Here is a 66,065-nt window from a genome sequence, read left to right as displayed (position 1 = left end):
TCTGCTAGGTGGGAACTTGTGCTGAGTTTTCCTTTCTGTGTTCTAACTGCTACAGTTTATCTAACCTGAGAGCCAGCTTTTCGCTCTCCATCATTTGTAGAAACCACATTTCTCAGCAGCTTTGCCAGCTGCCTCCTGAGAGGCTGAGGCCAAGGGAGGCGCTGGAGTCACGCTGGAGAAGCCAGGTGCTTCTCATTCACTGTGACCCCATTGGGTGGCACCCCAGCAGTGGCTGCGTCTCCTCTGGAGCCCTTCCAGCCTTGGTTTTTTTCCAGCCCTGGCACTGTCCTAGGTTGTTCTCTATGCAGTGAGAACCACTGCAGCTGAAAACACCTTGAGAAGGCAAGGGTTTCCTGGCTTATAGGTAACAGTGCACCACTGAGGGAAGCCAAGGCGGGAATTCACACAGGGCAGAAGCTGGAGACCAGCACTGACACAGAAGCCATGGAGGAGTGCTGCTTACTGGTACTCCTGATGGAGAAAATCACTGATGGGGTTGTTACTATTATCCTGCTTGAAGTTCCCTCCTCTCAAGTGACACTACTTTCTGTCACATTGATGAAAACAAACCAAAATAGCAACAAACCAAAACAGGAAAACAAAAACAACAAAAAACCAAACAAAAAGAAACAAAAGCAAACAACAGCAAACCAAACCAAACCAAAATAAAATCAAACCCAAACAAAAACAAAAACAAAAAAACAAACCCCAAACAAAAACAAAAACAAATAAGGAAAAAAAAAAAAAACCAAACCAACAAAACAAAACCCAAAACTGAGCAGCCCAGGTACCATGGCCCCTTTGTCCTTCCCTGTAGGTGGAAGGGCGGGCGGGCGGGCGGGATAACACTTCTGTGGGGATGCTGGCTGCTTCCTGCTTATGACTGGACCCACAGTCTCTTACCACTTGAGAACCAGCTCCTCTGTAGTAAAGTTCCTTGGGAATGGACCCTGGTGGAGAAAGGGGCTTTCATGGCTTTAGGGACATGCTGGAGTAGAAAGATTACATGCAGAGAAGAAAAGCCATGGTGAGAGGGGACAGTCGTGGACCAAGGTGACTGGCCAAGAGGACAAGCTGCAGCTGCGCCAGATGTGTGGAACAGGAAGGCTTTCCTTGGGGTTTCTGTGGTGCAGGAGAGGAAGGAATCTGATGAGGTCCTCTAGCTCTGTCTGGGTCTGTGCAGGAAAGAGGGGAGGTGTCCTGTTGGCTGTGTGCTCCACATGGCCTAGAATCATCTGAGACTCAGTGGAAGAATTGCCCAGATCAGATTGGCCTGCAGCCATGTCTGAAAAATTGGCTTGGATGATGATTGGTATGGAAGAGCCCAGCCCACTGTGGGCGGCGCCATCCCTGCGCAGGTGGGCCTGGGCTGTATAAGAAAGCTGGCGGAGCATGAGCCAGTGAGGAGGCCAGCACTCAGAACTCAAATCAGGACATCAGGGCTGGGCTGTGACCTGAAATGCCAGCTGAAGCAAATGCCTCCCTCCCCAGGTTGCTTTTGGTTACGGTTTTCATCACAGCAACAACAGAAGGTGAACTAGAATGGGAATGGAATGTCAAGGAATTTGGGCGCTGGCAAAATGGCTCTGAGGGTAAAGGCACTTGCTGTCCAGCTGAACAACCTGAGTTGGATCCCTGGGATTCACATTGTGGAAGCAACTCACAGAGAAAGAAGCGACTCCTACTGAACGCCACACTCACTCGTGTACCACAGCACACATGGGTCTCACAGGTAAACAAACAAATGAACAATGTGATAAGTTGGGAACATTCGTGTGACAGAGAAAGATACAGAAAAATTAGAGACACAGAGAGACAGAGACAGAAGACAGGCAGGCAGGCAGACACATACACATATGTACTCACGTGTGCACACACACACACACACACACACACACGAGAGAGAGAGAGAGAGAGAGAGAGAGAGAGAACGCCACAAGAGCAAGAGGGCACTCCATGCCGCAAAATGGCAAAATCAGGCTTTGGTTAAATGAATAATGGTTTCCATCCAAAGTAAGATGCAATGGTTACTCTTGATCGTCAACCTTGTTGGATTTAGACCCACTGTCATGGTTGAAGGGGATGGCCCCATAGGCAGAGATATTTGAACACTTAATCACCATGGAGTGAAACTCTTTGATAGGATTAGAAGGATTAGGAGGTGTGGTTTATTGAAGGAAGTATGTCACTGAGGGTGTGCTTTGAGTTTTCAAAAACCCATGCAAAGCCCAGGCACACACACTCTCTCTCTGTCTCTCTGTCTCTCTGTGTCTGTCTATCTGTCTCTGCTCGTAGATCAGGATATAGCTCTTAGATTTGCACCATGTTTACATCCATGCTTCCTACCAGGATAATGAACTAACCCTCTGAAACTGTAAGCCAGCCTCAAGTAAATGATTTCTTTTATAAAAGCTGCCATGGTCATGGTGTCTCTTCACAGCCATGGTCATAGTGTCTCTTCACAGCCACAGAACAGTAACTAAGACACCATGGAGACAAGCCATTGCTCACGCCAGTGAGGGAGCTTCTGGATTAGTCTGATGGACTGAGTTGGGAAGACCCATTCTAAGTGTGGGCAGCACCTTTTTGTGGGTGGGGTCTCAGGCTGAATAAGAAATAGAAAGTGAGCTGAACTCAGCGTTCGTTGTCCTCTGCTTCCAGACACTGTGACTGTCACCCACATTCACTCCACCACGCCTTCTCCACAGTGACAAATGGCACCCCCACATCAGGAGCCACCGTAAGCCCTTCCTCCCATTTGCTGGGTATTTTGTCTGAGCAATGGTTAAAGTAACCAATATACAAAAGGAACATAGACATTGCAAGAACAGTGGTGCGAAACATCTGCATCCTGGTAAAGATTCATTGACCACTGAAATGAGAAAGCAGCACGGACAGCACCCAGCCCCAGCACTCAGCCCCAGAACCTAGACAGCATCCAGCACCAGCACCCACCCTCAGCACCCAGCACCCACAGACAGCACCCAGACCCAGTACCCAACCCCATGCCCGGCACCCCGCCCTAGGCCCCTCAGACAGCACCAGCCTGGCAAAGCACAGCCTTCCACCAACAGAACGGAAGCCTTGAAAGGCATGCAAACATGAATGGAACCACGTCTGGCTGGTAGTGGATTTAGAAGTCACTCTATTTCCTTTCCGTGGCACGGCTGCATTTTCAGAAATTTTTATTGGAGTGTTTTAGTTACTTTTCTGCTGTTGTGATAAGACACTGTGACCAAAAGCAACTTATGGAAGAAAGAGCTTATTTTGGTTCACCGTTCCAGAGGGGTAGAACCATCACGTTTCAGAGCCCATCACGTGGAGAGGAATGTCAGAAGCTTTAGGTAGGCACAGCGGCAGGAACAGGAGGCTGAGGGATGATCATATCTTCACCACAAACATGAAGCAGAGAGCAAACAGGAAATAGGACCACTCTATGAACTCTTAAAGCCCGCCCCCAGTGATGCACTTCCTCCAGCAAGGCCACACCTCCTAAACCTCCCCAAACTGTGCCATCAGCTGGGGAGCCAGTGAACCTGTTCAAATGAGCTTGCGGGGGACATTTCTCACTCCCACCACTAGGAGGAGACAGATTAACTACTGTAAGGGGAATGCAGGGTTACTGGACGGGCAAACAGGTAGCCAAGAAGGGCCTTTGCCAGTGCTGAGCCTTTCCTGGAACGCTATTTCCTCTCCCTTAGCCAAATTCTCACTTTTCCAAAGCCACCTGGGATTGTTTCTCCTCCCTAAATGTGCACATGATTGACAATTTCAGCCACAAATAATCTTATTTTTAAAATCCTTCCAGAGGCTTTAGAGAGATAGTTCAGTGGTTAGAGGTATTTGTTGCCTTTGTAAAGGACCTGGGTTTGGATCCCAGTAACCACCTGTTGGCTCACAACCATCTGTAACTTCAGTTCTGGGAGATCTGATGCCCTCTTCTGGCCTATGCTGGCATTGCATGCATGTCGGGCAAGGCATACGTGCAGGTTAAACACTCATACATATATCATTAAAGTAAATCTTTAAAAAATCCTCCCAGAATTGTTGTCTACCCTGCATGTAGTACTGCCTGGTATAACTCACCAACGTGACACACTCACGATTGGAGAAAGACGCCTGGGTTGGAGCGGAGGGGAAATACTGGGGTCATTTGTAAACAGAGGCTGCTGAATGCGGGAGAACCCTTTTGGCATAATCAGTTTTAGAGAGGCTGTCAAGGGAAGACATGATTTCCCACTGTAAGGAGCTAGCTCTCCCTACCGGCTTAGGTTGTGCTGACAAATGTGATGAACATCTCTCTCGCTGTAGGGTATAAAGTGAAGTTTGGCTTTGTATGAGGTCCCCGGATGTTTTCACTCCGGGGTCTCCAGAAGCAGGTGGTTCTTTAGTCCCTGGGCAGGAAGTGTCCCAAGAGCAGCAAACAGCCTTTGGCTGAACTCTGGGAACACAGGTGCTGGCATTAGCAGGCAGACTCCCCTTGCTGATTCCAGCTCAGGCCGTGAGGGAAAGCCCTTTGATGTCTCCATCACGCCTCTCATTACCTCTGAGCACTTACACGAGCTGTTCCCACGGCCCAGAATATCCTTTCCAATCCTGTTCCCTGTCTAACTCTTGTGCATAATTCAAATCTTACCCCAGCCTGACCGTGTGAGCCGCCATGTGCTATGAACGCTGTTTCTGGAGCCTAGAGAGCATTCCGCTGTTTTCTGCTCTCTTAGTGCTGACTTGGGGAGGAGGCCTGAAACATGCTGTCCTGCACACATTTGTGTGTGTGGGGGGCTGCTGCAGAGCAGATACTCTGTAGTGTTTGTCGATTGACTGAGTGTGCCACTGGAGCTGGTCCTTTTCGAAACCTTACCTCTCAGCTATAGAAAAAGCTTATCTTAGCTGGATGGCATGTGCCCACTATCCCAGTGCTTGGGAGGCTGAGGCAATGGCATCTTAGGTTTGAGAGCAGTCTGGACTATCATTCCAGGGCAGAAGGGGCTGTATTATAAGACCCTGTCTCAAAAACAAAACACATAAAAATGTCTTAAAATTACAAACACTCAGAAATATGACGCGTTTCCTCGTCTTTCCTTGGCTCCCAGAGACCTCAGAACCTCCTCTTCTGAAACAAGACATCAGAAAGAGCAGCGCCTTTGTGGGTATAAAGAAGGTATCATCGAGCCTGAGGTACTCCTAGAGATGAGGTGCAGGCCGAGGTTTTGGTACCCTCTGTACTTCTACCTGGGGTATTTGATACCATCGATCTGAATACAAGTCTGGGCTGCATCAACCAAGAGCATCTAAATAGATACTGGTGATGGTTTGTAAATGCTTGGCCCAGGGAGTGGCACTTTTAGGAGGTATGGCCTTGTTGGGGTAGGTATGTCACTGTGGACGTGGGCTTAAGACCCTCCACCTAGCTGCCTGGAAGGCAGTCTTCCACTAGCAGCCTTCAGAAACCAAACCCACCTACTTGACCTCCCAGATGAACTGCATCACTATGCCCTTCACCAGAGCTTTTACAAAAGTCCCTCCTAGTCCTTGGTTCCTCATCTGTAACAAGGGTGTCCTAGTTGGGTTACTAGTGCTGTGATGAAATACTTTGTGGTAGTTTGACTATGCTTAGCCCAGATGAAGATGTAGAACTCTCAGCTCTGCCTGTATCATGCTTGCCTGGATGCTGCCCTGCTCCCACCTTGATGGACTAACACTCTGAACCAGTGAGCCAGCCCCAATTAAATGTCATCCTTTCTAAGACTTGCCTTGGTCACGGCGTCTGTTCACAGCAGTAAAACCCTAAGGCGACACTCTAGCTCCAAAGCCTGGGGTTAGTTTCTGCACCAGCCTCTAGGTGACCATATGCCAGCAGCAGTGGCTACATTTGTGAGGAAGGCTTGGTCTAGATGGCCTCAAAGGGCCCCTTGAGGCTTGAACAGCATTGTCTCAGTGTTGCTGGTCATGGGTCATGTGCTGTGTTGCGGGTGGCCATGCAGACAGACCGGCTGGGTTCAAGCCCTGGCTCTCTCTCTTCTTGAGTGTAGGCTGCTTACTCTCTCTCCCTCAGCTTTCTCATCTACACCATGGAAACAAAGCTCTCTACTCCTCCATGGAGTTGAAATGTTGAGGATGATGTTGCCTCTGGGCAGTTTTGGAGGGGATAGCTTGTGGAGTACATGACTCTTCCCCCTGCCTAGTTTTCTGTTACTTGACACAAGGTAGGGTCACCCGAAAGGAGGGAACCTCAGCTGAGGAAACGCCTCTGCACGATCCAGCTCTAGGGCATTTTCTTAATTAGTGATTGATGGGGGAGGGCCCAGCCCATTGTGGGTGGAGTCATCCCTGGGCTGGTGGTCCTGGGTCTAAAGAAATCAGGCTGAGCAAGCCATTAGGGGTAAGTCAGTCAGCAGCACCCCTCATGGCTTCTGCATCGGCTCCTGCCTTCACGTGCCTGCTCTGTTGGGCTTCCTGTTCTGACTTTCCTTAAGTGCAATAAACCCTTTCCTCCCCAAGTTGCTTTGGTCACAGTGTGTCTTAGTTTGGGTTTTCTTGCTGTGAAGAGACACCATGACCAAATCAGTTCTTATAAAGGCAAACATTTAATTGGAGCTGGCTTACAGTTTCAGTGGTTCAGTCCATTATCATCATGGCGGGAAGCATGGCAGCGTGCAGGCAGACATGGTGCTGCAGAGGGAGATGGGAGTTTTACATCTTGATCCACAGGCAGACAGAAGAATGGTCTCTTCTGCAACGGACAGAGGCTGAGCATAGGACCCCAAAGCTCACCCACACAGTGATACACTTCCTCCAACAAGGCCACACCTCCTAATAGTGCTACTTCCTGTGGGCCAAGCATAGTCTTATACCACATAGTATTTCATCACAGCAATGGTAATCCAACTAGGACACCCTTGTTACAGATGAGGAACCAAGGACTAGGAGGGACTTTTGTAAAAGCTCTGGTGAAGGGCATAGTGATGCAGTTCATCTGGGAGGTCAAGTAGGTGGGTTTGGTTTCTGAGGTTAAGTCTAGGGGTGGGACACTCTTACTAAGTCCTGTTAATCAGGCCTCTAGTGGAATCTGCTTAGAGCAGGCCTTCTTAAAAATTTCCGACCAATCTATGATCCCTTTCCTCCTGAGAAATTTTTACATAACCCTGAGTATGCATGTGTGTTTGTATGTGTGTGTGTGTATGTGTGTGTATATATGTGTGTGTGTATATATATATATATATATGTATACATATATATATATATATAACATGTGTACACATTAAAAGTTTACTGATAGAAAAACCATAGAAGGGCTGGAGAGATGGCTCAGCGGTTAAGAGCACCAATTGCTCTTCCGAAGGTCCTGAGTTCAAATCCCAGCTACCACATGGTGGCTCACAACCATCTGACACCCCCTTCTGGAGTTTCTGAAGGCAGCTACAGTATACTCACAGATAATAAATAAAGCTTTAAAAACAAAAACAATGTGTCACAGTATACCCTTTTGCCCAAACAGCTCTTTTTTTTTTTCTTCTTTTGAGACAAGGTTTCTCTGTGTAGCCCTGGCTGTCCTGGAACTCACTTTGTAGACCAGGCTGGCATCGAACTCAGAAACCCACCTGCCTCTGCCTCCCAAGTGCTGGGACTAAAGGCATGCACCACCACTGCTCGGCCTTTGCCCAAACATTTACTTGCAAATGTTCATTGCAGTGAGTCATGGGTCTGGTTTGAGGCCTCTGGCTTCTGCTACACTCTCAATCCTGGATCCTCACGGGGACATCCTGCTGTTGTGTCATGGAGGTCCCGCAGCTTTGGACCTGGAGAAGCAGCCCCTCCACCAGATCCAGCAGGTCACAGATGAGGTAGCTGTAGGTATGGGCCGCAATCAAAGCCCTGGGTCTGGGCCTGGGCGGTGGCTGAGTTGGTCAGTCTGCCAGATCTCCTGAGCTCATACTACCAGGGCCTACTCACCGACATCACCCTGGCTACCTCCCCCAATGCTGCCGCTGGTGAGGGGCGGGGCCAGCTCTACTGTGCTGCCCAGGTGAGGTATAGAGCCCATTCTCCTGAGTGCTGCAGCAGTGAGGGGCGGGGCCAGCTCTTCGACTCCCTTGGACATCAGCATGCTCCAGGCAGCAGCCTAGAGCAGGACATTCACATGGTCTTTAGTGGGAATATGAGTCAAACCACTGACGTCGACACAGACCCTTAGGGCTGCATGGCCATGGATCCAGACATGGCCCTCGGTGGCAGGACAGGCTGGGACTTCACCGTGGCCTCAGGTGGCAGGGCAGGCCATCCACACCAGGCTCCCACCCTCTCCACCCTCTCGCCTCCAGTTCTGCCTCTCTGTATGGTGATCAAGCCGTTCCCCTTCTCTTTCTCGTCCACCCCACTACCACACGTTGTAGTAGCTCCTGCGGCCACGCAGCACATGGGCCTCTCGGTGTCCCTGTCAGTCTTTTCCTCACAATGAAGCCATTATGTTTCTCTAAGAGTAGAACACTTTTAGTGTATAGTAAAACTCCCTGTATTGTATGGGCAGCGAGATGTCTTAACAGGTAAGGGAATTTGTCACTAAGCTAAACTTGACATCCTAAGTTTGATTCCTGGGACCCATATGGTGGAAGGAGAGAAGCGACTCCCTCAAGTTGTCCTCTGACCTTTACACTTCTGTCATAGTGTGGTGGTTTGAATAGGAATGGCCCCGTAGGTTCATGCATTGGAATGCTAGGCCATATGGAATGTCACCAGTAGGAGGTGTGGCCTTACTGGGAGAAGTGGGTCGCTGTGGAGGTGGGCTTTGAGGTCTCTTATGCTTGAGCTCCGCTCAGTGTGGAATTCCAGTCTCCTCCCGGCTGTCTTCAGATCAAGCTGTAGAACTCTCAGCTCTTCCAGCACCGCGTCTGCTTGCCTGCCGCCGCCGCCGCTGTAGTTCTCGCCATGATGATAATAGACTAAACCTCTGAGACTGTAAGTCAGCCTCAACTAAATGCTTTCCTTTCTAAGAGTTGCCTTGGTCATGGTGTCTCTTCCCGGCAATAAAACTCAAACTAAGACTCACAGCTATACAAATAAATAAATAAATAAAATTACATAATAAACCCCACAATAACTTATATCTGACCTGACGTGTCTCAAGCGCTAATTACTGGCATTGTGTGGCATGATGGTATGCACCGTGCCATGTGCCAAGGCGGGAACACAGCAGCATAGCTGGAGACACCGCAGATCCAATACACATTGCGTGTCAGAAACTCCACTGTTGCCAATGGTTTTGCAATTCTCTTCATTCAGTTATGTTACTCCCCCATATGGGATCACAACCACAGTTCAAGATGCCGAAATTTAGAAAGGGGGATACTTTAAGTTTCGGACAGACATTTGGCTTCCCAGAGAGACAGGGGCTGGAATGTCATCATATAACACTAGGAGGTTGCTCACATCTGATGATGGTTTTATGCACCAGGACAGGACCTGACCCATGCTTCCCTCCTCCTCTAATTCACATAAAGCAGCAGAGGACAAAACAAACAAACGAACAAACAAACCCACACCTGACTCTAGTTTTCGTAAGCTTGTCCTCTTATCCTGAGGAGCCTGCTTCCTGGGCTGGACTGGGTCCCAAGCTGTCTTTGAGCGATGAGTCATAGGGTTGACTCATTCAGTTAGATATAGAGAGAACTAGGGTTTGTGTTCTTTAAAGGGAAAATGAGATCACTTTTCAGACTCGGGAATAGGCTCAGGGAAGATGGCAGCACACAGACATGATGGTGGATCGTAGGGCGATGCTATGTGACAGGTCACAGTCCGAGATCTTGAGTCGTCTCCTGCTCCCCCCTACCTGTGCTGTGATTACTGAGCAGCTGGCACCCCACTCCCACCCCAGCCCCTGCCACCCAGAGCATGTGACAGAGGACACTCACCTATGTGAGACAGGAATTGGGGATCTCAGTCTGTCTGGTATGTAAACCAGTCCCAGAAAACTGCTCCCCCCACTGGTTCATCTATTCACTTACTGTGGCATGTGTATAAAAGGTATGTGTGTATGTGTGTGTCCATTTACATGTATGTGGGAGCATGTGTACTTGTATATATTTACACGTGGAGGCATGAAGTTGGTTGGCATCAGCTCTCTTCCTCAATGTCTCTTTGTGGAAGCAGGGTCTCTCATTCATCCTGGAGCCAGTGTAGCTGGCCAGCTTGCTCAGGGAACCCTGTGTCTCTGCCTCCTGAGTGCTGAGATTACAAAGGGCCACCATGTCTGCCTGGCTTCTAATGCGAGTGCTGGGACCCAAACTCTGGTGTAGCCAGTCTTTGTTGTTTTATGGGCTCTTCTTTCTCTCCACCCCTTTTTGTCCACCCTTTCAACCCTGTAACACTAGATAAGAGAGAAAAACGGAGGGAGAGGAAAGGAAAGAGATCCCTGAATAAAGTCAGGGGTCAGAAAGAGAGAAAGAGGGCGATGTTATCATTAAACTACTTCCTGTGATACAGGGTGTCTTAGTCTTAGTCAGGGTTTCTATTCCTGCACAAACATCATGACCAAGAAGCAAATCAGGGAGGAAAGGGTTTATTCCGCTTACAGTTCCACACTGCTGTTCATCACCAAAGGAAGTCAGGACTGGAACTCAAGCAGGTCAGGAAGCAGGAGCTGACGTTACTTGCTTGCTTCTTCTGCCTTGCTCAGCTTACTTTAAAAAAAAAAAAAAATATATATATATATATATATATATATATATATATATATATATATATCCCAAGACTACCAGCCCAGGACCAGAGTGTAGTGACAATTTTGGAGGTTCCGTTTCTTTGAAAAACACATCATGGTTTTTTTTTCATGTGATATCATGCAATTATGTTTTCGTTTTAATCCTAGATGTGGAATATGGGGCTGCTTCAGATTGTGCACAGCAACTGACTGTGATTTGCCTCATGCTCTTGCAGGGGTGTGACTTTGCCAGCTGCAGATAGTTTCTGTGATTGTACGATGTTAGGGTGGTGCAATGGCACCACCCAAAATAGACCCCTCCCCCCATCACTAATTGAGAAAATGCCTTACAGCTGGATCTCATGGAGGCACTTCCCCAACTGAAGCTCCTTTCTCTGTGATAAACCCAGCCTGTGTCAAGCTGATACAGAAACCAGCCAGTACACAGGGTGTTGAGTTACTGGGGGTAAGTTTGATCTTTGCTGTCAGGATATCTAACTTCTTGTTTCTTCTTTGCTCGTGACTACTTAACAAACCATGACCACCACCAACCACAACCCAGCAACCAGCACCCCACCTCTCAGGAGCCCTAGCATTTATAAATCCTCTGAAAACTCCCCCAGAATTCCAAACATCACACACTCACAGAAACAATCTGCAGCTGGCAAAGTCACTCCCCTGCTAAAGCACGAGGCAAATCACAGTCAGCTGCTGTGGACAGTCTGAAGCAGCCCTGTATTCCACACCTGGAATTAAAACAAAAACATAGTCTCATCATATCTCTGTTTTCTAATAAAATGAACCTCCAAAATTGTCACTACACTCTGGTCCTTGTGCTTCTGTGGCATTCTCCACTGAGTCCTCTCTTCAGCCCCCCAGTCTGCAAGAATATCGGGTGGCTCACAACTTCTCATGACTCCAGCTCTAGGGGATCTGATATCTCTTCTGACCTTCCTGGGCACACACACACACACACACACACACAACACACACACACACACATGTTACACACATATACATTCACACACGCATATACATAAGAAATTATTTATGTTCACTAGTCTTGAAGTTGGTCTGCAACTTCTTTCTTGTCAACAAAGATGAGTGAGCAAGTCAGCAACATGGAAGAAAAAGTCAGCCGGAAAATTGAGATTTGGAAGAAAAATAGAAAATTTAGAAATGAAAAATTTAATGAAACAAGCAATAATAAACCAGTGGGACGTGTTACCAATATACTGGGTAAAGCAGAAGGGAACATATCAGGGACAGTGGAGGTGCTGACTTTCCTCTCCCGGCCTGGGAAGAACGCATCTGCCTGTGTTATACCCTTTCAGGTCATTCACAGTTTTTACCAGGAAACTTGTGGATCACTCACCTGACATTTGACCTAGTTCAGGGTGTCTGAGTTCAACTGCTGGGGAGCTAGGAGCTCCTGGGTGAGCTGAGCTGTCTTGCTTTTCTGCATGCTTGCTTTCCCGTGATGGGAGTTTTGCATCCGATGCTCTGGATGGACCTGGTTTTGGGGAGGAGCTCATTGAAAAACCAACCGAATCCAAAAAAACCAAAACCGAAACAAACAAAAAAACCACCACTGTCCAGGAATGTGCCGTTGGATATCGTGTACTTCCCTGGGTTGGAACTTCAGAGTTCTTGGCCTAGAGGAGGGAACAGACAAATGAACACGCCCAGGGGCCAGCATCTGATCTGATGCTTCCACTGGCCTCAAGATCAGAGCTATCAAACTCTAGGGCAGTGGCTCTTTTTTTTTTTTTTTTTTTTTTTTGATTTTTTTGATTTTTTTGAGACAGTGTTTCTCTGTGTAGCCCTGGCTGTCCTAGAACTCACTGTGTAGACCAGGCTGGCCTCAAACTCAGAAATTTGCCTGCCTCTGCCTCCCAGAGTGCTGGAATTACAGGCATGCACCACCACTGCCCAGCTAGGTCAGTGGTTCTTAACTGGTGCATCTCGGCCTCTTTCTGGGTCTCCTAAGACTATTGGAAAACACAGATATTTACATTATGATTCATAAGAGTAGCAAGATTACAGCTTTGGAGTAGCAATGAAATATTTTATGGTTGGAATCACCACAGCATGAGGAAGTGTATTAAAGGGTCACAGCATCAGGAAGGCTGAGAATCCCAGCTCCTGGGCGATTCTCAGTTGATAAGTTGTGTCCCCAGCTGCAGGGTGAGGCTATCTCTCCTAACCTGAGCCCACTCTCCTGCTTTCTGAGCCCCGGGGCTTGTCAGAGTCTGGTCCTCTGGCTTTCCGTAGCTATCTCTTTCCCCAGGAGCCACAACAGGCTAGGTTGAGCTTGGGGACCTGTGGATTATCTTAAATAATAAAGACTCCTTCCAGAGCTGGTAGAGAAAAGAACTGAGATGGATTTCAAGTGAAATACCTTTTTGTAATGCTCTGGGGGTAATCTGGGAAATTCAACAGCAACCCTCAGAGTGCAGGGTATTCCGTAATTTTATAGACTTGAGAGGGGAGGGTCTCTGAGTTTACTGGTTTGGTGAAGGTAGTAGACGGGAATAAGGTATAAATGCAGGAATGAATTCTAAAGTTCTACCCTACCTGGGTAGGGCACCAGGATAGGACTTGAGCATCTTCAGGAAGGTACCTGATAGGACTGATCCCTCTCTGGAGAAGCCTTTGCTGTCTACCATGGATAATCCCTGCTCTCAGGTTCCTGGAGTAGGCCTGGTGGTTTTTCTTTCTTTCTTTTTCTTTTTTTAAACATCAGAGTCTCTCTTGGGATGGTGTGGCCAAACAGGATTTCTGTGCCGCTGATCCGTAGGCCTTTGGAATCACCGTCTCCCTGGGCACTGCTAAACTGCTAATCCAGCAGCTAGATTTGAGGCTTGGGAGGGCTGTAATCGTGTCCTAAGGCAGGGCTGCCGGACTCTCAGGCAGCTTGCTTTAGAAGTGGCTGTTTCCGTCTCCCCGAAGGGGATGGCATGGCTGAGACTGTGTTCGCTCACTTCTTCCGGTCACTCTTCTCTTTGGTCCTCTCTTTCCTACTATCCCTTCCTTGTGGCTTACTGAAGCTCTTCCCCTATTTCTCTGTTTGGAGTAAAGTCTGTTTTTTCTTATTCTGGCTCTCTCCTTCCTTCTAGTCAGCCATTTTACCTAGGGGTCTTATTATTTCTTTCATTAATTTATTCAGTGTCAAATGTCCACCCTGGGCCAAGTGCTGGAGCCTGGATGTAGTGTGTCCATTTAATAACTTTCTTGTCAAAGCAGGGTTGAATGCTTTGGGTTGCTCGAGACTCTTCTGGCAATCCCGCCATCCCACCACCGTCCAGCTCAGAATCAGAAAAGATCTGCCCTGCTTGTGCAAGGTCTCACTGCATAGCAGTCAAGTGGGCCACAGACTCCTGAGCCTGCTCACAGACTATACTGCTCCCTGCCTGGGCCTGTGAATTGGAAAGCCATTGGGTTAAAAATGGTAGATAGCACTGGCTTAAAACTAGCACACAGGGGGCCGGCTCAGTGGTTAGGAGCAGTGGCTGCTCTTCCAGAGGACCCAGGTTCAGCTCCCAGCACCTGCATGGCAGCTCCAGCTTCAGAGAATCTGGCTCCCTCTTCTGGTGTCTGTGGCACCAGGCACACTAAGGCTTCTCACTCCAGTGTCTGTTGTGTTCCTGCTGTAGACGGAGATGTCCCACCCCTCAGAGTGGGAAGCACACACCAGGCACAGAGGAGGGAAGGCATTGTGGCACCCATCACTGGCCTCACTGGTCAGGGAAGGCTGAATTGCAGAGGCTTGGATCTACTCAGCCTGTGTCTGGGGTCTGGCCGGTGACAGCAGTCTACGGTGACACCTGCAGGTGCCATGCCACATAATCACAGCATGTCCCCAGGAGTGTCACTGGAGGCTGGCACCCTCCCTAGTAGAGAGTTGCTTGCAGTTTAGGGTTGCAAGGCTGGCTGCACCAAGACATGGTTCTATGAGCCACTGTCTCCACTGGGTGAGCTCCCGGGGTGGGGGCTGGGGGCCGAGGAAACTCCAACCTCACCACAGCAGGTGGCACCGAAGACCCCGACCCACGGCGGGTACTCTTCTCACACCGTGGGTGTGCATGACAAGCTAGGCCTGGTGGTTCAGGCTTGTCACTGCAACTACTGGTCTTGCTGGACACATCTTGTGCAGGTAACCAAAGCTGCTGTGAGTTCAAGTCCCAGCGAGGACTTGAAGCAGAGGCAGGAAGATACAAGTTCAAGATCGTCTTGGGCAGTAGGGGGAGCTCAAAGCCAGCATGGCTAACTTAGTGAGAACCTGGCTCAGAAATAGGAAGTGGAGGCTGAAGGCATGGACTGTGCGAGCCCACAGACGTGAGTTCAATCCCTAAAGGCTACACAGTGGTCCCCACCCCCACCCACACTGGGGACACAGCTCAGTGGTGCAGTGCTTGCATAGCATGTGAGACCCCAGGTTCCCAAACAAACCAAACACATCTCCACACAGTGTGAGTCCTCCAGCCCCTGTCCTTGCAGAGGATCAAATCTGATGGGCCAGACAGGGACATCAGAAGATCCCCAGGGATGCGGAGGTCCCATCTCCAGGATCAGGGATCTGCTCAATGTTATGCATGACTGGTTGGCCTTCTTCTCCCTGCCTTGACCCCCACTTCCTTACAGTGTCCTCTGGAAGCTGAATGTCCCAGACCCCCTTTCTCCGGGGGACACAGTTTTTGGGGACACAATTTAAGATCCCCATATTCCAAACAACTGAGGGCACATTAGTTTTCTCAAAAAATATATCTCTTTATTTAAGGTTTTGGGTATTATACCAATAGATATTAAAGAATTGTTTAAATAGGGTTATAAAATACAGTGCAAAATTCGACAAAAATACAAATATGCAGGAAAAGTAACACAAACACATAAGATAGATAGCCTCAGTGTGCTAAAGCTACACACCACTGCTACCCTAGTCAGTCACTTTGACCTTGCTATCCTGAGGTCCCCAGAGACTGTTCGTGTACAGGGATATGATGTAAGGTAAGTTCTGAGCACACATTATAAACTTCTGGGTTGTTCCTCCTGCCTTTTCCATAGGCTTCCCACAGGTCTTTTGTCAATGACCTAATGGCTGAAAGGGGCTGGGATTAAGAATGACGAGAAGGCTAGGTCAGAAAGTAAACATTGAGAAGCACTGTAAACGGTAAGGTGCACTATCAGAGAGCAAGTTTGGAAGGCGAGGCCAACGCTGTCATCACCGCCATTTTGAAGGGTTTCTGACAGAGCCTCCTCCGTGGTGCAGCTTGGCTGCGTCTCAGGAAAGACACTGACTGGCCTTGGCTGGGACGTTTCTAGGCGCGTCTCCTGCGCTGTGGCCTTCACGTATGCGTCCTCCCGAATGCGCATTTCTTCTGCTTCTGGGCTCAGTGATGTGGTCAAGCATCATTGTGGGGAAACCCCAAGGAGGTAGGTGTGTGTGTGCGCATGCGTCCCAGAGGTGCTCGTGAAGACCTCCTGTCAGTTTGATGGCTCTGGGAACTCTTGGGGACACACATATTGAGTCACTAAAGTTAGTTTGAAATGATACAGATATGTACCGGGGACAGTGCTTTGCGGTTTTCTTAGCTGTGAACCCCAATCAGCATACAGTCTACATAAAGCCACTGTTATATACGTTAGCTCAGTGAGGCCACTCCCACTGAAGGGGGAGGATCCTGGAGCCCCAAAGGCCTTTGGGGATGACCTAGAGAACCCTTGAATTAGATGCCCTTAAGGTCGTGTTTCTCAACCTCTGTGTGGGTCATGACCCCTTTAGGGGCCCAATGACATTTTCACAGTGGTCGCCTAAGACCCCTGGAAAACACAGCTATTTACATTATGAGTCATAAGAATAGCAAACATACAGTTATGAAGTAGCAATGGAATGATCTTATGATGGGGGTCACCATAGCAACTGTTTAGGGCTGGTAGTGTTAGGGAGGTTGAAACTCTCCACCTTATAGGGTGCCTGAGTTCTGCAAGGCTACATGCTTAGATCCTCAGCTACAAAGACTTTGTTTCTGTGAGTGACACTTGCAGACCAAGGACACACATGGCACCCCAAGAAGGACAGTCACCTGTTTCTAAACGATACTAGCTTCTCAGATACTGGGACCTCATTATGACCCAAACAGATACAAGCAAACAAACAAACAAACAAATACCCCAAAAACGTAAACCCTGATACAATGCCACTCAAAAAGGACATCAGGTCAGGAGTGCAGTTTCCACTCTGACCCAACCAATGTCCACCCTGGAAGGTGAACTATGTTTGAGAAAGAAACAAAGTTGGCTGGCTGTGGTTTCTGGGAGCCCCCAACTAGAAGGTGACAAGGAAGAAATGTGGTGACCTAGAGGGTAGACAGGTTGGAAGGCAGGCGTGTTGTCACTCTTGGCTTTGGGGTCGATGGTGAGAGATTGCCTGGAGCCTCCCGGAGTCTGGACTGATGACGGGTTCTAGTGCCTAGTCAGTACACGTGACATTGGTGGCCCCATGCCACCCGCTGCCTGAAAACTCCCCGAATCCTTGTCATACCCACGTGACAGCTGCCGAAACTGAGGGGAAACTGAGGTATAGAGGTTAAGAATCACTTGCTCAGTGACTACCGGAAACGGCAGACTAGTGATTTGGACTGAGGTCTGTTTTGCGCAACACAGTGTGTGACTTATGGACTAGGGCGTGTCTATCCTTGGCGTCCATGGCCACCTGGCTTTACCTGTTTCATTTTTGTCTGAGGGCAATTTCTTTTTCCATGAGGCCTATCATCCCAGGGACCAGGGGCAGACTGGAACTCAACTAGTCCCTGACCACAGCTCCGTCCCGCTCACGTTGGAAATGGTGACATCTTACAGCTCAATCCAAATGACAAAGTGCCATAAAGGCCCATAAAGAAGGACCAGGACCTTGGCTACCACTCAGAGGGACTCTTGGAGGCGGCTCTGGTCCGGGGAAGTGCAGTAGAGATAGCATGGACAGACCACCAGGGCCAGCTCACCTGACCATGTATCCTCCCAGCATCCCGCCCCTGACCTCCGTCCTCTGCAGGCCTGAAGTGTCCCAACAGCCAGCGTCGCTGCCCTTAGGTTCTGATTCCCAGTCTTCCTCCTCTTCTTCCTCCTCCTCCTCTTCCTCTTCTTCCTCCTCCTCCGGATTGTTGTCCCAGCAGAAAGTCAGTGTCTGGAGAGAAACTGGGGGCTCCACGGGAGCCAGATCTCTCTTTGGGGATAAGGAACCCCAAACTCTCCACCTGGAGAGGTCTTCTTTCAGATGCTCTTCCACAGTGCCCAAGTCCTCAGAAAGTTCTAGGCATGGGAGAGCCTCCTGGTGCCCATCCCCATATGGCTTCTCCTGGTCCAGCTCCTTCTGGTCCAAACAGCTGGAAGATCCAGTTTCATCCTTAGATGAGGAGTCCCCTGTGCTGGACCAGCTTCTGTCTGAAGAGTCCCATGCAGATGAGCCTTCATTCCCAACTGGGGATGTCCAGGGCCCCCCTGAATCCACACCAGATTCATCTGCCTCTGTGTGCTCCACAGCCTGGAGCTTCTCCCTGACGAAAAGGGGCCGTTCCACGTAGGGCTGGACACTGTCCCCGTCATCGTCGTCGGTGTCCTCGTCTTCATCCTCAGTACTGTCTTGTTCTGGGCCTTCTTGTAGTGTGGCTGTGTCTCTGACCTGAGGGACTGGTCTGATCCTTATGGTCAGTTCCTTCTGGGGACAGAGGATCAAGTCGTCTGAGAACTCAGGCCCACTGGGATGAAAGGTTCCCACTGGGCATCTGTATCCGGAGAAGTCCTGAGTAAGAAAGAAAAGGGGGAGAAGGTGAGTCCGGCTTCTTGAAGCATGAGCGGTTGGATCTGGGGCCCCCCAGCAATCGTCCAGAAGGGTTCAAGTGGGAGTTATTTCTTTGAGATATGTTTCCAGGAAACACCAGGGCCAAGCACAGTGGGGGGAGGAGTGTTGCAGGTTCTACAGGCCTTTGAACTACTCCCTGCTAGGTCAAGTTGTAAACTAAGCATTTGCAGGCTTAAAAGATGTTCCCGTCCGTACCACCTCCCAGCCCACACACTCCTGGGTCTCAGGGCTGCGTGCTCCTCTTTGCACCTGACAATTCTTTAGCAGAAGGTGAAGTGATTCCACGGAAAGGGACTTAGGTACTTCTCCCGGGGTGGGGGTGGGCTGTTTGTTGTTGCATTTGAGGCTAAAGGCATCCGCCCCTAGAGGTGGGGATCTAGACACTGGGACAAGATGGGCGATGCTACAGTCTGGGCCTGTTCCACATTCTGTCCGAAGCACTGGAAACTCAGCTCTACTTCCTGTTTCCTCACTTCTCTATACCCCGTCACGCCTTTTAGACACTCCAGATATGCCATACCAGTGCCCGGGGCGTCTTCACCCCTTGAAACCAGGGGTTTCCCTCCATTTTCTTCCATGCCACACCCGCTGCAGCCACTGCTATCAGTAGAAGCAAGAGTAAGGACATCGCCAGGACAGCCCTGTTGGCCCCTAGGGAGGAGAGAACACAGCAACTGCAGACAGAACAATGGCCCCAGTCCCTCAGTGCAGCAAGAGAGTTTGTACTTAATGAGTGACGGTCCTGCTCACTCATGGGAGAGTAAGACCCTTCTAGTGGAAGCCAGGGCTCAAAGAGGTTATGTAAACTATCCAAAGACACACAGTCACTGTGGTAGAGCTGGGATTTCCATCTGTGGACCTGTCTCTCGGTTTATACTTTCAACCATTCGATCATGAAACTTCTGCTGTCCCGGGCGGTGCGGGGGTGGCGCGGGGGTGGGGGGAAGTCTCACTCTAATGCTGCTTTGCACCCACCTGGGACCTCTACGAAGATGCAGCTGGGCTCAGAGAACAGGCTGTACTTAATGTCAATTAAGGTATAGACCGTCCTGGCGCTGAGGCAGTGGCGTCCACTAGCATCTTGCTGGAGAGGAATCTGCATTGACTGGCCATATGGCGTGTCTGGAAACAGGGTCTGTTTGGAGAAGCAAGAGGCAATGAGCATGCGCAGAGGTGATGGATGAGCATGCGCAGAGCTGATGGATATGCATTGTGAGGTGGCCTGGTGAGGTAGGGTAGGGACCACGGCGCATTCATTTCTCTGACATTGCAGAGCCAGCACTAAGGGCATTTTCTACAACCCGGTTTCTTCCCAGCCGAATCTCCTTGTGCTGGTCGTTGGGGTTCAAAAGCAGCCTGCTATTTTGGGTCACTCCTGTGTAGCTCACCGAGGTCTGGGAGGGTCCCCATTTCAAGAGGAGTTCCTACAGGTTTCCAGCCCTCGGGCATCCCAGACAACTGGGGATGAGGGGCGTTCGGTCACTTCGGACTCAGTGCTGCCTCAGCTGCCCAGTGCAGTACAAGGCAGGGGTAGGTGGCTAGTGTGAATGGAGATATGGCTTGAGTTCCAAAGATGGAAGAGGAGGAGGAGGAGGAGGAGGAGGAGGAGGAGGAGGAGGAGGAGGAGGAGGAGGAGGAGGAGTTCAGCAGTTGAATATGCTATGGGATAAAAGGCAGGAGGATCTCTAGTTCCAGACAAAATACTAAAGTCAAGCCGTGTGGTTTGTGCCTATAATACCAACACTTAGGAGATGAAGGCAGGCTCAAGGTCATTCTAGATAACGAGTTCAAGGCCAGCCTGGGCTTTAGGACGTCCTGTCTGAACTACCTCTCCTCTCCCCAAACCTGGCCAGCTTTAACTTCATGGGGACATTTAAAATGACTTGGGGTCACTTAGTACCCAGTGAGATGGCTTAGTGCAGTCGCTCGCTGGCAAGCCTGATGACCTGAGTTCAACCCCTAAGAACCAGGAAGTGGAGGAGAGAACCAGTTCCACAAAGTTGTGCTCTGACCTCCAGAAGCAGGCTGTGACATACGTGCCTACCCCACCCCCACAGTCACACACCAAAATAAATACATGCAATTTAAAAAAAAATGAAACGGTATACTTGACTCTTATCTCTGCTGCACAGCGCTAGTTAGGATATTTACTTCTGACTGATCTACTAATAATCTTTTTACAAAGATTATTCATATTAAATCTGAGCATGGTAGCACGTGCCTGTGATGCCAACGTTCATTCAGGAGGCTGAGGCAGGGGGACTGAGTGAGGGCTAACCTGGACTACATAATGAGACCCAGACTTGAACAACTTGTTTGTGTTGATGGGGTACGGTGTGATGTTTTAATAGTCACGGGATTCTGGAAGGCAGAAAGTACCTTCCGCTCACATCCCCAGGATCAGAGGTGTGAATGTAAATGCGTAGGAGTCCCTGCTATGCCCGCTCTACCCCACAGCCTGATTTCATAAACAGGAATCCTGCAGAATGCGCTTTCGTCCATATCGTGCACAAGCCGCTACTTTTGAGTTACAGCCGCGGAGCTCCGACCCTGGAGCCGCGGAGGCAAACATCCTGAAGGCGTTCTGATCTGCCACGCGCGAGGATCCAGGCTGCTCCTGCTTTACTCCTAGACTCAGGTCTGAAGCCGGGCGCGCGGAGAGCGGCTCACAGGCACCTCTGGGCGCTTTTATCTTTGCTTGGAGTTCATTTGGACTTTCAGGGTTTTCTGTAACGAATCTGATGACTCAACTTCCTGCAGTCCAAACTCCTTCAGTCAAACTTTTACTGGAGGTGTGGGGGAAGAAGAGCTGGGCAGAGAGTCAGTGAAATGCTTTCTGCGCAAGTGTGAGGACCTGGGTTCGATCCCTGGCACCCACATAAAAAAAGATTGGTGCTGGGGTTTTGTCTAAGCTCCACCCCACACCTACCTGGCAATAGCCAGGTATGCCTCACCCCAAAGATCTGGCCCACTATAAGAGGGGCTACTTGTTCCTCCTCTCCCTCTTTTGCTCTCTGCTCTCCCACATCCTCACCTCTCTGCCCCTGGGGCTCTTTCCCCCTCCACGTGGTCATGGCCAGCTTCCACTCCATTCTATTCTCTCTCTCTCTCTCTCTCTCTCTCTCTCTCCCTCTCTCTCTACCTCTCTCTACCACTAACTCCCATCCCCTACTCTGAATAAACTCTATTCTATACCATGTCTGTGTGTGTGTGGTCCCTCAGGGGCAGAGATGCCCAGGCAAGGGCCCACCTGGACACTTTCCCCCACGCCGCCTAGCCACACTCACCTAACCCTCTATATTCCCCCTTTTTAAGCCCTTTCATCTTGGTGCTGAAAGTCCTTTCACTTGGTGCCAAAACCCGGGAACGAGAAACACCATGGGATATTAAGCCTCTTTCACCAATGGGTAAGTCTTAACCCCCACTAGTCAGAGCAATAGTCTCTGCACTTCCCGCGTTTCCCTGCAGGACCGCTGCAGTTCTGTCCCTCCTTCCTGGTGGAACTCAGCAGCAGCAGCGGCAATGCCCTGCGCAGCGAGTGCTACCGGGCGTGGCTATCTAATTCACCCCTGTGTCTTATTGCTAGGATACAAAACAAGCTAAACCACAGCCTCACAGAGGTCACGTGCGTGCGTGCGTGCGTGCGTGCGTGCATCCCTGCTGGACAGCAGCGTTTATTCTACTGGTTCCCCTTGTTTTCCGCGCTGGCCACGGTTGCAGTCGCTCCCGGGTGCCTCACGCAACTGATACCTTCCTGTTCCCCCGCCGCCAAGCCCTGGCCTTAGCTGCCATTGCCAGAGCGGCTGCCGCTGCCCACGCCAGACCCCCTCCCACTCCAGAACTACTGCCGAAGCTGCTGCTGCCACCACCAGCAGCCGTGGCAGCTCCGCCCTCCCGCGCTGTTGCTAAGATACGAAACAAGCTACTTCCCAGCCACTGCAGGCTACCTAACTTCCGGCTTCCGCTGCTGACAGGAAGTTCCACTCTGGCATGCGCAGTCACTAACTTTCCCCGCTACAGCTTTTCTCGCTGACAATCTGTACCATCAGAACCACCACAGGTTCTGGCAGCACAACTGTTACCCATGACGCGGTCTCTCCAGGCTCTCAGAATCGGCTGCGCTCCATCCCTGCTGAGCGATGCTGCCTCCCTGCCGCAGCAAGCCTGCACTCCTTTCCCGTTGCTGCGCCCCACCCCCCACCCCCATACTGTCCTGCTCTGCTGGCTACAGCGCAGATTTCTAGGGCCTTTACCTGCAAAAGCCTAGCCACAGCCCACGCCCACGCCCATGCCCAGCCCCACACTGGCTGCTGGGATGCTCCACCAATTCTACTACCCGATTCTCTCACAGCTGTACTGCTTCTCCCTACCACCCTGTCTTCCTTCTTCTTCACTGCGCGGTCTCCTTCCCACCACTCCCAATGTCCTCTACTGTTAATACAGCAGGCCATGACTGGTCTTGCAGCCACGCACAGGCAGGAGAAGCAAGGTTGGGGGACCAGGTCCCACAGCCAAGAGGTCCACACTGGCTTCCACAAGTATGTGTGCTACATGTCAGGTTCTTCCCTCTACCAGATTAGAAATTTAAATAAACATTAACCATAATAGTAAATAACCCTTAGCTTTCAAATGAAGTCTGGCCAACCTCTTTTGGAACGAAGGGTTTCCTCTCATGCCTAGCCCACACTCCTGCTTAGGACTTCTAGACCCACCCCCAGGTGTATCCTAATCCGGAAGTGATCCTGAGTCTCCCTTTGGCTTTTACAGCTGTCCTTGAAAATCCTGGTCCAGGCGGGATGCTTCCTCCGGCTTTTAAAGCTCCGGCTTTTCTAGCCCCAGCTCCCAAGAGTCCTCACGACGGTCTGGGCTCTTTGGCTTAGCTGCCTTTCAGTTGTTCCTGCACTCTTCAGGATGCTGAGTTTGCAGTTAACAACTCCCTCCCCTACCCAGTGGGTGCTACTTGTCTTCCACTGTATACTTTTAAAATTAACAGTATGGTAAACGATAAAGAATCTGAACCTCACCTATTCTGTGTTCCCACACCCTTAACTCATTTGCTCCTATAGCCTGCGTGCTCAAGTTGATGTTAAGGAGCCTAAATCTGCCTAGACAAACTCATTTTCTGTCACCACAATTTAATCCATTGCTGCCAGCTTTCTTACTCTGATCCTAGCATCTTTACTAACCAAGGCAATATACTTTCCTCTACCTATGCAACCTGTCAAAGCTACTTAAGATTTCCATTCCTAGTCTCTCTTTAACTATTGCTCTCTTATCTTGCACTCAATCTTGTCAGAAGTTTGTTATTAGATTTAAGACAGACAGAATTCCCAAAGGCCTGACAGCTTCTCCCAGGAGGTCTCAGAAGAAAGATGGACACCGCCACAGGATGCTGCCTGAAAGAGTGCAGTGGACAAAACCGGATACCTTGAGTCAAATGACTTAGCTAAACAAAGGTAAGCCATTTCTCATGTCATGGGTATCCATTCCACAGAGAAAAGTCGTGCATCTTCTGTGCTTGAAAGCCAGACTGACAGCCAAAGCTGCCATGGAGACCAGAGACCACAAAGAACTGCTGGCTACTGGAATCTGTCATTCTTTAATAATATAACTACTAAGTTATTGTTTATTCCTCAGACTTCTGACTACATTGACAGCTAGACAGTTATCTCCTTACCTAAACTCTGTTTCCATTAAATGCTTCATATTTCCTCTTCTTGCTCTGTCACTGTCCCAACCTTCAATTCTATTCCTTCTGATCCACAGAGGCTCATCTTAAAGACTGTTCATGTGGTTAACTCATGTTGTTATCTCTCTTTTTTTTCCCCCTGAGACAGGGTTTCTCTGTATAGCCCTGACTGTCCTGGAACTCACTCTGTAGATCAGGCTGGTCTCGAACTCAGAAATCCACCTGCCTCTGCCTCCCAGAGTGCTGGGATTACAGGTGTGCGCCACCACCGCCCGGCTGTTATCTCTTTAATAAACTTGTTAGCTACAGGAAACCTACCCAGATCTACTGCTCATGGACCAAGTAGGTTCCATCCAGATAAGTACATCTGCCCAAGTTCCCACTTTACTACCATTCCAAAGGGTGGGATTCCTCTGGGTTTCAATTGTACATCTTAAGAAAATTTTCCTTTTTCCCAAATGTACCTAGCCTTATTCCCTAACTATATTAATGTGTTCCAACATCTTGTTAAGTCCAGGCCCTTGCCATATCCAGGACAGCTCCAGAGAAGCAACCTTCAGATGCTCCAATCTTCTCTCAGCTTCTCCAAACGCAGACAGCTTCTACTGGACCTGTTCTCCTGACCTATCCTCAAATGGCTCTACAGACCCTGGACAGCAAAGAAGCAGCCAGTCCTCCTGAGACTGGACAATCCCCCCCCCTTACCCCTTTCTCTAGGTTCCTCAGAGACACACCGCCCCAATGTCAGCATGAAGCAGCCAGATCTCAACAACGACCCTATTCCTGCTTTGCCGTATTCGCTGTCACTTCTTTTTTCTTTTTCTTTTATTAATTAACCAAACATTGGGGAATGTTGGGGTTTTATCTAAGCTCCACCCCACACCTACCTGGCAATAGCCAGGTATGCCCCACCCCAGAGATCTGTCCCACTATAAGAGGGGCTACTTGCTCCTCCTCTCTCTCTTTGCTCTCCGCTCTCCCATACTCTCTCACCTCTCTGCCCCTGGGGCTCTTCCCCCCTCCACGTGGTCATGGCCGGCCTCCACTCTCTCACTCTCTCTATTCTCTCTCTCTCTCTCTCTCTCTTTCTCCCTCTCTCTACCACTAACTCCCATCCCCTACTCTGAATAAACTCTATTCTATACCATGTCTGTGTGTGTGTGGTCCCTCAGGGGCAGAGGTGCCCAGGCAAGGGCCCGCCTGGACACCTTCCCCCACGCCGCCTAGCCACACTCACCTAACCCCCTATATTCCCCCCTTTTAAGTCCTTTCATCTTGGTGCTGAAAGTCCTTTCACTTGGTCTGCCTGTAATCCTGTTGCTAAGGAGGCTGAGGCAGGATCATAATCTCTGGGCTTGCTGGCCAGTGGGGCTAGCTTAATCTAGAGCGCCTGGTTCACTAAGAGACCCTGCCTCAAAATATAAGGTGGAGCATCGATCTTGGCATTCAGGTCTTTTAAAGTTTGAGGTCAGCCTGATCTACACAATGAGTTCTGAGCCAGCCAGGACTACATGGTGAGACTCTGTCAAAAAAAAAAAAAAGTGGAAGCATCCTATAAAGGAGCCTTGCATCTGCCATATGAACACACACACACACACACACACACACACACACACACACACAGGTGTATTCACTGGCACACTCATACACACACACACACACACACACACACACACACACACACACAGACACACGTGTATTCACTGGTACACTCATCCTCGGGCTTGTGCCCTGCCCCCAGAGATAAGGCTCATAATTTTCAAAATGAGGTTGGAAACAATGTTGCAGTCAAGGCCTGTTCCTTGAAGGACAAAGCACCTCGTGCTTCATCTCTGGGGGAGAACACTCCGGCTGCATGGGACGCGGTACAGGCCAGGCTGTGCGTGTTGCACACCATCAAGGGCTGACTGGAGTCAGAAAACCATGGAAGGCCTCTGGGAGGAGCGTACAGGAGGCAGTGTTGAAGGAGCGAGGAGACCCAGCTCCAGATGGCCAGGCTTTCTCACCTTCTTTCCCAGGCCCTCCTTCCAGAATTCCACCTGGTACTTCAGTTCCAGCGACGGCATGCAAGGCGGCAGCTGGTAGGTGGCATTGACCCTTAGGATCTTCTCCATCTGGGTGAGCACCAGAGTGGGTGGGGCTAGCTCCACTGTCAGAAACAGAATAAGACCAGTCAAAGCGCCCTGGGGTGGGGGTGGGGGTGGGGGCCCAGTCTCTATTCTTCTGTCTCGGTCGGGTCCAGAGAGCATCCCATCAGCATTTTTCAAATATCGTCCGTGCTGCAAGCTCCTTATAGCTCTTTTATCTCCCACTAACCCTGGGAGAGAAGCATCACAGCCCGACTATGTGTGTGCATGTGTATGTGTGGGCACGCATGCCTGTGTGAGTGCAGAGGTCAGAGGTCATGTTGGACGCAACCCTGTGGTCATCATTCTTCCTGGACTCCACCCCTACAGTCACCTGGCTATAGCCAGGTCTTCCCCGCCCCACAGTTACCTGGCACCCAGCCCACTATAAAAGGAGGCTTCTTGGCCCCGCCTAGCTCTCTTGCTTTTTCTTTCTTGCCCTTGTTCTTGTCCCCCTGTTCCCCCCTTTCCGTTCTTTCCCCTCTTTCCACGTGGTCATGGCCCTCTCTCACCCCTCTATCTCTTCTTTCTCTCTTCTCTATCTCCTTTGCTCTTCTCACTTCTCTATGATAAAGCTTCGAGCATGGAACAGGCTTCAGCGTCTCCAGCCAGTGGAAAGGACCAAGACTCTTCCCAGCCAGGCTTCCTCTACAGGTACACGGGAGGGGCCGTGCGAGAATGGCCCCGCCTTCTGAGCAAGGACCCCTCCCCTTCCCTCCCCACATGGGTTCGAGGCCTCGCCCACCCCACCCGCTCATTTTCCAGACCGTGCAGCCCTGCTGCCCTGGCCCTGCTAGGTTTTTTCAACCATAAGATCAGAGGTGAGAGGTCAGAGTACACGGTCATCTTCCACTGATGTTTTTAGTCAGGTTTTCTCACTGAGCCTGGGGCTCACGAAGCATCGGACTCCTGAGCTCTCTCTCCCAAGCCTTCACCAACTCCATTTTAAAAAATAACACAAGACCAGTGATTCTCAGCCTTCCTGATGCTGTGACCCTTTAATACAGTTCCTCATGCTGGGGTGACCCACATAAAATTAGTTTTGTTGCTACTTCATAACTGTCATTTTGCTACTGTTATGAATTGTAATGTAAAGCTCTGATATGCAGGATATCTGATGTGCAACCCTGTTGGGGTCACGATCCACCAGTCGAGAACCACTAGAGCCCCAGAAGCTATGAGTTGCCAGGATATTCGTTAGTCGTGGGTGGATGTTGGATGGGAGTATGGATCTGATTTTGTCAAGTCTGGGTGTGGAAGGGTGCCCATGGGGGACCGTGAACACCTAATAGTAACCGCACAAAACTTAAGCTCAGTCTCCTGCTGTCCTGGAGAGATGAAAGATAGGGGTAGGGATGTGAGCTAGTTAAAGATGTCCAGGGACAGGAGCCCAGCATGATGTACCTAGACCTGACACCAGGTGTCCCCCAGGGTGGCTCTCCAAGCAGTCACAGGAGACCCCATCATTCTTGAGAATGCATCGATCTATAGAAACATTGACATCTGGTCTTTTGTGAATGAAATCAAAGAAAGATGTTGCTTTCACTTCTGCTGACAGGGTAAAGGCTGGCAAAACTCCTTGGCCATGGGTGCTTGTGGCCCACGGTGGCGAAGGAAATCTGCCTTGGAAGAAGACACTCCTAGAAGCAGGAGCTCAAGAGTGTCTTCCAAGGAGAATTGTCTTGGAATGTCAACCGGATTGGCCTTTGTTTGCCTAGCTGGATTTCACAGCTAATTTGGACCAAAGCCCTGGTCTTCTCTATTTTTATTTCCTTCTCCTCCCACATCTTAGACAGGGAACAGACATGGCTTCCTTCAGCCTCACCAGCTCATAGTGGGAGGGAGATGAACTGTGTGCCCAGAAGCCATACCGAGTGGATTATACTTAAGCTGCCTGACACTGCTTCAGACACTACCTGGGAAATCTTGGAAGCTGATTGGATGTTATAATAACAGGCAACTTTGGGGGACCTTGACATGAGGGTAAATGTATTCTGTGCTTGCAAAAGTTACAAATTTGGGAGCTGAGAAGAAAGCCCACAGTAGGCAGAACCCCTACTAAGAATGATGTTCCAACCGGCTCCCTGGATTCGGCCAGCCTGCAGTCACTGTGAAGTGGATAAAGGAATTTCAGCTAAGGTTTAGAGCCACAAAATGGCACATGTGCCCTTGGGCCATGCAGATGGGCCAGAGCCTTCAAGAGCAGGGGACAGGTTGATAGGACGCCAGATGTGACACTTCCGGTTTGAGGAACGGTGGTGGGGGCATGAGGGGAAACACAGGTATTCTCAGCAGCTTGGAGAGGCTCCTCGCTGATAAGAAATGAGGATCAGGGACCTCAGCCTGGCAATCTGAGTGAGCTCATAAATCCACTCTGCCCTGGACGTCTATGGTGAGACCCAGCAGAGGGGCAGTTAAGCTCCTTGGATCTGTTGCCTGGAAAAGCCAGCCTGGGATGTGCCTGAGGAATGATTCCTGCAAGTACGCATGCATACATGTGTACACACATGAACACATATTCGCACATATTAACACACACGTGATTGTTTTGCTGTCCAGTGTACTCACTCAGCCTCTTCATTAAAAGGACCTGCTTTCAATATTTATTTTATTTTGTGAGTGTGTGTGTGTATGTGTGTGTGTGTGTGTGTGTATGTGTGCCAAAGAGGTGTCAAATCCCCTAGAACTGGAGTTATAGTCTGTTGTGAACCGCCTGACATGGGTACCGGGAAAGGTCCTCTGCAACAGTAGCAACTGCTTCTTCAGCCTCAGGACTTACCGTCAAAAAGGTATTCCAGGTACCTGGACTCCACCTGTGGAGACCTGCCATGTGCAGAAGCTGCTTGTACTCGTCCTTTGAACTTGGTGTACAGGTCCTGTTTCTTCAGGCACATCAGGGGACACACCAGAGCCTTGATGCCTGCACAATGCTTTGCACTTCGCCAACGGTGCTTGGTATAGCTGGGGTGGGGGGGGGGGAGACAGAAGAGGGTGGGCCAAGGTAAGAGAACCTCCCAAATATAAACCCCACCCTCCAGTAGGATGTCATTGGTCCATCCGCCTGTCCATCTGCTCAGCCAGGCAGCCATTGGCAGACAAGTGTGGAGGGGCGTCCTGCCTCTCTCCTCTGTATCTCTTGGTCCTTCTCTGGGGCACTTCCCCTCAAACCCCGTTTCCTATCTGCAGTTCTCCTCACAAGGCTTTCAAGGAACCGCAGTCACCGTCACTAATCTTAGTGGATATTTTCTGTTTATTTCCTCAGTCATCTGTAGATCACCTGTTGTATGTCGGAGGCCATGTTTGGTGCTGCGCGGATATCAGAGGGGAACCCATAGGGCTTCATGGGACTACAACATCCTCAGGACACGGAGGTCGAAGAAGTAATTTATATCCAGGCATTATTCCAGGTACCAATGAATCAGCAAAGCATGATTCAGCAAAGTCCTGCCTCCCCAAGATCCTCATAGCTGATGGGCGGGAACAAGGGACAGTCATCACACCCACAAGACAAACCCAACAGCTAGTAGATGCAGTGATAAAATGATTAAAAAAAAAAAAAAGCAACGGAGTAACCGCTTTCAAAGGGAGGCTGCAAAAAGGCCAGAGAGATGGGACTCCCCAGTGAGGAAGAAGCGGAAACTGGGTGATGGACATGGAATGGCAGAGTAAGAGGACGAAGGCCTGGGGTGACGTGCTGGGTAGGTTTTGTCTACTTAGTACAAGCCAGGATCACGCGGGAAGTGGGAACTTCAATGGAGAAAACGCCTCCATCACATTGGCCCGTAGACAAGGGCATTTTCTTGACCAATGATTGATACGGGAGAGAAAAGCCCACTGTGGGCGGCGCCACTCCTCAGCAAGTGGCCCTGGGTTGTATGAGAAAGCAGATTGAGCCAGCAAGCAGCACTCCCCCATATCTCTGCTTCAGTTCCTGCTTCCAGGTTTCTGTCCTGCTCTGAGTTCCTGTTCCGACTTCCCTCCATGATCAACTGTGATCTGGACATGTAAGCCAAAAATATCCTTTCCTTCTCAAGTTGCTTTTGTTCCTGATGGAAATGAAAGAAAGAAATGCAATGGAAAGAAAGCACACTAGGACAGATGGAAAGGAGTTGGGCATAACCAGAAAAGTGCAAGAAGGCCAGAGAACCAAACAAAGCCCAGTAGGTAAGGGAGGGTGAGGCCCAGGGGATAGGGGATGAAAGGGACTGGGAGGTGGTGTCATGTCTGGTCTTAGGTTGTAAGTTTATCCCAAGTGTGGTGGGAAGCCACCAGACACTTAATGGAGACCACTACGGTTTGAAAGTAAGTGTCCCTCCAAACAGGTGTTGGGACCGAAACCCAACTTCCTGGTTATTAAATCTTGAGGACAACACAGTAAGAGTGGCTTCAGAGAGCTGCCTGGATGCTCTGTCTCGTTCTCACGTGAGGTCACAGGGCTGGCCTCAGTGAGAGGGCGTGATCTTAGGGGTGTCCTCCGGGCACCAGATCTGCCAGTGTCATGGCCTGGGCTCCCCAGCCCCCAGAAATAGGAGCAATAAATAGTTACCACCTGTAAACCACCCGGACTAAGGTACTCTGCTAGAGTGTCCTGAACAGGCTGAGGTCCCCTGATGAGATTTAACTTATACTTTTAAGAGGTTATCCTTGGAATTGGGAAGTTGGTTCCCCAGGTCTCAAAGGTGTGTGCCACACAACCCTGGCCACCTATGTGCAATCCCTAGAACTCATTGTAAAGATGGAAGTAGAGGCTGGGGATGGGGTACATGACTTTAATTGCAGCACACATGCAGGCTGATGATCTCTGGGAGTTCAAGGCCAACCTGGTCTACATAGAGAGTCTCAGGCCAGCCAAGGCTAAAATAGTGAGACTTCTTGTCTCTAAAACAAAACCAAAAGGGCAGTTGGGAGGTGGTTGCGCACTCCTTTAATCATGAGGAAGGAGCCCGGTTTCAACAGGTAAAATAAAACAAATGTAGGCCTTTGATCTCAAAAAATAAATAAATAAATAAAGGAACAAAGGCAGGAGAGGGGGGAGGAGCTCAGCCTCGGCAGATAATACTTGTTTAAGATTACTTTAATTGTTTCAGTTGTAAGTTTGATGAATATGGTATTACAAATCCTCTGTGAGAGAGGTCAGACTAAACCAGGCCTAAAGAAAAAGGAGGCTGTTAAAGTTGAATCAATCTATAGTTTTGGTGATCTTTTGGGTTGCTGGACTATTTTGGGAGACAGGCTCTGTATTTGTGTTAACAGGGGGAAAGAAAAGGCTTTGAACCACTTCCAAAAAAAGTAATAGGGATCAGATATGATAGGGGAAGACCCACCAAGGATCCTGACTACAGACAGAAAAGAAAAATTCAAGAAGACCAGATAGGACAGGTAACATGGTCTGCTGATCCTTCCACAGGGGAACAGCCCTGAAACTGCTTAGACATAAAAATGTCTCTAGCCAAAATCTTGGCTAAAATTGGCCAATAAATCTTGTTGGTTACAGAATCCCTCACATGACATGAATGAAGATATATTACAATTGGCTATTGATCAGATTAACTCTCACTTGCTCAAACAAGGAGGGAAAATTTAACTGATCTGTGCACCTTGCACAATTCATACAAATATCTCTATAAATACTAAAAATTTGGTTATAAGATTCATATATTGCAGAATGAAACACCAAGATGCAGCTCGGACAAGATTCCTCCTCTGGGATGCTGAGATGACTGCTAACCCAGCTCCCTGCCTCCCTCCTGCAGCTGTTTCCAGAGGCTTGACTCCAGAACAGCTTCAGGAATAGCTGTTGGTTCCCAGTGACCTCATCGGCCTTTCAGACGGACCCAGGCAGAACTTCAGTCCAGCCCTGAACTTTCTAAGCTACACAGACTGGATAACAAATGCTAAAGCTAACTTTCTTAAGTCTAACCAAGTTTTCCAGTTTTTCTAACCCTTCCTGCCCCTTAAACATCACACACACACACACACACACACACACACACACACACACACACATTCATTATTCCTATTTAGCAGGAAGAAGCCATGGAGAGTTGTCATCCCTATTCTTTGGTTTTTGGATGTCTGGTTATGTTTCTTTTATAAATTTTGGACAGGGAGGAAATTAAATAGAGAGCTTAGACTTGGGGATTTCTGTCTTTCCTTTCTTCTTCTCCATCCTTTCTTTCTTAGGTAAAGGGAAGGGAGTTGAAAGGAAAAGGGGGGATAGAGTGATATTATAAGAAATTAGATATATGGAATGGATTACTAGATTTACTCTTACACAAAACATTTTATAGCTGTAATCATACATTGGTAGAAATCTCTACATTTTGATGTAGAATTGAAGTTATTTTTTTCTTACATTGGTACAGAATTTATATATTGGCACAGGTTTAAAGTTTTCATTGGTATAAATCTTTGTGTGTGGATACAGATTTAAAATTAATTTTGTTCCTTTTAGATAGGTATTGTGCCTATGCAACACATTCAAGGATACAAGGCTCAGACCCAGTCCTTCTATAGCTACTATTACACACTGTTTAGGATGATTAAGTAGTGCAAGTTAAGGACCAGATAGTAAACTCTTGGTAATATTAGATTCTGATTTAATTATAATAAAATGTTTTCAATATTATTCAAATAGTAAATAGCTAAGAGTGGTCAAGGTTTAACAGTTCAGATATATTATATATAGATAGATGGTCTTCAAAAGCATCAAAGAGCCGGGCGGTGGTGGCACACGCCTGTAATCCCAGCACTCTGGAAGGCAGAGGCAGGTGGATTTCTGAGTTTGAGGTCAGCCTGGTCTACAGAGTGAGTTCCAGGATAGCCAGGGCTATACAGAGAAACCCAGTCTCGAAAAAACCAAATCCAAAAAACAAACAAACAAACAAAAAAGCATCAAAGATCCACAGAATATGGCATTTAAAATCATTTCATTCATTAATAGATCTTCTGACTAGGAGACATGTCTACTCACTTCACACTTCAAAGAAGATATTGAGCATCATAATCTCCATATGAAGTTGCTCCAGCTGTGGCAAGGCAGCCACTGGGCAAGGATTGCCCTAATTCATCTACAGACAGAAAATACTGTTTAGGAAAGGACAAACGATGCAGGATAGTCAACAGCTTAGCTCTGCTAAGACAGAGTAAGCTGGTCATTCATAGTTCGTGCTTCACCTAAGGTCTGTCAGATGGTTCTGGGCCAGAAGGCTTAAAGACTTCTCTAATGTTATGAAGAATATAGGGGACTGTCCAGGCAGTCAACTGTCTCTACAAATTGTTTAAAATTTGGAAGCTATGTTTTTGTGCTTCCTATATACTCAGGTAATATTTAATTCTTTCTCAGATCTCTGAATGGGTTGAAGACTAGTTACAGTCTCATAGTCAAACTCAAGTTGTTTAACATTAAGGAAGATGATCTAGATTTGAAAGGATGTTTTTCAGATGGTAATACAAGTTAAAAAAAACATAATTCAGGTATAGAATTGCAAACTTAAGTTAGGATAGATGATGGAGTTATTTATCTAAATTGCCAAATATGATAGACTGGACGTTATAAGTGCATATCATATTTTATAATTTACATAATTGTTATAATTGTGTTCAATGTATATCTGAGAGAAAAGCGCCTTTTTAACTGCTCAAAAAGGGGTAAATATAGTGGGTTTGGTCTACTGCTGCTTGAATTATGCTAATTTGGGTCCCTCAAATTGGTGCGAGACAGAGCGTAGCCACCATGCAGGAGCCAGAGCAGCCCCAAGAGGGCTGTCTGACTGACTGGCTCTGGAGCAGCAAAGATGGAATATAGATTTAAATAAGTAATGACTTGGGAATATCAGAGGGAGGTGGATTAGCCCTGTGGAGGTTAGGAGGTAGACCAGTCATTGAGCTGTTTTAGGCATATCAAAATATAAAGGCATGTGTGTGTGTGTGTGTGTGTGTGTGTGTGTGTCATTCAGGAACCCAGAACATTGGGGTGGGTAGCACGGAGCACCACAGCTGCTGGGATAAATTTGAATAGCTTAAATGGGTACTACTATTACTACTAACACACACACACACACACCACCACCACCACCACCAGCAGCAGCAGCACCACCACCACCACCACACACTTTGTTGTTTTGCTTTTGTTTTGTTTTTGAGACAGGGTTTCTCTGTGTAGCCCTGGCTGTCATGAACTCACTCTGTAGACCAGGCTGACCTCAAACTCACAGAGAGCTGTCTGCCTCTGCTTCCTGAGTGCTGGTATTAAAGGCATATATCATCAACCTCAAGCAAGAAATCTTTAAAAAGAAAGTCTGTAAAATAAAAAATCTTACTGGAGGCTGCCTCACCAGGATTGAGTGGCATCTGCCACTCTCCTGATTTTCCCTCTGGGAATAGTCATGTCTCTCTCGTCCCTGTGCTGCCGTTTCAGTGTAGAAGCACGTGACTTCCTCAGGTTTCTGAGGTCCACTCAGGGTGTGAGTCATAGTCTGAGTCACACCCACCCCTGATTTAGATAATAGATGAAACCTTGGACTTATGGATAATGCTGGAGTAAGGAAAGACCTTTAGGGTTATTGAGACAACTTTGTCTGTGAGAACATGAGTTTGGGGGAATACTGAAAGAGCGTATAACAGCCGTTGCAAACTGATACACATCCCAAACCTGGAAACAGCCCAGAAATCCACTGAGGGGAAAATGAAGAAACACATAAGAGTCCAGTGACGACTGGAATACTACTCAGTAATGAAGAAGAAATGAACGAACACTTGTGACAATGCGGGTGGATTCCAGAAAGGTGTAAAACCAGCCAGGTACAAAAGGGGACACACTACACAAACCTATTTCCTATTTAGGGAACAGGACCTTATCCAAATGACTAAGAAAAATGCCCTGAAATAAAAAGACAAGGAGCCAAGCCATACTAGAGACTTTAAACACTTAAAGATGTCAACTCAGAATCAGTGACAGATGTCAGTACAGTCCTGCAAACTTAGCAGAGTCTAGAGCAATGGCTCTCAACCTGTGGGTCTCGACCGTTTGGGGGGGGGGCATATCGAAAGACCCTTTCACAGGGATGCCTAAGTCACAAATATTAAGATTTATAACAGTAGCAAAATTACAGTTATGAAGTAACAACAGATAAGGTTATGGTTGGGGGGTCACCACCACAACACGAGGAACTACATTAAAGGGCTTCAGCATTAGGAAGGTTGAGAACCACTGCTCTAGAGCAAAGGAAATATGTTGGAGACTGTCCTACAGACTTCAGGATAAAGGAAAGGAGCAATGAATAATTATAGGTTCTTCGAAGGCTATCCTCTCCCATGGCCGTGGCAACTAAGACTGTAGAATAAACACCATCAACAGGGGAAATTTAGCACAAATCCCAAAGAATCAGATTTAGGCGGAAAGTACCAGGTTAGATGAACGCGTCAGTCATCCTATCTGAACAATCACACACGTGTGTGTCCATGATGGATACCACCGTTCACCACAAAGACCTAAAGTAACAGCTTGGTAGAGGCTAGTGCAGCCACAACACAGAAGCTGGTCTTTAAAACCTTACTCTGGGTGGTCATGTAGCTCAGTGGTCCTGAGCTTACCTAGCATGCAGGAAGCTCCTAGGTTTGATTCCCAACACTGGAAGAAAGAAGAAAGGAAGGAAGGTAGGAAAGAAGGAAGGAGAGAAGAAAGAAGGATTTAAGTTGGGTGTAGCCGATCATGACTGGAAGATGGCAGACGGGCTGCCCTTTTCAGATTCCTCCGGACTAGTAGTGGCAGCCTGGACTTCCACAATCGTAAGAACCCTGCAGCTCTGTCCAGTTCAATGACCAGGCTCCACAAGGGGCAGTACCAGACCCTTGGCCACTTCTTCACCCTCACCCATTGGCTAGAACAATTTTTTTTGGTGATTTGAGTGAAAAATGCCCCTCATCCGCTTGGGCTTTTGAAAGCTTGGTCCCTGTTGGTGGCGCTTTTTAGTGAGGTGCAGATGCCTTGCTGACGGAAGGACATCACTAGGCTTTGGGAGTTTCTAGCCTCTCTTCACGTTCTTTTGAAGATGCAATCCTACAGCTTCCTATTCTAGCCCCTCGCTGCCATGCTTCCTCCATTGTGGGCACTGGACCTATACGCTGAAATAAACCCTTTCTTCCGTAAGTTGCCTCGGTTGTGTGTTTTGTCACAGCAACAGAAAGTGACTAACACAGACCCCCAAGTATTTCTGTCCCCTGGTGTCTTGGCCCTCACAGCCCCACTCAGGCCCTACTCCAACTTTCCACAGAGACTCACCCTATCTCCAGCAAGCCTGTCATCTGTGGCTCTCCATCAAGTCTCTCTCCCACCACCTCTAACCCCCATCAAAAGCCCCTCTTCCCTTGGGAGGCAGCAATCGCATTGTAAAGCGAATAAGAAAAAAGTCCTCAAGGACTTGCCACAAGGCCTTCCAGTGACCCAGAGAACTTCTGAGTGTTGACCACATGGAATGCAGATAGCCCAGGGAAGCCCCTCCACGCCTCAACTACTCCTGATAGCCCAGGGAGCCCCTCTATTCCTCATCCACTCCTCCATCTCCCCACCCGCCAGCACAGAGGCTCCCCTATACCTTTGGTATTTCACGAAATAGGTCACATTTGGAGGATTACCAAGCCCTGGAAGCCAGGTCAGGTAAACACTGAAGTTCTGAGAGAACAGTGTCACATTTCTGGGTGGGGCTAGACTGGGCCTTCCTGTGGAAGAGAAAGAGGTCATAAACCCTGGAGCTCTTGGCCGAGCTTGGCACAGGCACAAACAGCTGAAGAATGAGAGGCACGACAGGTGTTCACTTCCTTGGCACCTGTGAGGACACAGCATCTGCCAACTGCCGTAGTGCAGCCCCTTCCCGTCCCCAGTGTCCCACCTGTGCCACAAGAGCAGGCTCTGTGAACTCTGGCACCTAAGGGTGGGTTCCACCTATTGCCACGGGCCAGGAGCCAATGAATGGCCCCACACCATTCCTGGATTCCAGAAGATTCTTGGAGCAAGCATCCTATTTTCCTTGTTATGTTTTTAAACGTTGAATTCATTATTAGTGTATGTGTGTTTGTACATGCGTGACATGTGACATGTATGTGTATGTGCATGTTATGGCACATGTGTAGAGGTCTTCCCGGTGACCCCAATGCCTGTCAGTCAGACGAGAGCTGCGGAAGATTTGCCAGGATAAGCAGATTTCTTCTGCAAGGGGCACCTGGTTGTGGACCGGACAACTGGGTCCTAGGCAGTCTGCCGGGCACATGAAGTGTCCTGTGTGTCCTGGTTTCAACTTGAAATGCCTCCAACAGGTTCATGTTTTGAATGCTTGGTCTGCAGCTCTGAGTGCCATTTTGAAAGCCGTGGAGCCTGGAGGAGGTGGGGCCTGACTGGTGGGATGGGGTGAGCATGATATCCAAGCCCTTGTTCCAGTCCATCCTCTCATCTTTGGGTCCAGCACAGGCGAGCGACTCTCACTGTACACTCTGGCTTCTGTAAGGTCATTCTGCATTGCCTTTCTCAGCACGCTGGCCCTAGACCCTCTGAAACCCCGAGTCCCAACCTGTCTTTCCTCCTTTTTGGCACAGCAATGAAAAGGGAATTAATTCACCATGAAAACCATATTAAAACCACATGGCCAGCTTCCTTGCAGCTCCTGCCAAGGACCAAGGACCAAGGACCAGGACTGAGGACCGGGGATAGGTTGACCTGCTATTATTCCCTCCTGCTGGAATCCTAGATTACCTGTGGGTTCTCAGTCCACCCTTCGGCAAAAGGCAAGGGTTGAAGTGAACGTTACTCTGTGTCTGCCTCCTACTTAACCCTTTGGAGGTTTCCATCTTTCTTACTCCAAGGAACCTCCAAAGCCGTTACCAGAACCTCCAAGAGGCTTCCGGGATAGCCCGTCTCTCTTCCCCGTCCTCCTCCTTTCCAGCCATGCTGGCCGGTGGCTCTTCAGGGAGCACTGTGGTTTGCTCCCTGCTCTGAGCCTTTGCACATGACGTCCCCAACATCCAGCCATCCTCCTGGCTTCCCTCACATTCCTTTGATGGCATTGCCTCCCTGTGACAAGCTCCCTGGCTCCCTTTGCTTGGTCTCTGTCTATTGCTTCTTCCACAGATAACTAGCTACACTTCAATTCCCTCAGCTGTTTGCTCCCTGCCCGGGCTTCTTGCCCTCTCCTTGCCTTAAGAATAAAGTTCACATTCTTCATCCAGGTGTCTGATGACCTGTCTGGGTGGCCTGGACACCTGACTGACATTTCCAGCAGCTCCCCACAGGCTCAAAAAGCTCCAGGTACCATCGTTTAGATGTCTTTGAAGCTGGGAGTCTTCGGTTGCCTGGAGTTCACCATCTACTCTTGGAAAGATGCTACTCAAACGCAGCTTCCTCCAGGTAGCCCGCCTTGCTACCTCTAAGAGGCCACACTCATGATGGCAACAAAGTGACAGCAGACCTTTTGTATCCGGTTGTAACTTCTGGTGAGCTGAGCTGAGCACTTTGTGAGTGTTCTATGAGCTTCCCAGGACAGGTGGGGAAACCACCACCCTCTTAGATACTCACGTCTATATCAAGTCAACTCTTAGGTCTGAACTTACCTCCTTTTCTAGTTTCTCCTGGGGCTCAGTCTTATTCTGTTTGTTTGGTTTTTTTTTTAAACAGGTTTTTTTTTTTTTTTTTTTTTTTTTTTTTTTTTTTTTTTTTTTTTTTTTTTTTTTTGCTCTGTGTATCTGAACTCAGAACTCTGAACTCCTTGAACTCAGAGATCCACCTGCCTGTGCCTTCCAAGTGCTGGATTAAAGGCATGTGCTACCACCACCTGGCCTGATCACGTTTTCCATTTATTTATCGTATGTGTGATACATGCTATGGTGTACGGGTGGAGGTAAAAGGTCAATTTGCAGACACTGATTCTTTCCTTCCAATATGTAGATTCGGTCGATTGGATGTGTCCGGAACGCTTACCCCAGGAGCCATCTTGCCAGTCCCCTTTTGACTATGGTAAGACAAACGGCTCACTCTGTTCTAGGCTAGCTCAAATGTGTTCTAGGCTAGCTCAAATATGTGGTGATCCTCTTGGGCACTAGGATGACAAGCATGAACAACTGCACCTTACCAGTTTTAACCCATGCTTCCTATGTTCCTCTGTGTACCAGGGAACAAAAAGATGTGGCTCCATCTCCTGCCCCACGGGAGCTCACCGTCACAGGGAGAATTCAGTCACGTGGGTTACCATGGAGACCCATACATGTTTAGGCACCAGGCAAGATAAGCTCAGGTTTGTATGATGCCTCTCAGTTTAAACCCATGCCAGGGCTGCCTCCTCACCTTAGGGATTTCCGACCCCAGATGTGATATCTATTTCTATCCTGTCCTGTGCCCTGACAAGGCATGATTCAGACATTGTAGTTAAACCCAGCTCCCAGTTTGCCTAGCAAGAGGCCACTCTGTGCGTGGCCTTAGTTTTAAGTCATCTATGAACAGGACAGGCCCAAAGTTTGAGCTTGGCCACATAGGTAAAGTCACAGTTTAGAGTAGCCACACTTCACAGAGTCAAGGTTTCCAGCGACTGGTGTGGCACTGGATAAAATGTCATTCAGTCCTCAGGACAGACTGCCCTTTGGGGCAGGTGTCACCCACACCCAACATCGAAGAGGCACTGGGCTCAGAGTTCAATGTTAACTGAACCGGTTTGGGTTGGGGATGGAACATTCCCCACCCCACCCCCAAGACCATCATTAATCTAAAAACACCTCTCCAGAGCTGTGAGGTTGCTCAGGGCAGGGGTAGCACTGGACACGGGTGAGCCCAGGGCTCAGCCCTGTGTGTATCCCTGTGTGTATCCCTCTGGGGTACTTCTAAGGCCACCTCTGAAGTACTCTGAGCCTCAGTTTCCCTCACCTAAAAATGATGACTGTTTACCACTTAGGGCAACTGGGATGAAAACCTTAAGGAGGACACAGTGCCCAGGACAAAGACGCAACCAAAAATATTATAGGCTTTGATGACTGTTTATCTGGTGGTCTAAGAACCCTTCCAGCCCCTTTAACTGCATCTGTGACTCTGAAGTATATTCAAGGTGCTACCTAGAGGGTGTCCTCCTCCCTGAGGAGTGGAAAGTTGGGGTTCTGCGTGTGGGTCCTGGCCTCAGGTAGTTTGTGCACAGCTATCTTATTTACCAGATGAGAGACACAGAGAGAAAACGCCCCATTAAAGAGTCTCCTAGCAGGGGTCATCCAGAGCTGGATCCCGGGCAACTCCTGTATGTCCCCTACTTATAAGGGTCAATCAGGTTTGCTCTCTGGGAGTCGGTCAACAAATACAGTAAAGGCTTCCTGATGCCCGTGCCTCAGTCTCCCGGCCCTACCTGGAATAAGGAAATCCAGATCCTTTCGTCCAGGAAAGGCGGTCCAAGCTCAGGACTGTTTCACTGTGAGACCAAGCAAACCCGCGGCAAGGGCCTAGAATCCCTGAGGCCCAGCACCAAGTCCCCTCTCGGGACCTCGGGCGGGTGGCACATCTTCGCGGTCCCCGCGGTCCGTGCTTACCTAGGGCGCTCTGCAGCAGGAACAGGAGTAGGGGCGTCCACTGGCCGGACCGCCACATTTCGGTCCCCGGAGTCCCCGGGGTCCACGCCGCCCGCCGCCCGCTTCCCGCCGCCCGAAGCCAGGACCCTGGGCGGCAGGTGACAAGGGCGGTGGCCCAGGGAGGCGGAGCCTCCGGCGGTGCCACCGGCGGGGATTCACCTAGGGCCGCCCCGCGTCGCCCGCCGTGGGTGGGGGCGGGGCTCTCAGGAACATTTTCTGTAAATCAGACCAGAAATCCAGTTTCTGAGGTTCCCATGAGGAGTAAGTAATCAGCATCCGGGCTGGAGTTCGAGGTCACTGGCGAGTCTCCCGAGGTCACAGGCGGAGCGGGGCACGGCACCCAGCCTGTCTTGCGAGCTTCTTACGGAGTTTCTGGATGAATTCCGGGCAGGCTTGGTACTCCCCGCCTACTTCGGGGTTGAGGCTTGGAGGAGGCTGTCCTAGGCTGCGACACGTGCTGCACAGCCACTAACCGGAAAGGACATCGCTTCAGGCTTTGCTTTCTGTCCTCGAACAGGGGACACTTCATTCCACCACACAAAATATTCTGACTAGCCAAGCGGGAAAGGCTGGTTTTGTAAACAGAGAATGGCCGAAACCTGCGGAACCACGGAAGGGAAAGTTGGTTCTTTCTTAGTCACTGTGTGTGTGTGTGTGTGTGTGTGTGTGTGTGTGTGTGTGTAAGGATTACGTGTCGTGAACTTCATTTTCTGCCTTTTGCCTGCAGGGAGTGGAAACGGGGAGTTGGAGTGGATATCACATAGATACATCGATATCTATATGGAATTTTTGCAGATTACATACAAGATAGAAAAAGAACAAAAGCTGACCTTGGGGAAAGCAGGTCATTAGCTCGGGCTTGTTTTGATATCCTAGGAGATTCAATAGTCCGCTTAGTTTCTGTCTGGGGACCAAAATTTAACATGAGTGGATCTATTTCGATTTTTTTTTTTTTTTGACTCTGCTCTGTTCAGGCCCAGCACAACAAGGGGTGCCTGGGATTTTTATTTAACTACATTCGAGAAGCAGAAAAACACATCCTAAAATTATGAGCCTTTTTAGGTGCATGCCTGAAACCCCAGCACTGGGGACATAGAGGCAGAGGGACCAGGAGCTCAAGGTCAGCCTTGGCTATGTAAGAACTCAATCACTATGGTCCATTTTCAGTACGAGGTGTGTTTAGGGCTCATCAGAGATGGTGGAGGGGCACTAGGGCCCTGCCTCCGTTGCCTGGCTGCTGGTGTTGGCTCCTCTAGGCAGCTTCAGTGTGTTCTAGGATTGAAAAGTTACAGGTAGTCGGCCTGCCTGACTGAGCTCGCACATCAGAAAAGGAAGGGTTTGTGTCCTGTACCATTTAGGTAAGGAATTCAGGAAGGGGACAATACAACAGATTGTAACTCGCTGAGGAATTCAGCCAATGAAAACCAAAGAGGGCCGAGAAATGCGATTACAGGCACAAACCCAGTTTTGTGTCACATTTGGTGCGCCAAACATGTTTGCCTTTCCTCTAGGCTGACTTCCACTTTGCAAGTTCTCAAAACAAATTGATTCTCTGACAAGTCTCCAGGACTCTTATTCTGAAACGAAGACCAAACGAATGCGGAGTCTCCAGGACTTTTATTTTGAAACGAAGGCCATTGCTTCTCTCAGCTTCATTTGGACCGGGAGTTGAGGCTAGCCCGATCTACTCAAGACTTTGTTTCAATTAAAACAAAACAAACAAAAGCTGGATAAAGCTGTGTCTTTGTAGACATCACAGAAAGAAATATCTAGACATCTCCCTCTTACAGTAATGGCCTCTCTTTTGGAGTAAAAAGGATTCGTTCATTACATTTTTGTCTAAGTAGTGTAACCGATAAGATACCAGCGAGCGGGTTAAGGGTGAAGTAAACAAAAGGCTAATTATAGAGAAGCACAGCTAATTCCGTTCTCGCTATCCTACTGCGCTGCGCTCTGCCACGGCTTGTGGTTGTATTCAACTTACATCCCTCTCACGTGCTCTCAGAAAAACAAGTCTGGCTTTTTGCTTGCTCTTCCACAGAAACTCAAACAATATCCCAGAAATGAGGAATCTGAAGATGGTCGTTAACTATTTCACTCAAAAAGCAATGTTAATTTGCTGATTTCTATCTAATTTTTAATTCTCTCATGTATACATTCCCTATCAAAGTTTCCACCTCCCTCCTTTCTGCCACCCACCCTCCCTCCCACCTTCACTCTCCCCCAGATCCACTCCTCCTCCATTTCCCTTTGGAAAAGGGTAGGCCTGCCAGGGATATCAACCAAACACATTCCCCTATATTAAGGTTGGACCAGGGTCCCCAAAGTAGGCAAAAGAGTCAGAGACAGCCCTGCTCCCGCTGTTAAGAGTTCCACAAGAACACTAAGTTAGTACCGTGTATACAAAGTGTTGCAAGGTATTTCCTAGCCAATGACATTGAGAGGCCTGTGATTGAGAGGAAGGAGGGGGCGGAGCTAGGGGGAGGTCAGAGTGGACACAGGAGCTGAGGAGCAAGAGAGGGAGAGTCTCCTATCAAGATGGAATCAAGATGGCATCAGATGTTAGAAACTGGGTTAAGAAAGTATTAGGTTAGAAGTTGGGAGCCGGGCAGTGGTGGTGAACGCCTTTTATCCCAGTACTTGGGGGGCAGAGGCAGGCAGATTTTTTGAGTTCAAGGCCAGCCTGGTTTACAGAGTGAAGAGTGAGTTCCAGGACAGCCAGGGCTACACAGAGAACCCTTGTCTTGAAAAACAAACAAACAAACAAACAAAGAAAGAAAAAGAAAGAAAGAAAGAAAGAAAAGAAAAGAAAAGAAAAGAAAGAAAGAAATTGGGGTAAGACTTTTATCATTGTAAATTGGCATCATGTAATTGTGAGTTTAATATACATAAATACAATTGGTTTAAGATTAAGAGTCATACTTTTATGGTCAGGCCACCGGGAGAGATTAGCAGGGCAGCAGTGGTGAGAACTCCACTGAGCAGGACCCAGCAGGTACTTGGTGCTGAGTCCTGGCGGGGCAGGAGAGTTGGTGGGGTGGGCGGTCCTTTTTTAATAATTTCCGCTACAACAAAGGACCTAGGTCAGACCCATGCGCACTCCCTGATTGCCACTTAAGTCTCTGAATTGCTGTGAGCCCTGGATAACTGGTTCTGTGTTCTCCTGGGGTCCTTCACCCCTCTGGCTTTCACAATTCCCCCTTCCCCTGTTCTGCTGCTCTGTTTAGCGTTTGACTGAGGTCTTTGCATCTGCTTCTATCAGTTGTGGCTAAAGACTCTCAGACAGCACGTGCCAGGCTCCAGTCTTACAGGAATAGCAGCCTTAGGAATCATTTCATTGACTTATTTTTTCTCTCTCTCAGGTCTCTGGGCGGTCCAGACTGTGGTTCCTGGACTCCAGGCAGTGTCAGGCGCCGGCTCCCTCTTGTGGCTTAGGTCTCAAGTTGAACCAGTCATTAACTAGCTAATCCCGCAATTTCTTCGACACCTTTATTCCAGCACATCTTGCAGGCAGAATAAATTGTAGGTCGAAGGTTTTGTGGTTGGGTTGCTGTTCCAATCCTTGGGAAGGCTTGGGTGATTACAGAAAATGACCAGTTCAGGCTCCACAGCCCCTATTACTAGGAGTCTGTTGCGCCTGACTCGACCAGCGAGGAAAGACGAAACACACGAACTCTTCTTTAAGCAGTTTATTCAGGAACCTTGAACAATCTTCTGACTTCTGACTTCTGACCCCAGGAAACACCCGTGCAAAGCTTAAGAACCCCCTAGGCAGCCAACCCATGTGAGCCATGTGGCGCAAGCAGATAGGTCCACATATGCGGAAACAACCGTAGATCAACAGCCACAACCAAATAAGTTGTTTACCACAGAGAACACTCTCTGTGGCACAGGAGAAGGCGGAAAGGGGCGCCATCTTTAAGGTGCAGTACTGCACAGCTCTCCACAGTTCTCCCTTTTTGTTTATAAAGCGCAACAGGCAAGAGTAGAGGTCTGATTTCTGAAAATCATGTCTAGGACATTGTGCAGATGCCTACTCAGATGTCATCCATCCAGCAGTCATCAGACCCGCCCAACACCTTTTCTCAGAGGCAGGAGTTTAGGTGTTGACCTGCATGCAATCAGACATGCTCTTCTCCGACCATAAGCCACTGGCCGAGAGTGCAGTGTTTAGATTCACATCCTGAGCGCATAGATCAGGCTTTCATGGTGGCTAACCATGCCTGCGGGGACTGTCCTGCCTCAATGGCTGTAAAGGATTGAATGATCATAGCTGTGTCAAGTTTTCGTGTGACTCTAATCTTACAAAGACACCACAGGCAGACAAGGGAGACTAGCACTAGGAGTCCTGCCAAAGCCCCAATGCCCGCCCATTCCTTCAGATGATTCATAGCGGAGGCCATCCATGCCGATATTCCCGATGCAAAGGAGATGTCCACTCTGGTTGAATTCACATGAGTCACTGCCAATCTCAACTCCTTCAAGGTATCTTCAAATTCAAGTGACCAATTCTGCAGAAGAAAGCTGGACAGAGACTTAGACAAGTTTGCTGCCCTTGTACAATTACTGTATTGTAATCCCTGCCTTTTCCACTCACAGCCCAATTGAGCCAGTTGCCAAAGAGTATCAACTCGCTCTTGTACCAGATCAATGCGCTGATTCATGATCATCAAGCCGCCCTTGACCTGTGCATTAAGAAATGTTTGCAAGTCCAAGGCATGAGCTACATTAGCAGATAAATTATTTAGAGTGGATGCTGTCTGAATCGAGCTTGATAATTCCACAGCTGAGGCAGTAGCTCCAACCGCTGCTGTTGTAATGGGAGCAACTATGGCAGTGGTTATGCCAAAGTCTCTTTTTGGTCTCAGCAAGGCCAAACTGCTAGGTGCCTCCACCAGAACAGGTATGCACCGAGACATCCGTGTGACTATAGCCAAAGCATGCGCGCTAGCATTCCAGCAAAGTGCATAAAAGCACGTACTATTGGTGCAGTTCAACCATTCTCTGTGCAACTACCATGTATACCACACAACAGCCAGGAATCAAAAGGATTAGCAGTATGCATATAAACAGGGTCTTGATTGGTAAAATTAATCCCAGGAATGGTGCTGTTACAGCAAGTACTTATAGAAGGAGAAAAGGAAAGACAATCTTCCACTACCCACACTACATCTCTGCTTTGACAACCCTTCCAGGGAAACCTGCCTTCTCTCCCAATATCTCCCGTACAAAAGGAGGCCCACATAGGCTGCAATGGGGCTGAAGTATTTCCAACTTTGCTAGGCTACCATCCCGATATCCAAGAGGCATTTACTGAAAATTGGCTGGGAGACCAGGGAGCCTCAAACCACCCTGCTGACTGATTATAAAGCTGTATACAATCAATTTTTTTCAGAAATATTACCAATCAGGGCAAAACATAGACTTCCCTTCAATCTCAAATGTCTATCTCCTTCAATGGGGCTAATCTGCCTATCTAAAGGTAAATACGCCGCCGTGCCTAAGCTTCTATAACTAGCAAAAAAGAGAGGGAAAACACCAGCATTATACATTACCAGTATTGACTTCGGTAATACCGATAGAATTCCCCATCTCGGCTCCGTCGTCCCCATCTGTATCAGTAGTGGGAGGATCTGGAGGGCCACGAGCAGGGCTGTCCTCATGGTGAACTCTCTTAGTCAGATGCTCTGGCACCCACACGGGATCTTGTTGGTCCTGCGGAAACACACACACACACAGAGCCTCGTGCACATGTCAGCACGGGATCAGGACCATACCACAGGCCTGTCAAGATATCCTTCCATTTCACCATGCCTTTTGAGGGGCCGTGACATTCATGATGCCGTTCCTTGGAGAGGAGAGGTCGGTTCTTCGTACCAGCCACCACTTGTTGCGCCTGACTCGACCAGCGAGGAAAGACGCAACACACGAACTCTTCTTTAAGCAGTTTATTCAGGAACCTTGAACAATCTTCTTACTTCTGACTTCTGACCCCAGGAAACACCCGTGCAAAGCTTAAGAACCCCTAGGCAGCCAACCCGTGTGAGCCACGTGGCGCAAGCAGATAGGTCCACATGTGCGGAAACAACCGTAGATCAACAGCCACAACCAAATAAGGAGTTGTTTACCACAGAGAACACTCTCTGTGGCACAGGAGAAGGCGGAAAGGGGCGCCATCTTTAAGGTGCAGTACTGCACAGCTCTCCACAGGAGTCTTCACTAGGGTCAACCTCGTAGAGTCCTGGGAGTTCACAGTATACTAGGTTTCTACTTCATCCCCAAGTGCCCCCCAATTCCATTCATCTCTCCCAGTTAGTTTTCTCTCTCTCTCTCTCTCTCTCTCTCTCTCTCTCTCTCTCTCTCTCTCTCTCTCCTTCTCCACCCCCATCCCTTCTCTTCCCACCCACCTCCAATCCACCTGTGAACTCTATTTCCCCTTCCCAGGGAGATTCATGTGTCCCTGTTGAGCCCCTCTTGTTACTTAGCCTCTCTGGGTCTGTGGATTGTAGCACAATCATCCTTTACAGCTAGTGTATACTTACGAGTGAGTACATATCACAATTATCTTTCTGGGTCTGGGTTACCTCAGTGAGTATAATTTTTTTTTCTAGTCCCACCTATTTGCCTGAAATTTTCATGATTTTTTTTTAAACAGCTGAGTAATTCTCCATTGTGTGGTTTTGCCACATTTTCTTCATCCATTCTTCTGTTGAGGCACATCTAGGGGATTTCCAGTTTCTGGCTGTTATGAGCAAAGCTGTTATGAACAGAGTTGAGCAAGTGTCCTTGTGGTAGGATGGAGCGTCCTTGGGGTATACGCCCAGGAGTGGTATAGCTGGATCTTGAGGTTGATCGATTGCCAATTTTCTGAGAAACTGTCATATTGATTTCTAAAGTGGCTGTACACGCTTGCAGTCCCTCCAGCAATGGAGGAGTGTCCCTTTGCTTTATATCCTTGTCGCCGAGAGCTGTCACTTACACTTTTGATCCTAGCCATTCTGTTGGGTGTAAGAAGGACCTCAGACTCATTTTCGATTTGCATTTCCCTGGTGGGTAAGGATGTTGAACATTTCTTTAAGTGTTTCTCAATCCTGAGAGGGCTCTTTGTTGAGAATTCTCTCTTTAGATCTGTATCCTGTTTTTTTAATTGGTTTGTTGGTGTCTAGTTTCATGAGCTCTTCGTGTATTTTTGGATATTAGCCCTCTGTTAGGGGTGTAGTTGGTGAGAATCTTTTCCCATTCCATGGACTGCCGCTTTGTCCTATTGACACTGTCATTTGCCTTACAGAAGCTTTTCAGTTTCACGAGGTCCCTTGTCGGTACTGGCTGGTTTTATGTGTCTTTTAGTCTTCTGTAGTAATTGTCATCTCCAAGGTTTACTGCCTATGGCTGCTAACCTAGGCCTAGTCCTGGAGGCTTCTGGTCTTCATACAATCTTATCTAGGCCTAGATTGTTTTCAGCCTCTGAGACTTACTGATGAAAACGTTTACCCTTCCTAACTTTTGCTGAACTCTGGTTGGTCAACTCAGCTGTCCTGACTTTAAACTCCTCTTCACTCTGGCTGATTCAAACTGACTTCTCTCAGCTTCTGGCTGAATTGCTCTGCTTGGTCTCAGACTAACTCTGTCAATCTGTTCTAATCTTCTGGCTCCTTCTCATTCTCTAGCGAGTTCTGTCTTCACCTGTGTCTAGCTGTTCTCTCTGCAGTCTGTCTCTGCACAACTGTCCCTATAAAATTGCCCCCTCTCCTTTCTCTCTCCTGGAGCTGCTCTTTCTCTTAGGAAGCCTCTCTTTCCTCTCTGTTTTCGTGGGAATTGGGCATATCCTTTTTTGGGGAGGGGGTTTCAAATCTTTCTCTGACTCATCACTTTGTCTGCCTCTCAATTAGACATTACTTTCAAACATGGGTGCTTCCTGCTTCCAACTAACTACCTTCATAGTTGGGGATTAAAGGTGAGTGCTAAGGGTGTGTCTGTACTCCAGCCAGAAGGATTAAAGGTGTGTGCTAAAGGTCTGTATTACGGCCACAGTGGCCGTGTTGCTGGATTAAAATCTCTTTTACAGTCCCACTTATTAACTTCTGGTCTTGGTGTCCGTGCTGTTGGTATTCTCTCCAGGAAATTGTCTCCTGTGCCAGTGTATTCAAGGCGCTTCCCCATTTTCTTTCTTTTTCCAAAGATTTATTTGTTACATGTAAGTATACTTTAGCTGTCTTCAGACACATCAGAAGATGGCGTCAGATCTCATTACAGATGGTTGTGAGCCACCATGTGGTTGCTGGGATTTGAACTCAGGACCTTGGAAAGAGTAGTCAGTGCTCTTAACCTCTGAGCCATCTCACCAGCCCCCGAGAATATTTGTTTGGGGGGGGGGGTGTTTCGAGACAGGGTTTCTCTGTGTAGCCCTGGCTGTCCTGGAACTTGCTTTGTAGACCAGGCTAGCCTCAAACTCAGAAATCTGCCTGCCTCTGCCTCCCAAGTGCTGGGATTAAAGGCGTGTGCCACCACCGCCCAGCCACTTTCTTTTTTATCAGGTTCGGTGTATCTGGTTTTATGTTGAGGTCTTTGATCCACTTGGACTTGAATTGTGTGTATGTGTTCTACCCGCATCTATGCCTATGCACCACATGCATGCAGCACCTACAGACTCCAGAAGAAGGTATCGGGTCCCCTGGAACTGGAGTTACAGATGTTTGTGAGCCGACAAGTGGTTGAACCCCCAAGTCCTCTGTAAAAGCATCCAGTGTTCTTAGTCCCTGAGCCATCTCTCCAGCCACAACAGGATTTTTAAAAAATTGTTTGACAGTGCTGAGGATGGAATCAAAGCCCTAAGGCATGCTACAGGCTTTGACAGTTCTGAGGATGGAATCAAAGGCCTAAGGCATGCTACAGGCAAACATCTGCCACCCAACTGTACCTCCAGGCCCCCTGGAGGTCATGTCTCACAAAGTAGCCCAGGCTAGCCCTGACCTCACTCTGTCACCCAGACAGACACTTTCACTTGCCTTGCTGGCCTGAGTCTTTACCTCACGCAGCATTTTCTTTTAAAAGCCTCTGCTCTCTGATCATGTTTTAAAATTTTAATTAAAAATAAATTCAGTCTGTATACAAAGTAACAGGTCCTACTTTCCAACAAGAAAGATCACTCTTATTCTGAAATTAATCGTAGCTGTGTGGATCCAAAACCCTTAAGGTGGAAAGGTTTCTGAAAGAAAAGGTTTTATTTACTGAGTCCGACTGCAGAGCTGGCAGTAAAAGCACAGGATGCTGGAGAGAAGAGGGCAGGGAGCTTTGGGATGGGGCGGTCAACGGGAGGAGTGTGGCGTCCCCAGTTCCTAAGTAAACTATCTTGGCTCTGGAGGCAGAGCAGAACGGCTCGGTCTGAAACTATTGTCATTCTTTTCCTTTTCTTTCCAGTCCATCTCACGACCCTTGTCATGATGTAGGGATCAACATTTTCTCCTTCTTCCTATACTGAGTCCCCGAGCCTCAACCCCCCCACCCTTCCCCTCCCCAAACTCTCTTCCCCTTCCCTCTCCCTTAACCCCCTTCTTTCTCCTTCCCCTCTTCTCCATCTTTCCCCTTCCTTCTCTCCCCTCTACAGATGTGGAAACTTCCTTCTGAGTGTCCAGTGAGCTGACGCAGCTGGAAGGCGAAAAGACTTAGTCCCATCCAGAACCTGGTCTGTCTGACTCCGTGGTCACACTGCCTCTGGGTCACTACTCGGTTCCCCTCCTGGGTATTGGTGACAGCCGGTCAGGTGAGAAAGAACCTACAAAAGAAGACCGACCAGGCAAAGCCGAGGAGCTCCTGAGCTTCAGTCCTGACCCAGCACTGGGTCCCACCTGTTCTCCGTTCAGGTCTCACCAGCTCCTGGGAGAGACGCCTCTTCCCAGAATTTGCTGGATCCAAAAGTCGCCCTGAGTTTGGCCAGGGCGATAGACATTTGGAACATGCAAACTGTTGTAGAATTTTTGCCTTCAGTTCCCATAGCCCTGCTTCATGGGGCCTCGTGGATGACAGTGGGGGGAGCTCAGTATCTTACCCCTCCTTGGACGATCTGACTTTTCCACCCTGAACCTGCAAACCTTTCAGCCCTGGAAGCCCACCAAGCTGGGAGACCGTGGCAGAGGGGACAGAGGTATCTCTACTTACTGCTTTGAACACCGCGCCTCTGCCTCTTTCCTTACAGCTCTGCCTACAAGTTATTCCATGCAGAATCATTTCAATTAGGAAATTGTAGCTATATGTTTTGGTTTTTGAAAGGACATTTTGTGACCACAGTTTGGGTAAGTTAGAGTGCTCAAACATCCTAGCTTGAACTTCCAATCCTCCTGCCTCCACCTCTAGAAAGCTGGGCCTACAAGCATATGTTTGCCTGAGAGGTGTCAGTCACTCTATTAACTGAGCCACATTCCCAGTACCTCTACTAATGCCACCTTATTGACAAACATTGGTCCTTGTTGCCCCCGAGGTGCTACAGAATGCTCTAGGAGAGATGCTCTAACGTTTGCTCCTGTAACCTCAAGCAGTCACTAGTGGTATTATTTCCCCTTAGCTGGTGGAACTCACGGGTCATATATCAAACAGCTAAGTATAATGACAGCTGAATTTAGACCCTGTCTGTCTGCCCTCAAAACCTGTGGTTTTTAGACTTCTGCTATTCACCTTCTAGACAGCTAAGGGCAATCCAGAAGGAAATCCCCAAATCTTAACCTCTTCCTGATTTGCAAAGATCACAGCCCCTGGCTGTAACCAGTGGCCCCATGGGTACCAATACCAGCCCAGTGGTTAGGTAGGGCTATTAAGTGGAAGTAACTGTGCAGAAAAGTGTTGTGGGTGTCTGGGGCAGGGTGGCTGGCAGGTCTGTGTGGCTGGGCCAGCCAGTCCCAGGGTATGAGCAGGCAGTCTGTGGCTTCTTTGAAGCACTAGGTCATGGGGCACAAGCCACCCCAGGGCTGATGCGAGCCAGCCCTGCACACCGCTGGGTCACAGGAAAGAATGCCTTCCATCTGTGGCATTTTATCTCAGCTTATCCATTTACAACAGACGGTATCCTAGGCCTAGAGGTTCCACCGGGCTTACATGGAAAGTCTCCAGTCCATAAAGAGATTCAAGATAACATCCCAGTAGCCAACCCACAAGTTCCCCTCTGGGTCTCTGTTCCAGCCAAAAGTCACAAAGGTTTCTCTCTCTCTCTCTCTCTCTCTCTCTCCCTCCCTCCCTCCCTCCCTCCCTCCCCCCTCTCCCTCTCCAATTCAGACCCACTTCAGTTCATCTTAGAAGGCAGAATAACCCTGTCTGTGGGAGCAGGAGTGTGATGAGGTAGGTCTGTTCATGGTGGTGAGAGCATGCGCCGTGGGCAACGGTAGGGAGCGCATGCGCTGTGGGCAACGGGCCATTCACATGGTGGCATCCCAGGACAGAATGGGTCAGAACCAGGGGCCCATCCCCAGTGAACCGTTTCTTCCAGCCAGCTCTCACAGCCCAAGGCTCCCCAGCCTCCAAAATAGCACCAAACACTGGGAGCTGATCATTCAAAACATAAACCCGAAGCCTAGGACTGAGGTTTAGGCCGTCGAGCGCGTGCCTACCACACATGAAGCGCTGGATTAGATTTCCCAGAATGCCATAAAACAAGCCCAGTGGCTCATGGCTGTAACCCCAGATACCAGGAGATGAAGACAGAAGGATCAGGTTATCAGTGGCTACATAGTGAATTACAGGACAGCCTGGGCTACATGGATCCATGTCTTATCAACAGCTACCATCCCAAACCTAACCAAACCAAACTAAAAAATCATGAAGCTAAGGGCACCGGGCCATATTAGATTCAAACTGTAATACCAGGTGACTTCTAAAGAACAGAAATCTGTTTCTCAGTTCTGGAGGCTGGGAAGGCCAAGGTCAGAGTGCCAGCATCTTGCTTTAAGGCACGCTCTACTCTCACGTGGAGAAGAGAAGAATCCTCCTCACGAAAGCCATTTTTGGGGTGACTTGAAACCTGTTCGTGAGGGCTGAGCCCACACAACCTGAACATCCCCATTTAGCCTCATTTCCCAGAGTTGCTGCATTCAGGGCTGTGTGGATTTGAGGGATAAACTGTAACAGAAGTTGCTTTTGTGTGTTCTTTTAATAACTCCCTTCCTTAATGTGGCTTCAATGACAAGGCCTGGCAGGCACATCACAGCAGTCCATTGAGCAGTGAACAAGAAAATTTTGTCTGGGGTTTGGTCGGGAACATTCCATACACCCCAGACGACTCAGTCCTCCTCCTGGCTCCTGGCTGGTTCATGGACCACTCATTATTGACGGAGCTGATCTTGGCTTATGACTCATCCTTATTAAATCTCAGTATCTGAAAGTCCGAGTTCGAGGTCACGCTTCCTTCTACGGCTGTGATTTTATAGGCTTTCGTTTGATATCAGGTAAATAAGGAGTTCTACATGAGAGATCCAGGAAACTGGCCAGGTCAGAAGCCCTGTAGTGGTTCGGCCTTGAAGCCCCGAAGTCTGGTTGTCCCTGCTATATCAGACACTACGGCACCAGGGCGGGGTTTTTTTTTGCCCCGCCCCCTAACAGCTGCACACACGATCCAGTGTTTCTTTTCCTCTTTCTCTATCAGGGATAGGGATACTACACCCTGACCAAAGCAGCTTAAAGGAGTAAGGGTTTGTGGTCCCGTGTTCCACCTCTCCTCTGGGGGTATCCGGAGGCCGGGGATACACTGATTCGGCGAGGTGAGGCCAAGGTCCGGGATGGTAGTCCTGGGTAGAGCCTCCCATCCGGTGTCGGTGTCGGGAATGCCTCTGTACTCAAGGCCTGAAGGGAGATCGGGACCCAGGACCAGTAAAATCCCGGTCTGGTTAGTAGGAGTGAGTGCCAAGTGCAGGGGACTGGGAGGAGAGAGAAGGCTTTCTTTGGGAGGCTTCGTGTTCCAGCTAGCTTAGGTGAAGGCCTTCCCAGTGGCGATCTTTAACAAAGCAGCTCTCTGAGACTGAGAATGCATGCGCTTTATTCGGAGTGAACCAGGGATTATATAATTTTGGGGAAGGGTCTGAGGATGTTCAGGAAGGGAGGTCATTTGCTGGTATTGAGACGCCTCATTAGCGGGAGGAGGTGTTCCAGGTGCTGTGTCATTTGACTGACTGTGGTCACCTTAGTCGAGGGTGGTGGTTATGCAGAACCTCGAGGTAGCCTGCCCTGTCTCTGCCCACACCTGCACAGAAGCCCTTGAAGAGGGCGAACAAAAGCAGTCCGTCCTAGCCTCCATCTCAGCATTAACCCCTGGCAGCAAGGAAACTTTCACTCCCTTTTGTGTTAAATCTAACAGCCAGCACTTCCCTGCTGCAGATGACTCCTGCCTTTGAAAGAGACAGAAATTAGTGTCCTTGAAATGATAATGCCCCCCACTCTTGAGCTGTGGAAAAGAGGCCAGTAAGTGTTCCCAGACAGCTCTGATGGGTTTGTAAAAATACACCAGCCTCCGATAAGGGAATAAGTTATTGTTGTGGTAAATCTCCAACCCAAAAAGCCCGTGCAAGGAAAACACAACTTAATTAATACGAATACAAGCTGTATGCCTAGACTGGGCAGATCCACCACTACACTACCATCCCCCAGCCATGAGATCCTTCTAACTCTCGGTTTCTCCAGGTCAGAAGCTTCTGCTCCGTCTTCCTTTCACCTCCTTCTCCTCTTAAGTCTTCCTCTCTCTCCTTCCCCTCCATTCTCCCCCTCCTCCTTTCTCTCCCTCTTTCTCTAAAACCTTTTGCTCCACCCTTCCCTTCCACTGCCCACTCACCATCACCAGCTCTGACCTTTATTTTACCAGTTAAAATGGGGAGAAGGTTCACATGACATCACCTGAGTTACTCCCACTGAGACACAGCCCCTCTTGGGGAAGCGGAATTAGCATCAACATACAAACAGCACCAGGGCACTCTACAAGATTTTGTACAAGAAATAAAAGTTATTTCTTTCCAGGTTAAAAAGGTCCTTTTCCAGCTGTTTGGTTCTGCCTTGCTGTCTGAACAGTTATTGGTTCTGAATAACTTTACCCTCTACCCAATCGTTCAAGAGCCCTGCTTATGCATTCTCCCACAGACACCCAAACCCCTAGACAAGAGTGTCGCATTTCTAACCTGCGGAACAAGGAAGGCTGCGATCCCGGTCTACACTCATACAATAAAGACTCTTTGTGTTTACATCGGTGTCCTGATTTCCAGCAGTCTCCTGGGGTTCCTGAGAGCTGGACATAGCAAGGACAGGCATGGACATGGAGAAAGAGTAGCCCTCCTCCCGCCATCCTAAATCTCTGAGACTCCTGGAGTTTGAGCATGCTCCACTTCACCAATCCAATGCCGGTCTGGTGGCACAATCCACATGCCCTACAAGGGTTTATTTTGGCTCCCAGTTGAAAGTCAGTCAGTTCTGTCAGGAAAGTTAAAACGCTTACAGCAGTGGGCCACTGCATTGTCAGGCAGGAAGCAGAGAGGGATAGGAGCATCCACACTAGCACTTGGTTCCCTTTCTCCATCTTATACCGTCCAGGATCCCCATCCCTGGCTGGGCAGCGGTGGTGGCACACGCCTTTAATCCCAGCACTTGGGAGGCGGAGGTAGGCGGATTTCTGAGTTCGAGGCCAGTCTGGTCTACAGAGTTGAGTTCCAGGACAGGACTACACAGAGAAACCCTGTCTCAAAACAAAACAAAAACAAAAACAAAACAAAACAAAAAAAACCCCCATAAAACAACAATAACAAAAAACAAAAATAAAACAAAACAAAAAAAAGAGGATCTCCATCCCCCACACAATAAAGGTAGGCCTTCCCACATTAATTACTGTATTCAAATTAACCCTCTATAGGAATGCCCACAGGCACTTAAATCTCCCAGGTGATTTTGGATTCTGTCATGTTGACAGCCCCAGCCATTACCCTCTGTGGCCTACATGATACATTGTTCCATTGATACATGGTACAATGTTCCATTGATACATGATACAATGTTGCTTTGCCCCTCCCACCTGTGCACTTTTCCAGAGGATCATGAGAAGACATACTGCAACAGGAAGATCTGGACCACTACGATTTGGGAGGGAAAGGGGGTCACTTTACCCCATGAATATACCTCACACTTTATAATCAGTCATAAAAACTCCTTCACTTAAATTGTCTCTGTCTCTTGGCCAGTCTAGCCAGTCAGTCCAGGCTAGCCAATCAGTTCAGGCTAGCCAATCAGTGAGCACCAGGTTCAGTGAGAGACTCCTGTCTCAGAACATGAAGTGGAATGCTATTGAGGATGACATTGGACCTCAACATTCAGCCTGCATATGCACTCACACAAGCACATACGCCAGTACACATAAGAACACACATAGACTGCACACATTCCACATATAGAGCAAGTTCTTCAGCTAGTAAAGTACATGAGGTATACCCCAAACCAGCTTAGGCAAAACGTAAGTTATACAGTCCACCCCTCTGGGAATTTCAGAGATGGATGTGGCTAAGGTAGGGGTCGTGGAGGTTGGTCTGGCAGGGAACATTCTGATTGGCTGATTTGGATTCATTGGTCAGCCTGGGTAGTAGCTATAGTGGGCTGGAAGATGCTTTGTAGACAAGCAACAGTTATCTTAGAGGAGGCCTCCCATGACTGTCCACACCAACCTTGTCCACAGAAGTCTCCAGGGACCTGATGTCATCACATTTTGTGATTACAAATTCTCTCAGGAATATTCGTCAGGAGCCCCGCCCTCAGTGTCCTGAGGCTAGACCAGTCCTCACACTTTAAGAACACTTAGTATTTGATTCTGATTCCTGCTTTTAGGTACCGTGTGTGATATTGCAGTGTGTGTGTGTGTGTGTGTGTGTGTGTGTGTGATGAGGATTCTACCTTACTTTCTGAGTAAGGGGGCTGGGGGGAATAAAGCCAGGACAAAAAGCTGTGCAGGGCAGGGGCGGGGCAGGGAAGGGAACATGTCTGTGGCTCTTCCTGGGTACACAGTTTGCCCCCTGAGTGAGGAAAGCACTATTGAATTAGATGGTAGTGATGGATTAATATATGCAACAATGTGAATGTATAGAAACTGTGAGTTAAAAGGGTAACTTATGGGGGCTGGAGAGATGGCTCAGTGGTTACGAACACTGGCTGTTAGAGCCAAGGACCAGGTTCAATCCCCAGCATCCACATGGTAGCTCATAACCAACCATAACTTCAGTTCCAGGCGATCGGGCACCCTCTTCTGGCTCCTCAGGAACCAGGAACATCTAGATAGACACATGCAGGCGGAACACTCTTACACATACAAGTAGATACAGATTTAAGGGTGACCTGTTTGGGGTGTGAATTCTCGCAGCTAAAGAGGACTCCCGTGGGTACGCAGTTTGTGAATGGCAGAAGTGCAGTTTGAACTTCAGGGCTCGTGGCTACTTAAAAACTTCTGACCTTGTCTCAGATTTGACCTTGGGCCAGCATCTGTGCCCAGCCTGGTATTCAGTGGGATGGGATGGGATGGTCTAGGCCCCGGGGTATGGAGGACTCTGATCCTCATACAGAGAGGGTGGGAGAGGAGGGAAGAGCCTCTCTCTCATCGGAAATTCCCTTCCCCTCTTTCTAGTAAGAGCAGCCAGGCTCTCCCAAGCCTTATCTGCCCCTCCCAGGCTCTTGACACAGCTCCCAGGTGTGCAGACCGCAGAGCAGGCGTGCAGGGGCAGATGCCCGAATGCCAGGACTCAGCTCACGGCTCAAAGGCCTGCCAGAACCCTCTGGAAAATCAGAATCTGTTCCAGGACCTGCTTCCCACTGACCTCCTTAAAGGGCTCTGCTCCCCCTTGGCTGATGCTTGGACCTACTATGTGAGGTATATATATGTGAAGCAATATCTTGGGGACATTCTCTCTGCTTTCTTTTATCCTTCCTTCCTTCTTTCCTTCCTTCCTTCCTTCCTTCCTTCCTTCCTTCCTTTTTTTTTTTTTCAGACAGGGTTTCTCTGTATAGCCCTGGCTATCCTGGAACTCACTCTGTAGACCAGAAATCTACCTGCCTCTGCCTCCCAAGTGCTGGGATTAAAGGCAAGAGCCCATTCTTTACCTCCTTGTCATATAATTTCCAAAATGAAATTTAAATTACATGAGAGCGTATACCAATACAATTTCTTTTAGATGCCTTTAAATAACTCTGACTCAACATTTTCCTCAAGAGGGCGCCCTCCTGCGTACAGTCTCCCCTGATTCCAGTGTGCCGTAGTTGACCCATACCCGCAGATGCATAACTGAACACATCTTTTTTTCCACTGTGGCCAACACCCGGGTGATTTTTCTATTCTCAGCCTTGTGTACTTGGGCGCATGTGTGTCCGGGACAGATAATGACCTGGTTTGGGCTGCTAGGTCACAGGGTGTGGACATTACACATTTTAACAAACACGGCCAGCTGCTCTCCACTGTGGCTTAACCAGCTTAATTCCCATCATTGAGCACTCAAGACCCTTTCCCCAGCTTCTGTGCCAAGTCTGGAACTCATCAGATTTAAAATGTCTTGTCAATAGGTATGTCTCGAGGCGTTGCTTATTTATATTCCTCTTGGTGTTTTCTGGAGGCTTTAGGTTGCTGGAATCAGAGGAGAACTCAGAAATTGCAGTTTGGTAATAATAAACCCAGTTGTATTATCTGCTGTGTGACCTGGGGCGCAATCAGTGACCTCTCTGGTCCTGGACATGTTCTTGTATTGCCAAGGACAGCGCAGGAGCACTTAGAACTTATGGAATGTGACCCACCGGTTGGTACAACCACAGTGGGTGTGCCTCGGAGAGGCAGAGCCCTGAGGACTATGAGTCCTGGGGACTTCATGCTGTTGTGGAGTTTTGCTTGGGAGTCTGTTGCTCTTGAGTCCCTCCTCATCTGAGTTGTGTGAGCACTCTAATAGGATCCCAACCCCGTGTTGGGCAGAATCATTGACTCTCAAAAAACAAAACAAAAAACAACCAACCAAACAACAACAACAACAACAACAACAAAACAGTGCTTGATCTTTTTCCAGCATTGCCGCTGGAGCAGATTAACAATTCCTCCACCACCCTCAGAAAGAACTTAGAGAACGTAGATTGTTAGCAACGTTCACCACCCTGAGAGAGAATTTGGAGATATACATTGTTGGTGAAGCTAGATTAAGATGCTTTTTGCTAGTGGCTCTGATATAGAAAAATCGTAGGGAACAATTTGAAGCTCAGAAGGGCACACACTCTTTACAATGGAGCTAAGGACTTCTTAAGGTCAGGGACCAAGAACAGTGGCAGGCAGCACTGGTTGACTCTTGCTGAGGCTGGGTGGTGATCAAGGTAATAAATATTTTGTACCCATTCCTGGTATGATTTAATAAAAATTGTTAATGAGTATATTTTCACTCTGAGGATTTAAAATAGAAATGACTGATTTTTTTTAAATATAGAAATTTAGATTTGAGATTCTCTTAAAACTTTTTTTAGAAGATTACTTTTTAAGATAAATAATAAAATGATTGATCCTTTCTTCATAACCATAAATTGCTGCCTGTCAGTAGGAAAAATTGACTGAGAAATTACCTGGCTTGCTCACACTTTGTTAATTTATAACAAGTTGCTTAGTTACAAATGTATGTGGGAGTTCTTGGGGGAATAATTTGGTTTTGTTACTTGTACTATGTAATTTTTTTTCTTGTAAAGGTATTGGGAACATGCTGTCTTTTTTTCATAGTCATTCACTAGAAGAAAACTAGATGTAATTATATTGTAATTCTATACTGCTTAAAAGGTTTTCCTGATACATATAAGCTACGGGGGGGGGGGGGGAAATAAAGCTGTTGGAGTCTGCTGTGTTCACCAAAGATGTGTGTATGTGTTATGTGTTATGTGTGTATGTAAAGTGATTGACTCAGTGTGTGAATGCCTGCCTGTCTGTCTGTCTGTGTGAAGTTGTTGGAGCTTTCATCCATCCATCGTGTGTGTGTGTGTGTGTGTGTGTGTGTGTGTGTGTGAAGTGGTTGCAGCTTGCTTCGTCCACCAAGTGTGTGTGAGTGTGTGTCTGCTGTGAGTGTGTGTCGCTGACCCCATACCCGTCCCCTCCTTCGGTCTCTGAACACATTGCCAGAGCTGGTCTTCGACTCTGTATATAATTCTCGGTGTCCTGTATATCTGTCTAAGAACCCTGGTCACAAGCATTCTTTTGCTGTTGTCTTGTTCCTCCTGCTCCCTGTGACTGCGGAATGTTTGGGTAAAGTGGGGTGCTTAGAAACTCCCCTCTTGCAGTGCACGTGCTTGCGTGTGCACACACACACACATACACACACACACAGAGGTGGGTATGTGCACGCATGCACACATATTCACACACATGCACATTCTCTGCCCCACACAAAGATAATAAAATCTAAAACAACTACAAAGAAAATGGGCTGGAGCCTTGGGCACAGCCTGCCCTCCCCACCCCTGCAAGGTTGAGCAAATATAATCACAATGCTAGCCTCCAGAGACTTCTGCTACCATTCCCAGCTGTAGTTTTCAAAGACATGCAACATGGATAGTACTTAGATTTTATATAAAAATTTCACTGAGCATATAGGATCAGAATACAACTCAGCCCTTCAAAATAAAAACAAAACAAAAACAACCCTTCCAATTTCTAACGACTGCACTCAAAGTTGTTCCCAGTAGAAGGAGTAAGGACCTGCATGTTGGAGCAGCATGCCCCTCACGTGCGTGGGTGCAGGCTTTATTCACTGAAGTATGGACGAGTCCAGCTAGGAGGGAGCGAGGCACCCGGAAAGTGATTAGACTAAGTAGGTCCCCATGACCCCTTGACGGAAGCAGCATAGATAATTAAATGCACTTCCTAATATGAACACCAGGGGGCACCATATACCAAAGGAAAGTGACCCATGCTGCAAGCCTTATAGGATCATCATGTCAGGTTGGGTTTTTTTTGGGGGGGGGGGGGCGGTGGCTGGATAAGACGAACATCCTTGACACCTTTCCTACCTGAAAGTTTTGGATGTGCCCATAGGAAGGCTCTGGGAACCAGAGGGGCACACTAGGGAGGGAGACGGCAGGTAACAGCTCTGAAGCAAACAGGGCTTGGTACCTTCACTGCCGAGTATACATTCTTTGAGCCAACAATACTATTATTCCGGGGTTCCATTGTTTCTTATCCATCAGATAAGAATGAGAATTTCCTTATCTCCCCTTCCACCTCTGAATTCCCCCACTTGTGTTTATTTTATGCAAAAGAGCCCTGAGAACACCAGGGAGCCTCAGGCTGAGACTAACCTTTGAGGGGCATGCAAAGCTGGTGAGACAGCCAGGCTATAACCAGCTCCAGGTGCTAGCAGCTCTGGAGGCAGGGAGGGAAGAAGTGGTCCTAGTTAGGATCTTACTTCAAAAGCAGAGGCAGTGAGCGTGACTATGAGTTCAGATGTGGAGCCCCAGAAGGAGGCATCAGGACGATATTGATATTGTCTTCTGTGGACCGAGACCTTCTGTTGAGTGGGGAGATGGGTTTAGGGGTACAGATCTAGAGTTCATATTTAAAGGTGCTAAATCTGCAGTGCCATTGAAGGCTTGGCAGGTTGGACCACGGAGGCGTTAAGACCAATTTGTCCCTTGCCGCACTCCTGGCAGACATCACCAATTCATCGCCGCACTCAGGATCATCCTCTGCTCAGAGCTCAAGGCTGCCGCTACCACGAGCTGGATGAAATTTTCATTCTCCTCGGGCTTGGCAGAGTCTAAGGATATGGTTAAAAACGGGCTTTTGAGTAAGAGAAAAGACTGGAGGCTCATATTGCTATCAAATTAGCCGTGACCATTCAAGGAAATTGCTCAGTTCCATGCTGAAGCCATTGCGAGCACCTAACCAGCGAAAGAAAAAGCAGCAGCCAAGATGTTGAACTGTTATGTCAGCCGGAATGTTCTAGAATTAATCTCCATTGCTTGCTGTTGCTGACCTATCCAACGTAGGTAGAACGATGTAATTCCTGGAGTGACCAGAAGGAGGCGAGCTTAACACTTCTTTGCCCACAGAGATTCAGGAAGTAGGCGGTGATTTTCCCTGGAGAAAGGTCTGTGGAAGGTCCTGGCTAAGACTTAACCCTTCTGGGTACAATGAACAGACCCAACGGGTCTGGTCCTCTCAGACACTCTTTTTGGTCTCCTTTTGTTAATAGGTTCAGGCCACCTACGCTGTCCAATTGCCCCCAAGGTGTCCATCCCTGGATTTCCCGCCCAGCCTCCCAAACTCAGTGATCTGGCATGTCACCTGTGGGCCACCTCCCTGTGCAGGCCGAGTTCTCCTCCACACCTTGACACTGCAGAGACCTGCCTTCCTTCCCCGTGTCCTCCTGTGTGTGCCCAAGCTTGGGACACAGGCAAGCTGAGAGGAACAGTCACCTCTGTGTCCCCCGATTGTCACCCGCCTTGCCCAGTGCTGGGCTAGATGCTAATAGAGGGAGGCAAGGAGCTGGGGCCTCCTGGCTCCTCCTGTTTATCCTGACACAGAGGACAGCCAGCCAGGCCCCAGTTGCAGCTTAGCTTCTGCAGGCCTTGTTGTAACTTTTAAGACCACAGCCTAAAACAAATTGCAAGCCTGTTATCTACTTACTTACATTTGAAACAGTGTCTGGCTATGCAGACCACACTGGCTTTGAATTTTCCAACTCTCTGTTTTAGCTCCCCTCCCCAACCCACCCCCAAGTGCTGGGCGCACAGGTATGCATGCACAAGGCTACTAACACGTGTGTTCATTTGTGTATTCTCTCAGTCCCCACCATATTCCTTAGAGACACGGTCTCTCGCTGAACCCGCAGCTAGACTGGTGACCAGCGAGCCACCAGTCAGTCGTCCTCAGGACTCCATCTCCCACGGTGCTGGGAGAGAAAGGCGCATGTGTGGCCATGCCAGGCGTTGGGATGCGGGCATTGGGATTCGATCTCAGGTCCCCATGTTTGCACAGCAAGCGTTACCCACTGAGCCATCTTCCCCATCCCAGTCCCCTTTTAATGGGGCCATCTTGGACCCAGCATTCTCCACCAATCAGCATCCCTATAGCCTCCCCGCTGTCTACTGATCTTCAACATGACTTTCTTAGCCAAATACCTTATTTCATGCATGCTGTGTCAGTCTCTCTCTCTCTCTCTCTCTCTCTCTCTCTCTCTCACACACACACACACACACACACACACACACACACACACACAAGTGCTTATGATAGATAGAGGATACACACATACATGCATACATACACACATATATACACACAACATACATACACACATATGTACACACAACATACATATACACACACATACATGCACATACATATGCATGTCCCTGATTCTTGGGATTTGGCCTCTTGGAAAAGCCCTGGCAGAGGGTCAGTCACCTGGGGCGCAGCTCTGATGACTTCTGTCCCCACCCTCTTTCCTGTACCCTACTCTCTAGACAATCCTCTTAGATTGTCACCCAAAGCCTGGTGCTCTTTGGTCTCAGCCTTGACTGAAATGCGTCACTCCCCATCTGGGTTGTATAGAATTCCAGGAGGTCGTGGCCTCCCTCCCGGGCCTCCCTCCCGGGCCTCCCTCCCTGGCCTCCCTCCTGGGCCTCCCTCCAGTCGTCGTCGCCTCCTGGGGGTGGGAGCCGCACTCTTTGGCATGCTCTTCTGACACAGGGCAACGCCAGCAGTAGGTCACGCCAGCGTGAACAAGGAGGAAGAAAATGAAAAGCAGCCCCAAACCACAGAGACACACCTGGTGGTTTGGGAGAAGGCGGCCTGGCGTCAGCCCACGCGGTGGCCTGGAGACGGCACATGAGTCAGCCGAGGTGGGTAGAGGCTCCCACTGATGTTGATACAAAATGTCTCTTTTCCCTGAGAGCACACAGTTAGCTACAGAATGATCAGAGCCGAAGCCCAGTGTGTCTCTGCCACCTACCACCCGGAACCATCACTGGGGACCTTGGAAGGGCACATCGACAACCACAGAGCCCTTTAAAAATATATACACGTGCAAAATGGGCTTCACAGGGCACATTATTTCATAACCTGTCACACCCTTTTATTGTGGCGCTGAGGATCAAACCTCAGCCCTGAAGAAGCATGCTGGGTAAATGCTCAGCTGCCAGCCACACCCCAGCCCCTATACCTGCCTTTACATTTTTAAATTAACTTCACCCTATCTTCTATCCCTCTGTTCATTCATTGGTTTATTTTATTTATTTATTTATTTATTTATTTATTTATTTATTTATTTATTTGGTTTTTTCGAGAGAGGGTTTCTCTGTGTAGCTCTGGCTGTCCTGGAACTCACTCTGTAGACCAGGCTGGCCTCGAACTCAGAAATCTACCTGCCTCTGCCTCCCAAGTGCTGGGATTAAAGGTGTGCGCCACCACGTCCCGGCTCATTGGTTTATTTTGGGATGGGGTGTCACTATGTAGTCGAGGCTAGATTTAAACTTAGGGATCCTCCTGCCTCAAACTCCCAACTGTCAAGATTACAAATGTGTGCTATGACACTCAGCAAACACCTTCTCTCTCTCCCCCCCACCCCGTCTTTGTCTTTCTCTGTCTGTCTGTCTATCTGTCTGTCTCTGTATATCTCTCTTCAGGGTCTCATGTACTCTGTGCTGGCCTCAAACTCACTATGAAGCCAAGGATGACCTTGTACTCCTGATCCTCTGTCTCTATCTCCCAGTGCTGGGTTTATATTCTCAAATCAGCACAGCTGGTTTCTGTGGTGCTGGGGATGGAACCCAGACTTGGTTCATGCTAGACAAACACTTTACCAGCTGAACCATACATGCCCCATCTCAAAGGAAACAAAACAGTACACCCAACCCAAAAAATAAAAAGTAAAAATAAATAACAAGAGAAGTCCAAGAAAACCCCACATTTTTACAAGGTGCTTTCCAATACTTTTTTCTCTGGGTGGTTAAAAAAAAAATTCAGGAAGCTGGAGAGATGACTCAGTGGTTAAGGGCACAGGCTGCTTTTGCAAAGGACGTGAGTTCAGTTCCTAGCACCCACATGACATCTCGAAACTGCCTGTAAGTCTATTTCTGGTGTTTCTGATGCCGTCTTCTGGCTCATGTTGGCACCATGCACACACAGAGTGCATACATATACATCCAGGCTTTCACACATACACATATACATGCATATATACAAACATACATACACACATACATACACATACAAACATACAAATGCACATACACACATATACATATACAAACATACACACACATAAACTACACATACATATACACAAACATATAGACACAAACATCAACACATAAAATAAATAAATCTTTAAAATAAAATAAAACAATTACAGCTAGGAGATGACTCAGATGGAAAGCCCTTGCCCAGCAACTGTAAGGACATGAGATTGGACTCTCAGGATTCAGGTAAAATGCCAATATGGTGTGTGTGTGTGTGTGTGTGTGTGTGTGTGTTTGCAGTGAAATGCCTTAGCACCTACCGGCATTTGCCAAGCAAACCTGCCAGCCTGCATTTGAGCCTCAGAAACTGTGTAAAGATGGAAGGGGAGAACTGACTTCTGACAGGGTCCTGTGACTCCCCCCACCCACATGTACACCACACACACACACACACACACACACACACACACACACCACCTCCGCCGCCGCCGCCGCCGCCGCCGCCGCCGCTGCCACTGCCACCACCAGCAATAAAAAGCCAGGTGTTTCTAATGCCAGTGACAGTAACTGGTAAGAGAGAGGCAGAGGCAGATGGTCCGCAGAAGGCTGAGGACTGGCTAGCCTGGCCTCTGTTGTGCTGTTCCAGGCCAATGAGAGACACAATCTCCAAAGGTAGAAGGCCCCTGAGGACAGATGCCCAGGGTCGTCCTCTGACCCCTGCACTCACTTATGCATGCTTGCATGCACTCTCCACAGACAGACACAAAGAAAAGATTATTCTGGCTGTAGCGACCACTTTGCTTTTAGGACCCTGACAGGCTGAGGGTGTGGCCCAGTAGCAGGGTGTATACCTCGTATGCATAAGGCCCTGGGTTCCATTCCTAGCACCGGATGTGGGTAGGTGGGGTGGGAAAGGCTCAT

The 66,065-nt window shown here is 48.6% G+C and overlaps 1 protein-coding gene across 1 annotated transcript; it reads right to left on the bottom strand.

The window, feature by feature from the left end:
• Positions 1-15,469: 15,469 nt before the first annotated feature.
• On the bottom strand, positions 15,470-41,345 carry Ifnlr1 (interferon lambda receptor 1). Its single transcript, XM_052177744.1, has 7 exons — positions 40,920-41,345; positions 36,965-37,088; positions 29,149-29,330; positions 26,250-26,392; positions 19,530-19,689; positions 19,075-19,205; positions 15,470-18,494 (listed from the first exon to the last, which is right to left on the bottom strand). The coding sequence occupies exons 1-7, from the start codon at positions 40,975-40,977 to the stop codon at positions 17,694-17,696; spliced, it is 1,599 nt and encodes a 532-aa protein (XP_052033704.1). The 5' UTR covers positions 40,978-41,345; the 3' UTR covers positions 15,470-17,693.
• Between the last annotated feature and the right edge of the window lie 24,720 nt (positions 41,346-66,065).

Source organism: Apodemus sylvaticus, chromosome 3 (assembly GCF_947179515.1).
Source record: "Apodemus sylvaticus chromosome 3, mApoSyl1.1, whole genome shotgun sequence".
Lineage (NCBI taxonomy): Eukaryota > Metazoa > Chordata > Mammalia > Rodentia > Muridae > Apodemus > Apodemus sylvaticus.
Note: the sequence above shows the minus strand (reverse complement) of the source record. Positions and strands in the feature narration are given on the sequence as shown.

Excerpts from the sequence above, each read along its gene's own strand:
- Ifnlr1 (XM_052177744.1), bottom strand. The coding sequence starts at position 40,977 with ATGTGGCGGTCCGGCCAGTGGACGCCCCTACTCCTGTTCCTGCTGCAG. Across the intron at positions 19,206-19,529 it reads CATCTTCGTAGAGGTCCCAG|GGGCCAACAGGGCTGTCCTG; the intron begins GTGGGTGCAAAG and ends TCTCCTCCCTAG. Across the intron at positions 18,495-19,074 it reads TGAAGACGCCCCGGGCACTG|GACTTCTCCGGATACAGATG; the intron begins GTATGGCATATC and ends TTTCTTACTCAG.